This window comes from Protopterus annectens, chromosome 8.part0 (genome assembly GCF_019279795.1).
Source record: "Protopterus annectens isolate FY-2018-M chromosome 8.part0, PAN1.0, whole genome shotgun sequence".
In the NCBI taxonomy this organism is placed as follows: Eukaryota; Metazoa; Chordata; order Ceratodontiformes; family Protopteridae; genus Protopterus; species Protopterus annectens.
The window spans coordinates 1,356,767,337-1,356,835,542 of NC_056741.1; the positions used below are offsets into that span (position 1 = coordinate 1,356,767,337).

Sequence of the window (68,206 nt, forward strand, 5' to 3'; positions counted from 1 at the left end):
GTAATGTATAGATATATACATGGACAGTATGTATAATGTATATATAAATACGTTTAGCATGTATAATGTATAGTTGAATACATGTATAGCATGTATAATGTATAGATAAATACATGTACAGCATGTATAATGTATAGATAAATACATGTATAGCATGTATAACGTATAGATAAATACATGTAAAGCATGTGTAATGTATCGATAAATACATGTTTAGCATGTATAATGTATAGTTAAATACATGTATAGCATGTATAATGTATAGATAAATACATGTACAGTATGTATAATGTATAGATAAATACATGTTTAGCATGTATAATGTATAGTTAAATACATGTATAGCATGTATAATGTATAGATAAATACATGTATAGCATGTATAATGTATAGATAAATACATGTATAGCATGTATAATGTATAGATAAATACATGTTTAGCATGTATAATGTATAGTTAAATACATGTATAGCATGTATAATGTATAGATAAATACATGTTTAGCATGTATAATGTATAGTTAAATACATGTATAGCATGTATAATGTATAGATAAATACATGTACAGCATGTATAATGTATAGATAAATACATGTATAGTAGGTATAATGTATAGTTAAATACATGTATAGCATGTGTAATGTATAGATAAATACATGTACAGCATGTATAATGTATAGATAAATACATGTATAGCATGTATAATGTATAGATAAATACATGTTTAGCATGTATAATGTATAGTTAAATACATGTATAGCATGTATAATGTATAGATAAATACATGTATAGCATGTATAATGTATAGATAAATACATGTATAGCATGTGTAATGTATAGATAAATACATGTTTAGCATGTATAATGTATAGTTAAATACATGTATAGCATGTATAATGTATAGATAAATACATGTTTAGCATGTATAATGTATAGTTAAATACATGTATAGCATGTATAATGTATAGATAAATACATGTACAGCATGTATAATGTATAGATAAATACATGTATAGTAGGTATAATGTATAGTTAAATACATGTATAGCATGTGTAATGTATAGATAAATACATGTATAGCATGTGTAATGTATAGATAAATACATGTATAGCAGGTATAATGTATAGATAAATACATGTATAGCAGGTATAATGTATAGATAAATACATGTATAGCAGGTATAATGTATAGATAAATACATGTACAGCATGTATAATGTATTATTTTAGTCTACACACACACACACACACACACACACACACACACACACACACACACACACACACACACACACACACACACACACACATATGGATTCACTTTAGAAGATTGAAAGGTCATAACGTTGAAATTCAAAACACTGAGATCAAAATCTTGAAAATTCAAAACACTGAAAACTCAAAACATTGAATCCCATAACACTGAAAAAACATAGGCAATCAACATGTACTATATTCCAGCACAACTACTTACTGAAACAAGTAAAAACAAACCATATTGCACTTCTTCAAATATAAGCAGGGGGGCAAGCCCATAAATTCCATTTTGTACTCACTGATACTTATTGCTATCCCCACTCTGCCTGATATTTAAAAAATGGTCATATCACTTGAGCTGTTGCCCACAAAGTTAATGCTTGTATCCTTTTTAACTACTCAGTAAAAAAAATATATATATATTAGAGGTATTGTCTTTATATTTGCAATCCTCTGTGTAAGCAAGCTGTATACATGTTTTTAAGACATTAATCTAGACGGTTATAGACATAATATGGATAAAGCCCCAATGTTTCTAACATATTAAGAAAAAAATATGTACTCTTTATAGTACAAAGAGTATACCTTGCAAGAAAAACACATTTGTGAATGTTTAAGCCTGCTGTGCAATTAAAATGTTCAGAAATAAATCAGTTTCCTTTGCAAAAGAAAGAATAAATTCAGCCCAGTACAAAAAAATTACACACACATATATCTATCTATCTATCTATCTATATATATATATATATATATATATATATATATATATATTTAACAATGTGAAAGAATGCCAGACCAATCTTTGTTTAGATGTTTTGAAAAAAGGGAAAAAAATCAAAGGTTATATGGTGAGGAAGAGTTTGGTTAAAATGAGACATTGTGCAGCATTTATTGGATGGCAGAGTATGACTCAATAACGTTTGGGATGTAATGACACCAGACGTATAAGGCGAACTACACTAAGAATGATACTTTCTGCTATGATGTAATGTGGAGACAAAATGAAAAGCAAATACGAGCGCATAGAATATGACATCAGACATAACAAGACTAGAAGAATATTACATGTATTACAAGGCACTTATGATGTAACTGATGACCTCACAAGGAAGTGTATTCCTGTCAGAAAAAAATATCAGAAAAGTTGTTGTTATCACAAAAGAAAAGTGCATCTTAGGGACATAAGCATCTGAGAGAGTAGGTAGGAGTAGATGGCTTGATCATTGCAACCAGGTCACTCATCCTCAGGGAACAGGTTGTTTGGCCTGAGGCATTGTTCACCCCTAGTGGTGGTTGGGTCTACTGATTTTCTTTAGTGACCATGATAGGTTGGACTGTGTAGGGCAGGGACTTACTTGATGAATTGGGGAATACAGGTATATGTAGGAGCACAAACACCTCCTACACTTATGAGAACGATAGGCAGCCTAGGTGTAGGCTGCATGCTGGTTGACAAATCAGTTAGCTAATCACTTCCCTACCAACTGACTCTCACATCCAGAAAAATGGACAGGTCATTAGAGCTTCCTGCACAGGACTTAATGCACCATACTGGTCTTATTGGAAATAGGATGTCTGACTCCTGCCCCATGAAATAGGTGGGGTGAATGGGTGCAGGTAGTGGAGTGACTGGACAGGGTTATTTGGAAGAAGGGAAGATAAAACACTGAAAATTATCTGGGATTCTATGTTGTGTGTTATGGCATAGCCATAACATATGCTACAGGCTACCTCCATGAACTGTGTATTAATTTATCATCTCCACTATTGTCTTTGTGCTTAATCTGTATTATATCATTGCTGGGTTTAAGTTTATATGCTAACAAGTTGTAGGAAGTACAAACTGTGCTTTATATTATTATATTTTTGTAACCCTTGAAAACTGTTTTCTTTGCAGTTGTAGCTGATATCCAGAAAAGAGATGCACCTGCTGTTATAGTGATGCCTGTGTTAGGTAAGGTGTTTTCTGTTTTTTCACTTATTTCACATAGAAGTAATTGTTTACCTGTTTGTACAGTGGTGAAGATACTGGTCTGATAATATTGTCTCCTTAACTCATTCCCTTCAGTGGAGCTCTTTTGTGTTTGTACTTTATCTCCCAATGGCCACGGCCCGTGTCTTTTAAAAAATGAAGTTATTGCCTTAGAGTTCCAATGTTCATATCAATAGAACCATAAATGTTACTAAAAAACTGTAAATGGCAAAGTGTTGAGCAAAATGTACCCTTTACATCAATTGCATTTATTCATATCTAGGTATTAAAAGAGGCACTACCACAGGAAATTAATAAATGCATCAATGTCAACTTTACACTGACATGACATGAAATCATATAATCCAATACAATTTCTCAGTTTCCCATGAAGGAGGAGCTGCAAGTGGGAAAGGTTTCATTCTCCCCAACTGAAATACAATCTCCCTATCTTGGTCACCGCATCAAAAAAGAATCTTGACACTCTACAATTTACCTAAAATGACATCTGCAAATTTATCACCCAATCTGCAAAAGAAAACACCACTTTGATAAAGCCAAAGGGCTAACTAATTAATAAGCACTTTGGTTATGAAAAGATTTCTTCTCAGAGTCACTAACCTTAGCACATTCCACTTCCTGACAGGCAGAGTACATGACAAAACCATCCCTGGAATCTTAGCTCTTTCCCACAACACACTTCTACTCTTCAGGCTCACAAACTGCACTCCATTAAGCATGGCTTCATCAGCCTTGTCCTTAAAATCTGGGCTGCTATCCCTTTACATATAAGATCTCTTCCATCTCCCCCTCAACCTCTCCCAGATGTACAGTACATGTTGTTCAAAGAAGCCAAGTGCAAGTGCTTTTGCAACACTGGAGTCAAATATATCCCTAAATCCTTCAACTCAGAGCACATTTTCTACATTTATTGTGTAATTTCTAAGCAGTCTGTATTCTATCTGACTATAGTACTGTGACTACTGTATGTGCAATTGTTAAAAAATAGTTTTGTCTGACAATGGGAAATTCAAACTGTGACTGCTAAGTGTCATTTTTGATCTGATTGGACATTTGATGCATCCCCATGGTGCACAGAAAAATGTTTCCAGTAGTGTCCTGGTCAACACATACAAATAATTAAATATCCATGTGTCCACTAGGGGTGCAAACTCACTCCACCTGGTAAGATAGAAGAATGCTGTACAACTCCCAATAACAAAGTGCCCTCTCTGGTAAGGTCAGACAACAAAGCTGACTCCATCGTAATAAAAATCAGTTCTGTGACCCGAACTAAACCCTCAACATGTAGGAAGAATTCTAAGGCAAATGTCCGACTACTGAATGATAACCTGTCCAAATTTAAAGCCCCACCCAAACTCTGAAAACACAGCTGCCTAGGCAGAATTTTGCATTGAAAACCTGCACAATTATGCCAATAAATGCAAAAGAGACATCCAAGTCTACAAGAAATAAACTCAAAAGAAACTAAAACACCCTGGTGGAATCCAAACATAATCAGGATGCACAACAAAAGGAAAAAAACAGAATGTACTACAAAAGGAAGAAAGTCATAACCAAGATTAGGAAGTGCTATACTCAACATGGTAAAACATGGTCATCAATCCAAACAAACAGCTAAGAGGGTAAATTAAGTCTACTGCAGTTAAATTTGAGGTAAAGATAGCCTCCCAGATAATGGAGAACTACAAGGCGTTTTTTCTATGTAGAAAACTAAGTCAGGAACTTCAAAGGCAGTACATAGCAGTGTGTCAAATGGATTGTAAACTGAAACAACTAAAAAGAGCTGGAAACTATAGAAAATCTGCTGGCCAATAAATTCAGCTCCAATTTTACCTCATCTCTCCCACAACTCCCCCAGGAAATACCATCGAATAGACACCCTAACTACCTCTATTGAGCATGTCCTAGATGTGCTCTCAAAGGCCAAAAACCCTGCATTGAAGAACCCCAACAATATCCAAGGATACCTCCTAAATAGCCTGAAACATTACCTATGAAGAGCACTGGATTCTGTGTTTAAACAGAACCTCCAGACAGGCTTTGTGCTATGTGAATGTAGAACTGTGATGGGCATCCCTCTACACTAGGGTAGGCCATCAATGGACCCTGGAAACTTCAGATCCATAATTCTGACTAGTCTCATATGCAAATCCATGGAATGAATTATCACAGAAATGATTAATAAAGACATAGAACACTTTCAAACATTGGATATAACCCTGTTTAGTTTTGTCATGCCTACTGAATCTGGTGGATTTCTTTGTGAAGGTCAATAAAGCAATGGATGAGGTCAAATGGTGCATGCTGCCTATGATGATTTGGATATGGCATTTGATACATTACCCCAGTCAAGCATTGTAAACACATTTATGGATATAGGCATAAACCCCTATGTTGCACACTGGCTCTCAGATAGGACCCAGGGATTTAGTATAGGTGAAGCTGCCTCCACAAAAGGCTGGTCACTACTGGAGACCCTCAATGCTCTGAGCTGGGTCTGCTCCTTTTTGGAATTTACTTTTCAGAAGTCAAGGACAATATCAAGGACCTCTGGTTGATCAAGATTGCAGATGTTTGCAGATTATGAGCAGTCATAGAAAGCCCCATGACAGAAACATCCTACAGGATGGGCTAACAGACAAATGAACAGTGCCAAAACCACAGCTTAAAACACAGTGCCAAGCACTGCATACTATTCTCCTTTGTGAAGTCAGACAACCTAGGAAATTACCACATTAATAACAAACACCTGTGAGTACAACCAATAGTCAGAAATTTGTGTACATATGTAGATAGTGACCTGACTTTCAACCAACATGTATCTAAGGTAATAAAGAAATCATCCTAATTTGCTCAAATTATAAGCAAGGGCATGGCATCTAGTTCCAAGGAAGTCATCATTCCACTGTATTAGACCATCAGTGAGTACATAGCTTCCTTTGGTATGTACTTGACCAGGTACATGTAACAACTGGAATGTTCACAGAGTTTTCAGTAAAAAAGAATACAGGATGCAAGCAGCTTGTCCCATGTAGATTGCTCCAAAGCACTAGCTCTAAACCTGGCATAAAAGGCATTTTCATATGCCACTATGATGGACCTTTTACATATCCTTAAAAAAATAACATAAGAATTACTCCATATATAGATTTAAACTTTGTTTGTGACAGAACTAAGACACATTGAAGGAATGGGCATGTGTCTCACAGAACTCCCCTTCTCTGCAACAGGCTTCCCATCTATGTAAAACAGATCTCTTCCTTAACCCTATTCAAAAGAATCCTGCACTAGTGGAAGGGAAATTAAAAATACACCATGGGTCTAGCACTTATGTCTCTAATGGACAGAAGCAGCCTGTAAATCTTGCCATAGCTTACATATAACCCTTAAAATACCCTCTAAGGCACATACACTTGATGGATACAATTCAGATACTTGACTAGGCTTATAAAGGCTGAGTGCTTATAGGCTAGTATGCACCTATGAACCTATGATGCTTAGCATGTCAGTCAGGAATCACATGCATGAGCAGGCAGTAGTTAGTTACTGTAAGTAATCTCAGCCCATATGTCCTCCATTCCTGAGTGGTTATAGGCTAGTATGCACCTATGAACCTATGACACTTAGCATGTCAGTCAGGAATCACATGCATGAGCAGGCAGTAGATAGTTACTGTCAGTAATCTCAGCCCATATGTCCTCCATTCCTGAGTGGTTATATGCTAGTATGCACCTATGAACCTATGATGCTTAGCATGTCAGTCAGAAATCACATGCATGAGCAGGCAGTAGTTAGTTACTGTAAGTAATCTCAGCCCATATGTCCTCCATTCCTGAGTGGTTATATGCTAGTATGCACCTATGAACCTATGACACTTAGCATGTCAGTCAGGAATCACATGCATGAGCAGGCAGTAGATAGTTACTGTCAGTAATCTCAGCCCATATTTCCTCCATTCCTGAAATTTATATAATCAAATCTTAGGTTACTGCAGATCAGGTGAAGTGCATACACTAATATCAGTGACAAGAACACCCTCAGCTGAGGTGAAATTAATTTCTGCAAATTTATATGTAAATAATTTTTTGTTTGCTTCCTCCAGTACTTTGCCCAGTGGCTTATACTAACACCCTATCAGCCCACTCATTCTGAGGGTATGAGAGCTGGGCATTCCAGGATTCAGGACTAGTAGAGAGCTCTATACTCCATTTTTTCTTGCCTGGAAATCCTAATCTACTCTCTGATCACTGCTGGGCCAGGTGACAGAGAATGGGGTCAGCTACCTTGTTCTGGTGGACTATTTTACCCTTCCTATTGGCATTGCTGTATTCTGAGGGAAAACATGACTTCACACTCAGAGTTCCCATCAGCTGTTGTGAGATGCACTGTGACAGTGCAGATTCAGCAGAGCCAAACTCGACCAGGTAACATCTAGTGCACCAGTTAGTTTTAACCCTTCTGCTGTGGCAGAGCTGGCTTCTTCCCCCAGGATGGGTGAGCTGGAAGCAGATGCCAGTTGCTACATGTGTGCAAACTGCTCTTTGAACTCAAGTCATCTGGGGGGGGGGGTCAGGACATTATCCTTGTATACCATGGAGATTGTTGGCCCCTCTATTTATGAACAGATTCCCAAGCCAGCTTTACTTCTATTTCAAGATGGATCTGAATACACTATAAAAGCCAAAACTTGCCAGAGCTTTGGGATGCATGGCTAGCTTAAAAAAACCATAGTGGTCATTACATTAGTACTCACTTCTGAACCCATGAAATATATCAGTCCCAAATATCATTTCTGGAAACAGGACATTCTATATAATGGAATGTGAAGGCACACTTTTTGAAGAATGGCTTTTTTCCCTACCAGATTTCAGATTTCACTGACTCAGAGGTAATAATAATAATTTGTATGTAAGTTAACTGTGCTAACCTATTACATGCAATGGACAAGTGTCTTTTTCAGGAGTGAACTAACAGCTGCATCTTGGTGCTGAGAGTCATACAGTAAACACATGGAGGGTGATGGCACAACCCCAGGGCTAAAGTATGAAATTAATTAGCAGCTCCCATTCTTACTCATATGTCCTAAACTGTTACACACAGTAATGAGAGGTGCATTGGGGATGTCTTTTTGCATGAGGTCTGTGAATACAAACTCATAGATTCATTCATAGATTATTACTAGGCTAATTGCCCTTGCTAGCCATTTTAAGCCTATCATCCAAATAATATACCAGTTAAAGGATATTTTTAAACTATTCTATTTTCTTTTCTTTCTTTTTGCCTTCATGTGTATGCTGACCATCAAACCATCCAGCAAGTGGATGGGCCTTTTTATTTTCTATTCCACTGGGAATCCTTGCAAACCATTGGAGTGAAAGATTTCAAAAGGGGGTCATCATCCAGGCAGCCATGGAGGTGTTTTGTACCCCTGTCTGCATTCCAGCTATGTAGACTTGACCAACCCCAGGGTGAGGGGTGTGCTACCCACATCACTGCAGGAACCCCAGTGTCACTGCATTACTAGTGCTCATTCCTGTACACTGGCTATGAAGGCTACAGCCAAGAAATGGATTTTTAAGGTGAAAGCCAACCCTGTGGCAAGAGTGTATCACTCTATCAAAAATCTCTGTAGTAGCCGAGACAAAAATGCTTAAAGTTAATTTTCTATTAGTTTACAGTTTCCAGTCTCTGCTCATATCTACTTTTGTCTTTATTATTTTTCAGTTTCAGTTGCACCTACATGAGAGATTAATTTTTATTTGCTTTACAGCAGTACAATATCAGCTTTTAATATTTCACAGTTTTGTTATGTATTAAGACTTTTCTTTCAATAAACATTCTTCTTCTTCTTCTTCTTTCGGCTGTTCCCGTTAGGGGTCACCACAGCAGATCATCTGTTTCCATTTCTTCCTGTCCTCTGCATGTTGTTCTGTCACACCAACCACCTGCATGTCCTCTCTCATCACGTCCATAAACCTTATCTTAGGCCTTCCTCTTTTCCTCTTATGTGGCAGCTCCATCCTTAGCATCTTTTTCCCAAAATACCCAGCATCCCTCCTCAGCACATGTCCAAACTAACACAATCTCACCTCTCTGACATTGTCTCCAAACTGTCCAACCTGAGATGACCCTCTAATGTACTGATTCCTAATCCTGTCCATCATTGTCACACCCAGGGCAAATCTTAACATCTTTAACTTTACCACTTCCAGCTCTGACTCCTGCCTTTTTTTCAATGCCACCGTCTTCAACCCATCCAACATAGCTGGTCTCACTACCCTCTTGTAGAGCTTCCCTTTCACTCTTACTGGTACCCGTCTGTCACAAATCACTCCTGACACACTTCTCCACCCATTCCACCCTGCCTGTACTCTCTTCCTCACCTCTCTTCCACAATCACCATTACTCTGAACTGTTGATCCCAAGTACTTAAACTAATCCACCTTCGCCAACTCTACTCCCTGCATCCTAACCATTCCTCTATCCTCCCTCTCATTCACACACACACATTCTGTCTTAGTCCTGCTGACCTGCATTCCTCTCCTCTCTAAAGCATATCTCCACCTCTCCAAGGTTTCCTCAACCTTGTCCCTACTCTCACTACAGATCACAATGTCATCTGCAAACATCATAGTCCACGGGGTCTCCTGTCTGATCTCGTCTGTCAACCTGTCCATCACCATTGCAAATAAGAAAGGGCTCAGAGCCGATCCTTGATGTAATCCCACTTCTACCTTAAACGCATCTGTTACTTCCACTGCAGACTTTACCACTGTCACACTACCCTTGTACATATCCTGTACCACTCTTACATACTTCTCTGCAACTCCTGATGTCCTCATACAATGCCACAACTCCTCCGTAGGCAGCCTATGATATGCTTTCTCCAAGTCCACAAAGACACAATGCAACTCCTTCTGACCTTCTCTATATTTCTCCATCAACACTCTCAGAGCAAACATTGCATCTGTAGTGCTCTTTCCTGGCATTCTAAATAATTTTAAATGTTATCAATTAAATGCAGCAAATTCCTTAGCAAAAGTAATATGCACTGGGAATAAAAAGATAAAATGATCCAGTCCTTTATCTAAATTGTTCAGAAAATGTTTTGTAGTGCCTTAATTTCAGAGTTTTGTGGAAAAACATTAATGGTGAAAGTAGTAGTCATTTATACAACATCCCTGGATAATGATATGCTAACAGAAGTCTGGGACAGTAGAAATTTATTGGAAATGTGGGCCATCAGCTTAAAAAACAGAAGGTGATCTGGGACAGCTTTTATCTATTCTGGTGATACAGGAGTGAGTGCTAATGAATATACTGCAGAATGTTTTTATTTATCTGAGTAATAAAATATTTTATGTGTTTTTAGATGCCTCACAGAATATTGAAATAGAACCTGCTGCATTTGCTTCTGGTCCTAGTGAGTATATTTTCTTTATTTGTTTGGCAGAAGTACTACTGTTAGTAATTGGATCATACTAGAATCAAGCAAACTGTTTTTATTAGACTTAGGAAGACATGAAACAATGATGTAAAACCAAACAGAAATTATCAACAGTACTAGGTGCTGCGGTAGCGTTGTCGCCTCACAGTTAGACGTTGCCCGTTCGATTCTCAGTTAGAGTGTCTTCTGTGTGGCGACATGCGTGAATGGGTGTTAGGTCCGGCAAGCCAGTACGTAAAAATTGACTGCCAATCATTAGCGGATGGGAGTTCCGCTGTGGCGACCCCTAACCGGGAAAAGCCGAAAGACACAAATAGACTTCTACAAGGCAGAAAATATCAACAGTAGTTCCACAATTATTTGTATATCGATACTAATACCTACTATTTGACTCTCAACTCCTCAAATCCCAAAACACTGATTATTTTACTCCTCAGACTACTAAACACACACTAAAGATTACAGCCCATCACCCATGAGGGTATGACCACATTGGGCATCACACTTACCCCTCCCAACAAATTGCAATGTACCAAACACTGCTTTTGTAATTTATGACCCAAAACTTTTGGAATCACTTTAATCACATTGAAAGAAATTATCTCTTGTCCATTATTTGAAGAAGAATTACCTATAGTTTCAGTCAAAAATTAATTCTCATCCTTCCTTCTGGTCAGAGAATAGCACGATTTACTGCTACTTAATAAATAATGTCTCACTTTTAATGTTCTCATGTAACAGAACAATAAGTCTAACTCTGTTCTTAGCATGGTATCCCTGCTTCATAAATCACAACCAATCACATTTGAAAGACATTATCTCCTGTCTATTATTTGAAGAAGTATATATATATATATATATATATATATATATATATATATATATATATATATATATATATATATATATATATATATATATATATATATATATATATATATATATATATATATATATATATATTTACACACACACACACACACACACACACACATATATATATATATATATATATATATATATATATATATATATATATGGGTTACCTTCATTTGGTCGACAGTTCGTTTCCCTGACACTCATTTGACTGAGACCAAATGACTGAAAATTCATTTCACTGACAACTCATTTCGTTGACAGTTAGATATCGCTTGTTACCCACCGTAGAGCGATCCTGGTGTTAGATCTATATTGTTTTCTGTAAACAGTTATTCATTGCACTTGTTAGTATACATCTATATAGTGTATAATGTTTATTATATGTGGGGAGCTTTGCCCCCACACCTCCCATTGTGGGGGTTGTACCCCCCACACCTTCCCTTACTATATATTCTAACTTCAGGATCACTCTACAGTGGGGGAACTGTCGACAAATCAGTGTCAGTGAAATGAGTTGTCAGTGAAATGAAGTTTTAATGATTTGGTCCTGCTGATTTCACTGTCAGTGGAATGAACTGTCGACCAAATGAAGGTAACCCACATATATATATATATATATATATATATATATATATATATATATATATATATATATATATATATAGTTTCAGTCAAAAATGAATTTTCTTCATTCCTTCCTTCTGGTCACATAATAACACAATTTACTGCCATTTAATTTTTAATGTTTCACTTTTAATGTTCTCGTGTAACAAAATGCTAAGTCTAACTCTACTCTCAGCATATTACCCCTGCTTCTTAAATCCTCCCACCTCCTTTCCGTCCTCTCCTCCTGATCTCCCGTTTCCCTTTTTATTGTTGCATATCATGTATAGATGTAATTATAGCTCATTATGTAGTGCTGCTTTATTCACAGTAATCTGTGCATGCATGCACAGGGTAATTTGTAACAATGTTGCTGTTTACTTCTCATACTTACATATATTTAATCAGTTGTAATATATTGTATTCATTGTTTCTATTACTTTACTTCCTGTTCTCCTGATCTCCCGTTTCCCTTTTTATTGTTGCATATCATGTATTTATGTAATTATAGCTCATTATGTAGTGCTGCTTTATTCACAATAATCTGTGCATGCATGCACAGGGTAATTTGTAACAATGTTGCAGTTTACTTCTCATACTTACATATATTTAATCAGTTGTAATGTATTGTATTCATTGTTTCTATTACTTTACTTCCTGTTCTCCTGATCTCCCGTTTCCCTTTTTATTGTTGCATATCATGTATAGATGTAATTATAGCTCATTATGCAGTGCTGCTTTATTCACAATAATCTGTGCATGCATGCACAGGGTAATTTGTAACAATGTTGCAGTTTACTTCTCATACTTACATATATTTAATCAGTTGTAATATATTGTATTCATTGTTTCTATTGCTTTACTTCCTCTTCTCCTGATCTCCTGTTTCCCTTTTTATTGTTGCATATCATGTATAGATGTAATTATAGCTCATTATGTAGTGCTGCTTTATTTACAATAATCTGTGCATGCATGCACAGGGTAATTTGTAACAATGTTGCAGTTTACTTCTCATACTTACATATATTTAATCAGTTGTAATATATTGTATTCATTGTTTCTATTACTTTACTTCCTGTTCTCCTGATCTCCCGTTTCCCTTTTTATTGTTGCATATCATGTATTTATGTAATTATAGCTCATTATGTAGTGCTGCTTTATTCACAATAATCTGTGCATGCATGCACAGGGTAATTTGTAACAATGTTGCAGTTTACTTCTCATACTTACATATATTTAATCAGTTGTAATATATTGTATTCATTGTTTCTATTACTTTACTTCCTGTTCTCCTGATCTCCCGTTTCCCTTTTTATTGTTGCATATCATGTATAGATGTAATTATAGCTCATTATGTAGTGCTGCTTTATTCACAATAATCTGTGCATGCATGCACAGGGTAATTTGTAACAATGTTGCAGTTTACTTCTCATACTTACATATATTTAATCAGTTGTAATATATTGTATTCATTGTTTCTATTACTTTACTTCCTGTTCTCCTGATCTCCCGTTTCCTTTTTAATGTTGCATATCATGTATTTATGTAATTATAGCTCATTATGTAGTGCTGCTTTATTCACAATAATCTGTGCATGCATGCACAGAGTAATTTGTAACAATGTTGCAGTTTACTTCTCATACTTACATATATTTAATCAGTTGTAATATTTTGTATTCATTATTTCTATTACTTTACACGTCGGGGCTGAGACTGAATTGGCCACTGAGATCAGTGCTCTACCAGGGTTAAACATCAAATAAATAAACTGTCATGTAGCTTATGTATAGACATCCTTATTTATGCATTTCATTTATTATTTAAGTGACTAAACTAACTGATCCAGTCACCATTGTCAGCCATGACTCAAGCCAAAGGCCATAAAATAGTAGTAACATTGCAGTCAAAGGTAGATAAGTAGAAGAACTGCAGTGTTCAGCTATTTCCTTTCACAAAATGGAAATGTAGAAAAACACACAAGAAAATATCCTTACAAGACATTTTATAAAAATAATATGCAGTTAACAAAAACTGTGTACAATAACGTTTAGTATGTGCAGTTTTTATGTCCTATGTCATTTGCATTAAAGAGACTAAGTTTTGTAGAGATTATTGTTAGTTGGTTTCATTATGTTCAAGTTGCCATTTTAATAAATACATTTTACGTTATATTTCCTTTGTTACATATTCCCTTACATGCCAAGACGATAACTGTGCACCCCTGAGTGAGCTTTAAAATCTTTTTTGTGTGGTTTATAAGTTTATTCCCAAAGTGCATTGCAATGGGTCTCATTGTGCCTTCTGGAAGTAGCGTCACCAGTTACTAGGGGCACCTATCCTAAGCCTGCACTCACCTAGAGGCAGGATGGTTATTTTGGGTGGAAGTGGTGGGCAATAGTCATTCAACAAAAGTCTAACAATAAAAAAGAGTGAAGAAGTGGTGTGTGTGTGTGTGTGTGTGTGTGTGTGTGTGTGTGTGTGTGTGTGTGTGTGTGTGTGTGTGTGTGTGTGTGTGTGTGTGTGTGTGTGTGTGTGTGTGTGTGTGTGTGCCTGCAAGGTGTGTGTGTGTGTGTGTGTGTGTGTGTGTGTGTGTGTGTGTGTGTGTGTGTGTGTGTGTGTGTGCAGGTGTGTGTGTGCGTGTGTGTGTGTGTGTGTGTGTGTGTGTGTGTGTGTGTGTGTGTGTGTGTGTGTGTGTGTGTGTGTGTGCATGTGTGTGTTTGTGTAGATGAGTTTGGGAATGATGGCCCAGCAGTGTTTAAATGTGAGGTGATCCTGCTATAAAGCTTTCCATTTTATGTATGTATGCATGTGTCAGGTATTTTTGAGTCTTGTAGCATAAAATAAATGGAACTGCGGTGGTGGTGCTGCAGTAACATCGTCGCCTCATAGCAAGACGTTGTCCCGTTCGATTCTCAGCTAGAGCGTCTTCTGTGTGGAGGCATACGTGAATGGGGCGTGCCTTTGTTGAAGGTAGTGCGTCAGGGCTGGTAACCCGGTACGTAAAAATCTTCTACTAATCATTAGCAGACTGGAGTTCCACTGTGGTGACCCCTAACCGGGAAAAGCCGAAAGACACAAACAGTAGCATAAAATAAATGCAAAACAGATGGATCCCACACTTTCATAGGATCATTGCAGGTTACCAGGCTAATGGCCCTGGCCCCTTACAAGTCTAGCTAAGTGTTTATCCCCAAAAGAGAAACCTCAGTCAGCACATGTCACCCCTGTCAATGAGGGACACAAGTGAAACCTCTGAGAAATTTGTGGCTTTCCATCCACTCATCAAGGTTGCATTTGAAGAGGGTCAGTGAGGTACTGTGTTTGACATGCATGGGAAGTCTATTCCAGAGACAGGGAAGTGTCTGGGAGACAAATCTGTCTCTCCAGCAGGTTTTGTTGATGTCGCATATTAGATTTTGGCATTTCAAGCAGGTAATGTGCAAGGAGTTAGACGTATGGATATGGAGCATCTTTAGTAGGACAGGGTCTCATATTATCTTGCAGGTGAGACACAGATCACCTTTGGGCAATCTGTAGGATACCATGAAGACTGATAGTGATTTGAGCCTGTACACACAGGCCATGGATTCTCTTTGTGAGGTATTTCTGTGGCCTTTGCATTTGGTGCAGGTGTTTGGAAAGGTACATTCCAAACCAGGCATTATACTCAATTATTGGCCTAATGAGGGAGGAATACAGAGAGGTGTTACCCTCCTTTTTTCTGGATGCAATCCCTTTACTTATGAGATCAACAAGTAAAAGGCTTTTCTAACCACTGCTGTAACATGATGATCAAATGTGAGATTGCTATCAACCTGAGTACCCAGGTCTCTCACCACAGGTTGTGTGCTTAGGGGGTTGCCATTGATGTGGTAATCAGTAGGGACCATGTTTCTGCCAAATGGTATGATAATACATTTTTTTGCATTTAACCTAAGGCCATGACTTTGGCACCAGACATTTGTTGCTGTAAGACCATCTTGCAGTATGTTAACATCATTTGGGGAGTCAATGACAGCACCCAACATACAGTCATCTAAAGACTTGGTCAGCCACAGGCATTTTGTCTTTACCTGGACCACAGAGAAGTAGATGCCAAACAGGAGGGGTCCCAAGACAGATCCCTGGGGAAAGTAGGAGTCCCTGGACAGATTTATTATTATCACATCGATGAAAAGACCTGTTCTAGATTCTAGAGTTATAAGGTATGATATAGAAACTTCACTTTCTTCAACCCATGACCACATTTGGTTTTTGCTTAGTAGGAGGTGATAAGCCTGGATTTAGGGAGCAGGATGTGACAAACATAAAAATCAAAACATTCATAGTTCATTACCAGGCATATGGTTGAGCGAATAATTTCAAGATCATATCCAATGTTCTCAATTGGTTCAGATAAAGAAAACTATGATTATGGATACAAAGTTTTTAGGAAGTTAAGAAAAAAAATAGGTAAAATTATATTAATGAAGTACCAGAAAGTACTGCAAGGACTAGGGAAGTGCAGGAATGAAGAAAGGAGATTTTAAGAATATGTGTGCCTGCAAGCAGAGGTATATAAAATAATCAAGGGGTCGCTGGAATTTTCTGTAGTAAATGAAAAATGAAACCATGGTACTGGGAACAAATAAAGAGTGGGATGAGGCTAAACACAAGACTGGACTTTAGATTTGAGACTGTGTTCCCTCTCATAAATTGATAACACAGGCAAGAGAAAAGGAAATGAATCACTTGTTCTGGTAGACTTTTTAGTTGAGTCCAGAAAAGACAATGTTGTTAAAAAAGATAATTAGTAGGGCATATAAAATTTTACATAATAACTAAAATAATCAGAGTGAGTTAGAAATGACTGGGAAAACAGAATGGAAAGGCAATTTACAAAGTATCAATGGGAAGTAATTATAAGGTTACCAAGTATAGACCAAGGTCTAAAAGGTTTAGAATCTTACATTAATATGTTTGTATAGGCATTTGTATGCCTCAAGTAGACTTCAAAGGATGTTCCCCAAGATATCAAACGCTGAAGGTGTGATTGCAAAAAGAGAAGCAATTGGCAAAATGCTTTTAGGAAAGTTGGTATATTTCAAAAAATTCCCTATAAAGTACATTGACAGGAATGTTAGGGTAGCAAATGGCTGTTACTAAGGCTATAATTCCTTTGATGTGGGGTACAGGATATGAATTGACTGGACATAGCAAGGCCTTATTATGTTTAATGTCATTGGCTATTAAAAAGTTATTACCAGAAAATGGAGATCAAAATGTATTCCCAACATCAAGGAAGTTCTTGATATTGTAAACTAGGTAAAATAACTAGAAGTGAGATCTTTATCAAAGGTAAGCAGAAAATTTCATAGATATACATGGAGATTGTGGGAGCAATACATGCAGAATCATGTTCTAGGGGAGCAAGGAGTTTCAATGGAAGGCAAGAAATGAGCAGCCTCTGTAATGGTGGGCTGATTAGAAATTTTTGAAAAGAAAAATATACGGCATGGAAATAATGGCTACTATTGTTACTAGTTGTTTTCTTTTTGTAATGTTTGTAATATCATGCTACAGATAAAAGTGTCATTACTTAACTGATTTAGAGAGGGATTGTCCCTTCCTGTTGTATGAAAGCACAGCTTTGAAGTTCTTTCAAAAGAGTTTTGGTTGCAATTCCATGCGGTTTTGCTTTTTACATAACTGAGGAGGCTTACGCAATTTTTATAAATCAGTCATCTAACAAAAGCATATTAAACCTTTCACTAGTGTTGATATGCAGTCCTTATTGATATACAATTACTGTGTACAGTGGGGTTAAACTCTTTTTTTCTGCATGTCTTCAATGCAGGCCTATCCACTTCAAAAGACTTAAGACATACCTAAGACATATCACTTTCAATATAGTTGTCCAATATTATATAATCAGTTAAAATAGAAAGAGAAATACGCTTCCAAATGAACAAGGTGCTCTTTTATAACCATTAAAACAGTGCACAGTTTCTTGTTATAACAACTTAATGCTGAAAATCCAACCTTTAGTTTCACATAATGTTGCCACCAAGGAATCTGAAACCATCTCTTCCAAAGTAAGCATTCTTTCATGATAATCATTGCAACTAAAATGTGCACTTTATAAAGTAACACACGAACACACACACATACACACACACACACACACACACACACACACACACACACACACACACACACACATATGGATAGATGGATAGATAGACAGATAGATAATAACTAAATATATAAAAACACAAAGACACACACACACACATACACGCACACACACACACACACACACACACACACACACACACACACACACACACACACACACACACACACACACACACATGGATAGATGGATAGATAGACAGATAGATAATAACTAAATATATAAAAACACACACACACGCACATGCACACACACACACACACACACACACACACACACACACACACACACACACACACACACACACACACACATGGATAGATGGATAGATAGACAGATAGATAATAACTAAATATATAAAAACACACAGACACACACACACACACACACACACACACACACACACACACACACACACACACACACACACATGGATAGATGGATAGATAGACAGATAGATAATAACTAAATATATAAAAACACACAGACACAAAACATCAACAAACGTATTGGTGATTACTTACTTCGCAACTTAAATCATCTAGCTAATGTAATCACAGATATAAACCAACAGGTTACATTTTCAATTACCAAAACATAAACACAAAATACATTTTTTCATGGAGAGCTTCCACCCACAGACCCCAATGTGTTTAGGTGAAATGGCAGTGGAGTTTTTAACTAGATTGTTTAATGAAATCTTGGAAAGTGAGAGGATGCCTGAGGAATGGAGAAAAAGTGTTTTGGTACTGATTTTTAAGATTAAGGGTGATGTGCAGAGCTGTAGTAACTACAGAGGGATTAAACTGATCAGTCACAGCATGAAGTTATGGGAAAGAGTAGTGAAAGCTAGGTTAAGAAGGGAGATGATGATTAGTGATCAGCAGTATGGTTTCATGCCAGGAAAGAGCACTACAGATACGATGTTAGCTTTGAGAAGGTCAGAAGGAGTTGCATTGTGTCTTTGTGGGCTTAGAGAAAGCATATGACAGGGTGCCTAGAGAGGAGTTTTGATATTGTATGAGGAAGTCGGGAGTGACAGAGAAGTATGTAAAAGTGGTACAGGATTCATACGAGGGTAGTGTGACAGTGGTGAAGTCTGCAGTGGGAGTGATGGATGCATTTAAGGTGGAGGTGGGATTACATCAAGGATCAGCTCTGAGCCCTTTCTTATTTGCAATGGTGATGGACAGGTTGACAGACGAGATCAGACAGGAGTCCCCGTGGACTGTGATGCTTGCAGATGACATTGTGATCTGTAGTGAGAGGAGGGAACAAGTGGAGGAGACCCTGGAGAGGTGGGGATATGCTCTAGAGAGAAGAGGAATGAAGGTCAGCAGGACTAAGACAGAATATATGTGTGTGAATGAGAGGTAGGATAGAGGAATGGTGAGGATGCAGGGAGTAGAGGTGACAAAGGTGGATGAGTCACATAACTCAACCACACCACTGAATCAAACACATAAACACACTAAGACATACTCGGAGGCTCTGAGTAAAAATTTACCTAAACAGCAGAGGCCTCCAAATCAGACACCCAAGCAACTGCAAACTCAATACACCACACAAGCAACACATAAACACCAAAATCAGTGTGCAAAGCAGTCACTGCCCTTAAGGCCAAATACAACACCAAACATACTTGTCATAGGTGACTCCATAGTCAGACACACTGACGTCCCGCTCACCAGACTGAGTAAGGAGAAGGTCACAGTAAGCTGCCTGTCGGGCGCTAGAATCCGCCACATAACACAAGCACTCAGGTCTCTCAACAGCAGGTACAAGTACGACTCAGTCATTGTCCACGCTGGTGTCAATGACCTGAGACGTACCTCCTTGGACTACATGAAAAGAGACATTGAGGAGCTCTCTGATTATGTAGCCCAGGCAGGTATGACCCTGACCTTGAGCAGTATCCTACCTTCACCTAGAATGATGCCACAATACAGTGATAAGATGATCAGCTTTAATAATTGGCTTAAATTCTGGTGTCATTCAAAGGGGATCCAATGTCTGTCTGCCTGGGATGACATGCTGGACAAGCCACTCTGCTTCGCAAGGGACGGCTTGCACCTGTCACACCTAGGCTTCCGGATATTGGCAAAGGCTCTTGCCACCCCCATAGTGCCTTTTTTAGGCAAGGCTCAAATTCTAAACCTACCACCCTAGAACACAAAAAGTAAAAACTAAGGGTAATGCTGCTCAATGCCAGAAGTCTCAATCTCAAGATGCACGCACTCGAGGCCCTTCTCAGTATGGAGAACATCGATGTCTGTGCTGTGACTGAAACCTGGTTCAAGGCTCCTGAGAGCACCCCAGCACTATCAGGTTTCACCTCATATCATGCGTTCCGGCCCCAAAATCCAGACAACACCAAGAAAGGAGGGGGGTGTCCATATTCATAAAGGACACCCACACCTCAAGATTGGTGGCAACGCACGATGCATCGGAGACCATCCAGGTGCAATTAACCATAGGCAAGACTGCTCTGCAATTTGTAGCATGTTACAGGCCACCCTCTCAAACTCAGGAACCTCACATGGCCTTCCTGAAAACAATGGAGGGGATAAATGTATCTCCAAACACTATCATACTAGGTGACTTCAACTACCCTAATATAGACTGGGAACACTACTCAAGCCCAAACACTCTAGCCCAAAGGTTCCTGGAGTTCATAAACTCAAATGCCATGGAACAACTAGTCACCATCCCCACAAGAGGAGAAAACATACTTGATCTCATCATCACGAACATGGGATCACAATGTTCAACACCAGAAGTATACCCCTCACTGGTGAGATCAGATCATAAACTAATCTCGCTGGAGGTCCTCATCCCGCCCCCACCTGAAATAAAAAAGACCACAGTGAAAAACTTCTCAAAAGCCGACTTCACACTTCTAAAAACTAGTGTGGTCTCCTTTAAGGCCCCTGAGCCAGTGGTAAACATTACTCAAACCGCTGAATCACTTATAAATGCCTTCTACCAGCACCTACAGGACTGCATGGATCAGGCAATCCCAAACAAAACTAAGACTCTTTGTACCAAAGGCAAGCATCCAGTCTGGTGGACCCCAGCCATAAACAAGCTCTACAACAAAAGGAGGAAGCTACTACAAGATAGAGCAAAATCCTTGAAAGGTAAGACACCTTTGATCATTATAAGTAAAAAACTAAGAGCTCTCATAAAATCATCCAAGGCAAATTTTGAGAGAAAAATCGCCAAGGACTCAAAAGACAATCATAAGGCCTTCTTTAGCTATGTTAGAAACCTAGGAGGAAACTCCCAGATATGCTCAGAATTAGTTCAAAATGATGTGAAGATTACTGAACCTACACACATTGCCAACATACTGGCTGACAGGTTCAGTGTAAACTTCTTCCCCTCCCCCAAAAGGAGAGATATCTATACCAGAGGATTGTAGCCGCCCAAACATCTCCAACGCCCAGGTGAGAACTGCTCTCTCCTAAGCAACAAACACAGCATCCATGGGACCGGATGGTGTCCCCGGCTGTGTGCTCCACAAACTCAATGAGGAATTAAACCCGCAGTTAGGACAGCTGTTTAATCTTAGCCTCACCTCAGGATACGTACCCAAGGAGTGGCGACGGTGACTGTGGTCCCACTTCACAAGGGCGGTGCCTGCACCGACCCTGAAATTACCGTCCCATTAGCTTGACAAGCCTTATCTGCAAAGCCATGGAGAGGATCATAATGGAACTCATAAATAAAGACATAGGGAACTTGCAGACTTTGGATTCAACCCAGTTTGGCTTTGTCAAAGGCAGATCATGCCTTTTAAACTTGGTTGACTTTTTCGAGACAGTCACCAAGGCCATTGATGAGGGAAAGGCAGTTCATACAGCCTACCTTGACCTGGCAAAGGCCTTGACACAATACCCCACTCAGGTATCATCGAAAAACTCATCAGCTTGAATGTAAACCCATACATCACAAGATGGGTTGCAAACTGGCTAAGTGACAGAACCCACAGAGTCAGAGTTGCTGGAGCCATGTCAGACTCAAAGCCTGTCACAAGTGGTGTCCCACAGGGCTCAGTCCTGGGTCCACTCTTGTTCGGCATCTACTTTTCTGAAGTAGAAGCAAACACAGGAGGGTTATGGCTGACAAAGTTTGCAGATGACTGCAAACTGGGCGCCATAGTCGAAAACACATCTGACACAGATATCCTTCAGAAGGGCCTCACAGAAACGGATAACTGGTGCCAGAGCCATGGCCTAAAGTTAAATGCCAAGAAATGCATAGTCATACCCTTCGGGAAAAACAAGGTTACCCCTAGCTACCATATAGGTGGCAATCCACTGAGCACAGAAGAAGTCATCAGGGATCTGGGGACCCAGGTTGACAGTAGCCTTCGCTTGACACTCATGTTGCTAAAGTAGTTAGGAAAACCTTCTACATTGCCCACCTGATCATGAAGGGATTCACATCTAGATCAAGGGAGGTCATCGTCCCCCTGTACTCATCACTCATTAGACCTATGATTGAGTACAATGCCCCATTTGGAATGTATCTGACCCGACACCTGCAGCAGCTGGAAAGGCCCCAAAAGTTCCTCACCAAAAGGATAAAGGGTCTCAAAAATATGTCTTATGCTGCCCGACTGAAAGAACTCCAGCTCTATTCAGTCTCATACCGCTTGCTCAGAGGTGACCTGTGCCTGACATATAAGGCCATGTCAAACCCTGATTTGATGAACATGCTTCACCTCAAAAAATCTAGATCCCTCAGAACCACAAGGGCGGGAGACTTAAACCTTGACACGGTTATTAATAGAACGTGCTGGAGGGACAGATTCATCACCCAGAGACTCCCTATGCTGTGGAACAAAATCCCGGTACATGTGAGGCAGAGCACCTTGCTGGCCTTGTTCAAGAGGAATCTTGACCAATGGATGGGGGATCGCAGATATACCCCAGGGATTACTTCAGTGTCACTGCTTGACAGAGGCACAGCAAAATAATAGGCATAGTTTTATTCAGACTAAAAGGGTGGCGAAAGCCAAATAACTATGGGCTAGGCTTATAAATGCCCTTGGGCAGATAGCCTAGTATGAACCTATGAACCTATGAACCTATAACTAGAAATGAGATCTTTATCAAAGGTAAGCAGAACATTTCATAGATATACATGGAGATTGTGGGAGCAATACATGCAGAATCATGTTCTAGGGAGCAAGGAGTTTCAATGGAAGGCAAGAAATGAGCAGTATCTGTAATGGTGGGCTGATCAGAAATTTTTGAAAAGAAAAATATACGGCATGGAAATAACGGCTACTATTGTTACTAGTTGTTTTCTTTTTGTAATGTTTGTAATATCATGCTACAGATCAAAGTGTCATTACTTAACTGATTTAGAGAGGGACTGTCCCTTCCTGTTGTATGAAAGCACAGCTCTGAAGTTCTGTCAAAAGAGTTTTGGTTGCAATTCCATGCGGTTTTGCTTTTACATAACTGCGGAGGCTTACGCAATTTTATAAATCAGTCATCTAACAAAAGCATATTAACCCATTCACTAGTGTTGATATCCAGTCCTTATTGATATAAAATTACTGTGTACAGTGGGGTTAAACTCTTTTTTCTGCATGTCTTCAATGCAGGCCTATCCACTTCAAAAGACTTAAGACATACCTAAGACGTATCACTTTCAATATAGCTGTCCAATATTATATAATCAGTTAAAATAGAAAGAGAAGTAAGCTTCCAAATGAACCAGGTGCTCTTTTATAAACATTAAAATAGTGCACAGTTTCTTGTTATAACAACTTAAAGCTGAAAATCCAACCTTTAGTTTAACACAATGTTGCCACCAAGGAATCTGAAACCATCTCTTCCAAAGTAAGCATTCTTTCATGATAATCATTGCAACTAAAATGTGCACTTTATAAAGTAACACATGAATACACACACACACACACACACACACACACACACACACACACACACACACACACACACACACACACACACACACACACACACGGATAGATGGATAGATAGACAGATAGATAATAACTAAATATATAAAAACACACACACAAAACATCAACAAACTTATTGGTGATTACTTACCTCACAACCTAAATCATCTAGCTAATGCAACCACAGATATAAACCAACAGGTTACATTTGCAATTACCAAAACATAAACACAAAATATATTTTTTCATGGAGAGCTTCCACCCACAGACCCCAATGTGTTTAGGTGAAATGGCAGTGGAGTTTTTAACTAGATCGTTTAATGAAATCTTGGAAAGTGAGAGGATGCCTGAGGAATGGAGAAAAAGTGTTTTGGTACCGATCTTTAAGATTAAGGGTGATGTGCAGAGCTGTAGTAACTACAGAGGGATTAAACTGATCAGTCACAGCATGAAGTTATGGGAAAGAGTAGTGAAAGCTAGGTTAAGAAGGGAGATGATGATTAGTGATCAGCAGTATGGTTTCATGCCAGGAAAGAGCACTACAGATGCGATGTTTTCTTTGAGAAGGTCAGAAGGAGTTGCATTGTGTCTTTGTGGACTTAGAGAAAGCATATGACAGGGTGCCTAGAGAGAAGTTTTGATATTGTACGAGGAAGTCGGGAGTGACAGAGAAGTATGTAAAAGTGGTACAGGATTCATACTAGTGTAGTGTGACAGTGGTGAGGTCTGCGGTGGGAGTGATGGATGCATTTAAGGTGGAGGTGGGATTACATCAAGGATCAGCTCTGAGCCCTTTCTTATTTGCAATGGTGATGGACAGGTTGACAGATGAGATCAGACAGGAGTCCCCATGGACTATGATGTTTGCAGATGACATTGTGATCTGTAGTGAGAGTAGGGAACAGGTGGAGGAGACCCTGGAGAGGTGGGGATATGCTCTAGAGAGAAGAGGAATGAAGGTCAGCAGGACTAAGACAGAATATATGTGTGTGAATGAGAGGGAGGATATTCCACATGCAGAATTCCCAGGAGTTTTCCCTCCTTTCAGGCACCCTCATCCAGATTTGCATAGCCTCTATCCAGATACTCTGTGCATGGGTATATCACAGAACATGTTTCATACCTGATTCTTCAGTCAATCACATCTAGCATCTCATCCTGTTTTCTTTCTCTCCTTATATAATCTTATTTTTGGTTTGAGATACTACCATTGTAGCACTCTTACTATCAGATCATCTTGCATCACATGCATTTTTCTGCATCTCTGATGTTATTTTGAGGACTCTCCCCCATTCTGCCTACCCTGTCTACCTCCCTTCCCCGTTCTCCCAGCCTTTCCTTCGCGCCTCCTTTGTGCTTCTATCTACCGTTCCCCTCGGCTCTTCATAAAGGGCTCTGCTTTTACCTCTCTGTTGTTACCCATTTCTACCATGAGACTCTCATTTCCTTCAGGGTTTATCCTTCTTGCCCCCAACCCTCTCTCTTCATTAATCTTCTCGCAGTCTGGTGCCAGGCCACCATTCATTTATTATTCCAAATTCATGTATTAATTCTTTTACAGCCTTGGGTGTTTGCTGTCCTCTACACTGCTCTCTCTGTCTGAGTCTTCATTTCTATATTAGAGCATTTCCTGAAGCAGTGGACTATGTGTATATAGATATATATATATATATATATATATATATATATATATATATATATATATATATATATATATATATTTATAGAGAGAGACAAACATATACATATAATGCCCCAAACTCATAACAATATTATATGTATTAATTATCAGTAGAGACATTTTAAAATAAAGAAATAAAATGTTCTGCTTTATACCACTCAGTTGCCCTGTATAGGCCCCATTTTCATTATGTTAGCATTAGGTACAACACCTTTGAAGAAGTAAGCCTAAAATATTTTCCATTTTAGTCCTATACTTATTAAACTAATAATATATTTGAGCTTTTCTAAGTCTATATACTTATACTCATCATATACACTGGTTCATAATAAATACCAAATGCTCTACTCCTGTATCCAAACCTACATGCTATAGCGATATGCATTGGTTGATCATCCTTATATACATTTGTGAAGTTAATATGAAGGAGTGTTTATTGTACTCAAGTCTCCTCCCTGACTGCTAATGTCCTCACTGTGTCACATTAATAATATATGAAAGGCACATGGTAAATACAGTCATAAGTATACAAATTCTACATGTACTTACAGTAGTTAGGTTAATTTTGTACAAACACAATCTGAAATACAATTTTGAAATGCATGCACATAACCTCCTAACATAAAAATCTATAAGCATATTCTCAAAAATAATTAATTATATCACCCTTCATATAATTTATTTATTTGGTACGCCACATTATGACCTATTAGTATACATTTTCATGCTAAAATACAAAACAATTAAGGTAAAGCAATCATTTAACAAACATCTAAGTGTGTAATAGTTTCACCAGTGTTTAGTTCTGTTGAGAAAATTAATATATTTAGACTTTTGTAATTATCTCTAAAAGGATATAACTGTAGATCACACAAACACCTTCATCATGTTTTAACCTTGACTATTTAGAATATAGAAATTGTAAACTACTGGATCGAATTATATTTTACTGCATCATAACAGCTCGTACATCAGTCGTTATATTTATTTAATATCAATAACACTGGTGATATTAAAGAAGAAAACACCATTCCTCTTACCACATCATTTCTCCTGTCGTGGTGTATATAACATGACCCCTGCTAATTCCACCTCTGCAGTTCTTGAGATCTATGATATCTCATTGGTCAGTGAACAGATTTAATAAATAAATGTAATTTATACACAAGGCTATTACAACGGCATGTGTAACAGATAGGAGTTTTCCTTTCTGATTTTCAATGGAAAAAATAATAAATCCACTGTCTCTGCATGTAACACAGTTTTAACATACATAGTCAGGCTGTACGAAGTTTACATGCTGTACATCCATTTTATTGTTAATATGTATAGCTTAGGAACAGAGATTATTATTACATAATCTTATCTTGGGTAATTCTGAGATCACAAGTGTCATTTTATCAAGAACGTCATCTGCCATCACTCATGTAAAATGCTAACAATGAGAGGGGCAAATGCAGATGGAATAGTGAGGGATGAGGGATGTACAGAGCACATTAAATCACCTCTCTGAACACTTTTATAGAGAGCGGTGAGTACTGTTTGGTCTATCACTGTGTTCTATGGAAACGTCAGTACAGTTCTGTCTAACCTTTTGATGTACGGAAAAGACAGTGTTGTTCTGTCTAACAATGTGTTGTAGGGAAAAGTCAGGGCTATTCCATGTATCACTGTGTTGTAGTGAGAGGCCATTATTGCTCTGTCTAACCCACTGACATAGAGAAAGGTCAGTGCTGTTCTAACATGTTGTAGGGAAGGTTCAGTGCTGTTCTATGTATCACTGTGTTGTAGTGAGAGGCCATTCTGTTGCTGAGAATCTAAAGCTTTCATAATGGTATTCTTAAGAAAAAATATGGTAGATTGTACCAAGAGTGCTAAATTTGCAATTTGAATGCAATACATTCTAATTCAAGTCAACACTTTTTGCTATGAAGGAACAAGTCAAAATGTTTACCAAGCTTGCAGTTGGGTTTGATTCCTTGTATATGTTTTGTATACATGTGTAAGCCAAGTACTGCCTGGAAAAAGAAAACTGAACTATGCAATAATGTTACATTTGTTTAAGAGGCAGACGGTTTGCTACAACATGATGCCAGTTTGCAAAGCTTCTGAATTTAACAATACCCAAAACAAGACAGACTGGTGGTCACTTCAGACAGGAATCCTGTTTACTGCGAACTATGCAGTTGAGCACCTGTTAATGTGCTTCTTAACAACTGTTTTTCAGTGGAACTGCAACTAATGAACATTTGTTAGGCAATACAATCACAGACTGTAGAAAGAGCTGGCCATTGGCAGGTGTGTGTTTACAGGCGTAGACAGGTGTCTCCTGAATGCTTCTTCATCTTGTGCAGTGCCTTTTTTTTTTTTACACAGTTGAAAGAAATAGTTGTTTACATTTATGAAAGGTACACTGGTATCTGTTTATATTTTTATGTGCCACTTTTTGTATTGAGAACCTTTTTTATATATACAGTTTATAAATATTCAATAAAATGAACTATTTATAAAAAAAAAAAGGGTTTGAGTCTCACAAGGGATAATTGGCTAGGCTTACAATGGCCCGCAAGGGCAGTTAGCTTAGTACTTATCTATGAATCTATGAATCTATAATCTATGAATTATTGCTCTGTCTAACCAACTGACATAGAGAAAGGCCAATGCTGTTCTAACATGTTGTAGGGAAGGTTCAGTGCTGTTCTATGTATCACTGTGTTGTAGTGAGAGGCCATTATTAAAGTGTGTAATCCAGTGATGTAGACAAAGGTTAGTACTGTTCTGACTAACATGATGAAAGGTCACTAAGGTTCTATCTTAGGCTATAATGTAGGAAAAAGTCAATACTGTTCCATCTAATAATGCAATATAGTAGAAAGGTTCTGTTCTGTATAACTCTGTGACATAGGTAAAGGTCGGCGCTTTTCTGTCTAACACTGAGATGTAGTGAGAGGTCAGGACTGTTCTGACTTAGTCTGTGTTTTAGTGAAAAGTCACTACAGTTCTTTCTGACAGTGTGGAAAAGTCATTAGTGTTCTAACACTGTACTGTTCTGAGAAGTTAATTCTGTTCTGACTTAGACTGTGTTTTAATGAAAGGTTAGTGATTTCTAACACTGTGTCGTACGCAAAGGTTGGTAGTGCTCTGTTTACCACTATGTTGTAGAGGAAAGGTCAATGCTGTTCCATCCAACCCTGAGTTGTAAAAATGTCAGTATTGTTCCATCTAAAGGTGCCTTGTTAGGAAAAGTCAGTAGTGCTCTATCCAGATTTGTGTTATAAGGAAAGGTTAGCGCTGTTCTGTTTAACACTGTGTTGTAGTGAGAGGTTAGTGCTGTTCTGACAGGCTGTGTTTTAGGGAAAGGTCAGTATAGTTCTGTCTTCTAACAATGTGTTGTAGGCAAAGGTTAGTAGTGTTTTATCTAATGCTGTGCTATTGGGAGAAGTCAGTACTGCTATCTCCAGCATTGTGGTATAAGGAAAGGTTAGTATTGCAGGGGTGGCTCATGCTTTAGGACTGCAGAACTGCAACCCCCCACCTGTAAAAAAATAAAATAAATTCCCTCATTGTAGAAAATAAAAAATAAACTTAAAAAGCCCCCACCTGTAAAAGGAATAAAATAAATTCCCCCATTGTAGAAAATAAAAAATAAACTTAAAAAAAATTTTATGAGTACTCCACACATGCGTGCTTAGTTCCTGATTGCTGTGTTAGGCAGTCCAGAACTCCACACACACATGTGTGCTTCATTCCTGCACTCCAGACTGCTCTGTTAGGCAGTCCAGATAGAGAGGGCAGGGAACTCTGTTCTGCCAGATCAGAGGTCTGTGCAGAGACAACTGCACAGACCATAAGAACACCAGACTGCATCATCCACAGGCTCCAGCCTACTCATATCTCATGGGGAGATCCAGAAAGCCTGTGCGGGCTGTTATGGAGGACAGGGTATTATCAGGCTGCTGCAGAGGACCACTACGGGACTTAACTGCCATGCAGGACAGGGAATCATCAGGCTGCTGCAGAGGACTGCTATGGGACTTAGCTGCCATGAAGGAGGATCTGCAGGTTTTGTGTGTGTGTGTGTGAAATGCCCTAGTTGCTACATGGTGGTGGGTAGAGAATAAGGCTTGAACCCTATACCTTGGTCCTCAGTGACAAGAGCCTGAATTCCCTACTTACCACAATTTGTAAAACATTTGCAGATTTTTGCCTCGTATTTGTTCTATTCTGTTCCTCATAAAAACTGTGGATTCTGTATTTTTGTTACTTGACACAGCCAGTAGGGCAGTGGTGCAGTGGTAGCATTGTTGACTGACAGCTACAGGTTGTCTGGTTTGATTCTCGGCTGGGGTGCCTTCTGTGTGGAGTTTGCATGTCCATCCTGCGTTCGCGTGGGTTTCCTCCGGGTACTCCGGTTTCCTCCCACATTCTAAAGACATGCTTCTGGAGCATTTCTCCCTGGGCCTCCACTGAAAACAGGATCTGTGGAACCTAGTCGGACTTTCCCGGTCAACAAATGTTAAATAAATAAAAATAAAAATTGTGTAGGTTTGCTCTGGTCCTCTCAATGGATATTTGTCCCTATTTTTAGGACTGTATTCCCCCATTATTGGCTTCTTCCAGGTTTTTGTGCCAAAGTTGAGAGCTATGGTGATAACTGAACTCACTGAATATGTTTGGGGGCTGTATTCCCCCATTATTGGCTTTGTTCAGGTGTTTTGTGCTAAGATGTTGACAGCTATGGTGAGAACTGAATTCACTAAATGGTAGCCATTTAAGTTTCAATCTTTCATTCTTTCATACAACAGATGATTTGGCATAGTGGTATGTTGCTGTGTCTATTTTGCACAGGGTCCTGGGTTCAAAACTTGGCAGTGAAATGTATGGTGGTAACACAGCATTTTATTCTAACAACTTTCCACCATTATAGAAGCAATGTTTAAAATGTGTCCCTATGTTTTGGTCTTTTGCCCCCTCCGCCAAATTTTGGATTTTTCCACATTTCTTGTTCTGCAAAGTTCAGAGATGCAGCTGAGTGTCAAGTAGATTTTACAAGAAGCTGAGAGGTGCAGGGGAACAAAGGTTTAGTGCTGCTTATGCTGAGTCTGCTTGCGTAGTTAATAGCATAATAGGTAGTGTACTTGCTTTTGATGCAGAAGGCTGTGGGTTCTACTCCCACAGTAGGTAGATGCATTGCTCATACTGTACTGTATTGTAAATGGGGTGGATGCTGCAGTCCTCTTTGCTGAAGATACCTAGTAACTATGAACATATCAGTTTGCCATCTATTCCCTATTGCAATATTACTAGTTTATTGTTTTTTTTAATGCAACTTAGGCAATTTATTCCTCAACAGCAACAGGCACTTTATTTGTAGATGAAACAATGAAATATAAAGTTGTTTGCTAGCAGCAACCACTTCATTAATTACAGATTTCTTTAATGTGGAATTATTTAGATGACTTTTACTTCTTCAGAGATTGTGCATATTTACTGATACTGGTGGACTGCAGAAGTTTGAGTAAACTTTTATGATAGAAGTGTTCTGAATTGGGCAGTTTTGTCATTATTGGTGAATGCATTTTGTTTCATTGTTTACTGGAAAAATGTTCTAAATTGGGCAATTTTGTCATTATTGGCGCATGCATTTTGTTTCATTGTTTACTAGAAAAATGTTCAAAACAAATTTAAAATGCCCACTAACAACTGTACTATATTGTACAAGGAATATAATTTAATACAATCAGGAAGGTGTATCAAAGACCACATGTATGTTTCATGTGCAAGGGTCTATGATTTGAAAACAGCCCAAAGTTAATCTTTATCTGCCACTGGCAAAATGTATTTTCTTTTAAATTGGGTTTCAATGCTGTTTCAATTAATGTGAGTTTCAAGGGCAGAGAAGTTTTAATGCTGTCTGTTTTCATTGTGAGATTGCATTGCTTTGTTTAGCAGATGTCTTAGTGTTTGTGCTGTAAAATGCAAAATAAAACTTTCAAATGAAATCAAAATTATCGTAGAAGTAAATCAATATGCACATTACTGTTTATGCTAAATGGGGTGAAATAGCCAAGTAATGGTTCATTGGAATGGCTGCAGGTGGGAGGCTCCATTCGACCATGATTTTGTGAGGGGGAAGGTTGGCAAACTCAAAGACAGCCCGGCTGAACTATACCTCTCAACTGTCCAGATTTTCACAGAATGAATAGATTTTTGCTTCTTATTTTTGGTTTGTTCCTCATAAAACGTGTGGTTTTCTGGCAAATAATTTAGGAATTAAGTCACTAAATAATGACAGACACTGAGTTTCAGAATTCATAATCTTCAGAAAAATGCATGCTAAGCAAGACCTGTTATTCTGTCAATTGTCTCATTTTATACAACAATTTATAGTACTGTTTATATGTTCCCCCAGTATATTTGGCCGTGCCCAGATTTCCTGCATTAACAGGTTGAGAGGTACGTGCAAATAAATTGCTTTATAGAATTAGGCATATCCAAACCTCTCAACTGTCCCCAAGTTTGGCTCAAAATGTTGCTCTTCCCCTAATAATCCCAACACAAAATGGCAATTTTGGAAGAAAATGTGGATGGCTTACAATTAAGAAATAACTGTAATAATCAGAGTTATAGATTAATTTTATTTCAGAAATGCATATAGATTCTTTTATTTTGTCAGCTGCTCAAGTTAGCAGTACTATTATTAAAAAAGTGTCCCTTTTTTGACAGGTTCCCAGCTGTACTGTGTGGCTATTTTATATTTTTGCATCACATTTTTGGACCATTTTTCATAAAATTGTGTTTTTTGGCAAATTAGTGGCAAATCATTAAAGATTGAAGTTAGAACATAATGACAGACATTTGAGTTTCAGATTTCATACCTTTCAGAAAATTCATACTAATGCAAGACCTACTATTCTATTTTCTTTCTAAGTTTATAAGAGCAATATTTAAAAATTGTCCTTATTTTTGGGCCTTTGTCCCACTTCTATGTATGGCTCTGTCCAGATTTCTTGTTCTGAGGTTGAGAGGTATGACAAATGTGCCAGGGCCATCACAGTCAGCCAGAAATGTTTCAAATTGTGAAATACTTGTTGCACCCCATTCCCCTATGTAGTGACTCTGGATGTGTCCAAGCAAGGCAAGGAGCAGTTATGCAGTGTAAATGTGCAGAGTATCCCCCCATCCAAGGTAGACACAAGTGCTACTTTTATACTGTCCTTGATTTTGCAGAATGTTCTGGTTTCTGTCATATTTTTATACTGTTGATTTATGCTTATTACTCAGAAAGTGCCTGTTGCTCTGTGTTTAAGTAGCAATGCTTTAATGACCATCAGGTAAGCTTGTCTGAGATTGTAAGATGCAAGTAAGCTTTAATAAGCATACTGTTAAAGAATTGCCAAAACTGAAAGCCTTTATGTTGTTGCCATGCAGAGAATACTTACATAACTAGATAATATATAAGCCTTGGGTATTGAAATGCATATGACAGTATTTGTAATAAAGGACAGGATTACATTATTTTAAGAAGCTCATTACATTTGTTGGAGACTTGCAGTCATCTTTGCAGGCCTTACCTGTAAACCAAACAGAATGTCAATCTATCATGTGTGGTCCATTACCTGTACAGTAATCCTGTAAGCAATGTACCTTGAGCTTGTTTCTTGTTTGCTTTTCATTTTTTACTTTGATCATGTTTTCCCCATGAAACAAGTAGATAGTTGTCAGGCAGCAGGTCTTTTTTGGATAAGAAACATTTTTTCAAGTGGGGTATTACAGAGATTGCTACTTTCAGCATGTTACCTGGTACTTTAATAAAGCAGAATATAAATTATAATTAGAACTGCAGTGCAAGGAGAAGTGATTTGAGTTGAGTGCTGCTTGTTTTTCTTCTACTTGATTTTGACTGACATTCCAGTAACATATTTAAAAAGTAATTTATTTTTTCATGCCTCACAACCTTTTTGTTTCCATCTAGATATTAAGTAAGCTGTCATGCAACCAATGCATTGAAATATATTTTTTTCTTCTACACTTCATTTTGTCTTGATTGGACTCTCATAATTACGGTTTGGCACTCAGGGCAGCGTATTTAATTAAAGTTACAGTTTTTGTGGTTTTGAGCATAGCTCCTCCCCTTTCTAGTTGGCCACAACCCTTCCCATTGACCCCCACCCATTCACCTGTCTCCTGCAGCCCCCCTTTGATTTGAAGTCACCAGCCGCCACTGCAGTATTGTTCAACCCAGTGCTTTGTTGTAAGAAAAGGTCTGTACAATTCTGTCCAGTATTGTGTTATGAGAAAAGGTCTGCACTTTCCTTACTAGCAGTGCGCTATAAGGAAAGGTCAGTATCATTTTGTGCAGTGTTTTGCTATAAGGAAAGGTCAATAATGTTCTGCCCAGTACTATTTTGTAGGGAAAAGTCAGCACTGTTCTGTCCAGTGTTGTGTTAGCTAGAAATGTCATATCTTAAACTGTTGTGCCTGATAATGTGCTATAAGGATAGATAAGTACTGTCCTGTCCAACACAGAATTGTCACTTGCACTGTTTTCCCTGATAATCTGTTTTAAAGATTGAAAAGCATTGCCTTCTATACCACAGAATTGTAGGGAATGGCATCCTTGTAGCTGTTGGAGAAGACTGTATTTAACACCATTTCTATGTAAGTAAATCCCTACCAAAATAGCAGTCAAAAGTGGCCAGCAGGATGACCAGTGCATAGTGGATGTACCATGCTACAATGGTCATAACTTTCTTAGAGGATAGGAGCCAACCTAAGTAGCTGACTCTATGTAAGAACAAATTAATGTTCTTTGTCATGACAAGGAAAATGAACTGTCTTGCTTTATAACAGACAGGTGGTACTGCAGTGTTCATCATTGTCAGGGACAAACAGTACCAGGTATTACTAAGGATGGCACAACACCTTCCATAATCATATGGAAAAATCAGATTGTGCAGAGGCTATTGCACTGCACAACTCTCCTCCTGCCACCCAACATTACAACCTGTGAGAGATGCACTTACATAGCCAAACTGGAAGCAAAGCTCTCTCCAGCCAAGATTGTGCTAGACAGTCAAGAGGAGAAGGATAACACCTGCACTACACTTCAAGCAACACATAGCCCTTCAAAACCCACACCATCAACACCCACAAATAGCAACACTAAACCCATATATGCGGAGGCTCTTAACATTAACCTGCCCAAGCAACAAGGACCTCCGAAGCTGAAATGCAAACAAACACCAGTCACAACCAAAGTGACACATAGCTCACAACACCAGTGTGCCTCCCAACAACAGCCCTTAAGGCAAGACAATGTACCCAACACTTTAGTCATAGGTGACTCTATAGTTAGGCATACTGATGTCCCACTCACCAGGCTGAGCAAGAAGAAAATTACAGTCAGCTGCCTGTCAGGTGCCAGGATCTGCCACATAATACAAGCACTCAAGTCACTCCACAACAAGTACAAATACAACTCTGTCATTGTCCATGTTGGAGTGAATGACTTGAGATGCACCTCCCTGGACTACATGAAAAAAGACATGGAAGAACTCTCAGATCATGTGGCCCAGCCAGGTATGACTCTAGCCTTGAGTAGCATCCTGCCTTCACCCAGAATGATACCACAGTAAAAGGACAAAATGATTGACTTCAACAATTGGCTAAGCTTCTGGTGTCATTCAAATGAGATCCAGTATCTTTCTGCCTGGGACGACATGATCGACAAACCACCATGCTTTGCCAGAGATGGTCTGCACCTGTCACCCCTGAGATTCAGGTTACTGGCTAAAGTTCTTGCCACCCCTATAGTGCCTTTTTTAGGCAAGGTTCAAAGGACAAAACCACCACCGTAACAGATGCAAACATGCAAAATCTGAAGGTAATGCTACTCAATGCTAGAAGTCTAAACCTCAAAATGCACTCTCTCAAGGCACTCCTAAAAATGGAGAACATTGATATCTGTGCAGTAATTGAGACCTGGTTCAAGACTCCAAAGAGCACCCCTGCAGTACCAGGCTACAACGCTTACTATACTTTTGGCCACCAAACTAAGACCAAAACAGTAAAGGTGGGTGAATGTCCATATTCACCAAGGACATTCACACCTCCAGGCTAGTTGCCCAACACAGTGCATCTGAAATTCTTCAGGTGCAACTAACACTAGGTAAGACCACAATCCAAACTGTAGCTTGCTACAGATCCCCCACCCTGCCCCAAGAGTCTCACTACACCTTGCTAAACATAATGGAAAATATTAAGATACAACCAAACACCCTAATACTGAGTGATTTCAAATACCCTGCCATTAACTGGGAAAACTACTCGGGTACAAACACCTTTTCCTAATGGTTCTTGGAATTCATAAATTCCATTGCCCTGGATCAAGTAATCCATTGTCCCACCAGGGGCTCCAATATCCTAGACCTGGTCATTACCAAAATGGGAGATAGATGCTACACACCAGTGATCACCCCCTCATTGATTAGGTCTGACCATAAGCAAATCACCCTTGACATCGACATTCCACCCCCACCCTCCAGTAAGGAAACCTCCATAAAAAACTTCTACAAAGCCAACTTCATGCTTCATAAGTCAGAAGTGATGAATTTCATGGCACCCATGCAGATGGGAGCTGAAAGTTTGACTGCTGAATCCTACACTAAGGCACTGTACGAGCACATCTACACGTGCATGAATCATGCCATCCCAAAGAGAGCCAAGACGCTTTCCTCCAAAAAAAGGAAGCCAATCTGGTGGTCCCCTGCCATAAAAAATTATACAACAGGAGGAAGAAACTGTTGCAGAAAAGATGAAAATCCCAGGATGCAAAACTCCCTTACCAGCCTCAGTAAGAAGCTGAGATCCCTCATAAAATCTTCCAAAGCTAGTTACAAAAATAAAATTGCCAAATATTCCAAAGACAACCACAAGGCATTCTATAGTTATGTCAAGAATCTAAATGGCAAAGCTCAGAACTGCTCTGAGCTACAACAGAATGGCATTAAATATACTTATCCCAAGGATATTGCCAATATCCTGGCAGATTGATTTAGTGCCAACTTCACCCCCCTCTCACCCCCTAAAGGGCCCATATCAATAACAAAAGATTGCCAAATTCTGGTAATCATGACCACACAGGTAGAAACTGCACTCTCCAAAGCTAAGAATACAGCATCCATGGGACCAGATGACATCCCGTGTATTAAATGAACTACAAAATGAAGTGGCAACTCACCTAACTGTCATGTTTAATCATAGCCTCACCTCAGGCTTCATGCTCCATGAGTGGTGCACAGCTACAGTTATCCCACTCCACAACGGGGGGATCCAGCTTGGATCCTGGGAACTACACTGCCATCAATCTGAAGAGCCTGATCTGCAAGTGCATGGAATGCATTATTATGGAACTTATAAACAAAGACAGTGGCAACCTTCAAACACTGGACCCCACCCAATTTAGGTTTTTGAAAGGCCGATCTTATCTCCTGAACCTGATTGACTTCTTCAAATCAATCTCCAGAGCTTCGAACGAGGGTAAGGCAGTCCACACAACATATTTGGACCTCGCCAAGGCCTTCAACACCATCCCCCACTTTGGAATCATAGATAAATGTACTAAGCTGGGCATAAATCCCTATGTCACTCGATGGATTGCCAACCAGCTTACTGACAGAACACAGACTGTAAAAGTAGCCGACTCCAAATCCAGCTCCAGACAAGTGACAAGTGGAGTACCTCAGGGTTCAGTCCTGGGACTGCTCTACTTCATTGAAGTACAGGCCATCACTAATGGACTCCGGCTAACAAAGTTTGCAGATGACTACAAACTGGAATCCCCAAATGATGTGGATATTCTACAAAAGGGCCTTACAGAAACAGATGCTTGGTGTCAGAGCCATGGGCTCAAGCTTAATACCAAGTTATCTCCTTTGGGAAAAAAACATGTACCCATGAATTACCACATAGGTAGCAGTACACTAAACACTGAAAGTGTGATGAGAGACTTAGGGACACAGGTGGACAGTGGTCTCACCTTCGATAACCACATCACCACAACAGTCAGGAAATCCTTCTGTGTGGTACACCTCATCACTAAGGGCCTTTCATCCAGAAGAAAGAAGGTCATTGTCCCACTGTACTCATCCCTCATTAGACCCATTATAGAGTATAACTCCTCATTTGGTATGTACCTCACAAGACATCTGCAACAGCTGGAAAGGCCACAGAAATACCTCACTAAAAGAATCACAGGTCTAAAGCGGATGCCCTATGCTGACCATCTAAAAAAACTCCAGCTATACTCTGTGGCATATCATCTACTCAGAAGCGATCTCTGCTTAACATACAAGGCCATGTCAAACCCTGAGCTGTTGGACATGCTCCACTTAAAGAAATCCCAGTCCCTCAGAGCCACATGCTCCAGGGATCTAAACCTTGTCATCACAATGAACAAAACATGCTGGAGGGATAGGTTCCTGACCCAGAGACTCCCCATACTCTGGAATAGACTGCCCATACATGTCAAGCAGAGTGCCTCTTTGGCCATCTTCAAAAGAACGTTGATAATTTGATGGGAGATAGGAAATTCACCCGGGGATCACGTCAGTCGCACTGCTAGACAGGGGTCCAGGGAAGTAAATATTGTGGGAAGAAATATCCAGGGAATTGTTTGGCTAGGCTTATATAGGCCTAGGGCCAATAGCCTAGTACCAACCTATGAATGTATGAACCTATGCAGGCAATAACTGTGTTTGCCTGTTAAGCAGCACTGTACTGTCCAGCATTCTGCGACAAAGGCATTGAGTGCAAGCACTCAGTTACCAGAACTGTACTGACTATCAAGGTATAAGAAAGGCTATATACAGCTAGTAGATTCTGATGTTTACTTTTTTTCAGTGTTGCAGAAGGTAAAGAGCATTTAATGTCATCAAACATAGTCATCGAGTCTGCTGCATTATGATCCCCTCCCCAGTTGTTGCTCACCGTGCTATCATGACCTGAGTCAATGTCATTATATGATGGGAATTTGAATACTGATAGTCTTGTGTATACCTTTGAGCAGACATGCTTTTGTTCTAATCAAGCAACTACAGAAGGTTCTGAAATTGATAGAAACGAGGAATGTCATCCCATATAGACTAACTAATGGTAATGATTCTTATCTTACAAAAATGTTAAGTGCACACAGTAAACATTACAGGAAATTTCCTGCAGTCAGATGTTAATCTGCTACTCAGGTCCACATTACCTCATTCCTCTGTTTAGGATTATAAATTCTTATGTGATATATTACCAAGGATATACAACGCAAAGACAATATTAGGTGTTCATGTTTTACTTTTTAAATGATAAAATCATTTTTTCTAATTACAGGTGCTGCAAAGGTCAGCAGAGCTCAAAGTTCTGCAGCCTTTAATGTTCCCAGTAAACAGTTTTATCTTCTGTTTCACTTCTTTGATATTCTATCTACTCAAAAAGAGATCACATTGATTCCCAAAACAGGACCCCAATCTAGTGAAACATGGACAAGTTATAAAAGACAGGAATGGAATATAAAATGGAACTTGTAACCAACACTGAAAAATCTTCAGTGGATTTACAAACTAGAGATGAGAAAGTCAAGGCTAAACACTTGTATGAAATATGTGCTGTTCCCAGTCATCCAACATATGGAGTATTGTATACTGTCTATATGCTCTGCATTTTGTTGTAATCAACTCCCAGAGTGACATTACTCTGACAAAACAAAAATAATTGCTTTTACTAAAACTTAGGAAGAACTTTACTGATCAAAGAATGCAAGGCCAGATATGAAATAAAATAACTAGAGAGGGAAGAACAACAACGCAACTATATTTTATAATATAAAAATATCAGAAACGATGTCCACCATTGCCTGCTTTTCAGCCTGAGCATGAGTTGACTGATCCCTTACAGAAGTTGCTCAATATCAGACTCAAAAAAGGCTTCATACTAGATGACTGGAGGGCAGACCAGTAAGCCTGACCAGTCCCATCTGTAATGCTAGGGTAAGGATCAATATAGAACTAATATATCAGGATATAAGGAACTTAAAGACTGTTGACCTCAGTTTAGATTTGTCAAGGGCAGATCCTGCCAACTTAACCTGGCAGAACTCTTCAAAAAAGTTACTTAAGCAATTGATGGGAGTAAAACGGTGCTTGTCTACACAAAGGCATTCAACACCATCCCGTTGTCAGCAATAGTTAATAAACTCATTCAGCTAAATGTAAATATTTATGTAACTCCTTGAATGACAACCTGTGTCACAAATTAAGCAGAAGTAGTTGGGGTGGATGGATCCATTTCCACCTAGGGGTCTGTAACTAGTGCATACACAATAGTTAATAAACTCACTCAGCTAAATGTAAATATTTATGTAACTCCTTGAATGACAACCTGTGTCACAAATTAAGCAGAAGTAGTTAGGGTGGATGGATCCATTTCCACCTAGGGGCCTGTGACTAGTGCATACACAATAGTTAATAAACTCATTCAGCTAAATGTAAATCTTTATGTAACTCCCTGAATGACAACCTGTGTCACACATTAAGCAGAAGTAGTTGGGGTGGATGGATCCATTTCCACCTAGGGGCCTGTAACTAGTGCATACACAATAGTTAATAAACTCATTCAGCTAAATGTAAATCTTTATGTAACTCCTTGAATGACAACCTGTGTCACAAATTAAGCAGAAGTAGTTAGGGTGGATGGATCCATTTCCACCTAGGGGCCTGTAACTAGTGCATACACAATAGTTAATAAACTCATTCAGCTAAATGTAAATATTTATGTAACTCCCTGAATGACAACCTGTGTCACAAATTAAGCAGAAGTAGTTAGGGTGGATGGATCCATTTCCACCTAGGGGCCTGTAACTAGTGCATACACAATAGTTAATAAACTCATTCAGCTAAATGTAAATCTTTATGTAACTCCTTGAATGACAACCTGTGTCACAAATTAAGCAGAAGTAGTTAGGGTGGATGGATCCATTTCCACCTAGGGGCCTGTAACTAGTGCATACACAATAGTTAATAAACTCATTCAGCTAAATGTAAATCTTTATGTAACTCCTTGAATGACAACCTGTGTCACAAATTAAGCAGAAGTAGTTAGGGTGGATGGATCCATTTCCACCTAGGGGCCTGTAACTAGTGCATACACAATAGTTAATAAACTCATTCAGCTAAATGTAAATCTTTATGTAACTCCTTGAATGACAACCTGTGTCACAAATTAAGCAGAAGTAGTTAGGGTGGATGGATCCATTTCCACCTAGGGGCCTGTAACTAGTGCATACACAATAGTTAATAAACTCATTCAGCTAAATGTAAATCTTTATGTAACTCCTTGAATGACAACCTGTGTCACAAATTAAGCAGAAGTAGTTAGGGTGGATGGATCCATTTCCACCTAGGGGCCTGTAACTAGTGCATACACAATAGTTAATAAACTCATTCAGCTAAATGTAAATCTTTATGTAACTCCTTGAATGACAACCTGTGTCACAAATTAAGCAGAAGTAGTTAGGGTGGATGGATCCATTTCCACCTAGGGGCCTGTAACTAGTGCATACACAATAGTTAATAAACTCATTCAGCTAAATGTAAATCTTTATGTAACTCCTTGAATGACAACCTGTGTCACAAATTAAGCAGAAGTAGTTAGGGTGGATGGATCCATTTCCACCTAGGGGCCTGTAACTAGTGCATACACAATAGTTAATAAACTCATTCAGCTAAATGTAAATCTTTATGTAACTCCTTGAATGACAACCTGTGTCATAAATGAAGCAGAAGTAGTTGGGGTGGATGGATCCATTTTCACCTAGGGGCCTGTAACTAGTGCATACACAATAGTTAATAAACTCATTCAGCTAAATGTAAATCTTTATGCAACTCCTTGAATGACAACCTGTGTCACAAATTAAGCAGAAGTAGTTAGGGTGGATGGATCCATTTCCACCTAGGGGCCTGTAACTAGTGAATACACCCAGGGCTGTGTGCTTAGTGTACTTCATTTTTGCATCCATGTCTCAGATGTCAAAGTAAATTATGAAGGCCTCTGGCTAACAGTTTCCTAATGACTGTAAAGTCTGCACCATCATGAACACTCTAAAAGGCATCAACAGCATTCAGGAAGTCCTTGCAGAAATAGCTTGTGTCATACCCACAGTTCAAAACTAGAAGTGCACAAATGTATCTTTGCAAAGAAAAATTTCCCTACCAACTATTACATGGAAAAAATCCAGAATATTAACACTTTCGTGAGGGACAAATGAGAGTCATTTTTACAACATACATTGACTGCTGTGAGAAAATTGTTTTTTTAAACAACAACTGATTAGCAATAATATAGCATCCAAAACCAGCAAGGTTGTCACTGTGGTTTGTACTGCACTGATAGGCCCATCATTGAATGTTTTGCCCCATAGGCATGTACATGTCCAAAACACCAGATTTATCCTGAGTGACCACTGCATTTTATGAAGAAGAAAACCAAAGGATTAAATGATAAGAGCTGCTGTGACTGCCTCAAAACCAAGTCCCTCTTCTACTTAATGTCCTAAAGGCTACTAAGTGGAGATCTGAACCTCATATATGGGGTAGCCCATCCTTTCATACCTTCTACACATCCACAATTTTAATAGTGGCACAAGTACTTACTTTGCAGACCACAATTTCCACTGCAACTTCAATAGAACATAAATGAGAGAGAATACCATTTCCCTGAAATGAAATTCCTCTCCAAGTGAAGTTAAGAATGACACTTATTTTCTACAAGTTTATCCTCAATACAAGGGGTAAAAACTGTCCCATTACTCTTGATTTCTCATTCCTGTCCCTAATGGAGAGGGAGAATTATACAAATAACATACGGCACAGTTATGGTTATTCAAATTTGCTATACAAGGGTTTTCACACATACTAAAGCATCATCTCAATTGTGATTATGCAAAATATCCACAAAATATAGGTTCTTTGGTACTAAACTACTAAGGCTAGAAACACAGAGGGATTTCAGGGCTAGGCTGGTAAAGATCCTCAAAGATAAAGAACATAGTAAGTATCTATGAACTTCTGAAACTCGGGTTCTATAAACATATGTAAAAATAGGGATAAAGGGTAAAAATGCAAGTATTTACCAAAAAAAACCCCACATATTTCTATCTTCAGTCTTATAACCACGTACCACACATTGGAATATATATATATATATATATATATATATATATATATATATGAATGTCAATTTTTTACATATTTGTCATGTGTCTTCCATTGATAGTAGTGCATGCTTGCATGCATTTCTTTCATTCAGCAGGGTAGTAAGCTCAAGTTACATCTTAAGGCGTTAATTGTTTTTACCTACTTTGTATCATGTGACTACTAGCGCTTGCTAGAGGTTGTATAAAAAGAAGCACATTTCAGTTGCATTTATTAGCATCTGATGAAACAGATTTTCCTCTGAAACGCTTATGTTTTAACATTAAAACTTCAACTGAAACTGGAAACCTTGGTCATACCTGAGTTCTTCAATGTTTTTATCATTACTTGCTTTTGGATTTATTTAGAACTCAGGAAACCGTGTGGGCTGGTGACTGTTTTTGTGGTTTAACATATACAATAACTTCTAGTTGGGAGGGTGGCCTAATGGTTAAGGTGTTTGCCTTACAAACACAAGGTGCAGGATTTGAGTCTCACAAGGGATAATTGGCTAGGCTTAAAAATGGCTCGCAAGGGCAGTTAGCCTAGTACTAACCTATGAACCTAGTAATGATTCCTAGCTTACAAACAATTTTAAGTTACACAGTAAGCATTACAGGAAACTTCCTGCAGTCAGATGTTAACCTGCTGTTCAGGTCCACATTAACTCATTCCTCAGTTTAGGGGTATAAACTATGTCATATATTCCCAAGAATATACAACACAAGGACAGTGTTAGGTATTCATGTTTCAATTTCCTAATCATAAAAATCCTTCTTTTTTCTGATTGAAAGTGCTGCAAAGGTCAGCAGAGCTCAAATTATTGAAGCCTTTAATGTCCCCAGTAAGTAGTTTTACCTTCTGTTTCCCTTCTTTGACAAAAATTTTTCCTCCATTCTTTGACATAGAAGTATTTATTCATTCCATCTTTTAACAAAGAAATTATATAGTTTTCCAAAACTGGAACCCAATCTAGCGAAACATGGACAACAAGTATAAAAGACAGAAAAGGAATGTAAAATGCAACTTCTCCCCAACATTAAAAAAATCTCCAGTGGATACACAAACGAGAGATGAGAATGTCAAGGACAGACACTTGAATGAAGCAAGTACTGTTCCCAGAAACCCTATATATGGAGTACCGTATATCCTCTCTATATCGTCTGCATTTTGTTTTAATCAACTCCCAAAGAGACATTACTCTGATAAAACAAAAATAATTGCTTTCCATAAAAATTAGGAAGAACTTTAAACACTGATCATAGAATCCAAAGCCAGAAAGGAAAGAAAATAGCCAGCTAAGGGCAAGACAACACAATCTTATTTTATAATATTAAGAATATCAAAAAGAATGTCCACCGTTGTACAACACTAAGAGTAAATGATATCACATCCCAGACTGAGAGATCATACACAATCAACCAGCAGATAAGTTTTGCTCGAGTTTCACACCCTCACTCCTCCTGTATTCTCAGATCACATACACACAAATGCAACCCACTCACATCTACCAGTTACCAATCTCAAAGCGCTATCAGAGACCAAGAGCAATACATCTATGGTGCCAGATAAGATTAAAGTTTGCCTAATTTTTAGCACGAGCATGAGTTGACTGATACTTTACAGATGTTTTCAGTATTAGACTCAAAAAAGAGTTCACTCTACATGAATGCAGGACAGCAACAATCATCCCCTTACTCAAATGGGGGGCCTTAATGCTTCCAGCTAATCATAGACCTGCAAGCCTGACCAGTCTCATTTGTAATGCTAGAAACTAAGGCATGTATCTGCAACATTTCTCTCCAGGCATCCGCTGAAAACTGACATCATTCCAAGCCAGACTTTCCCAGTAAACAAATGTTAAATAAAATAAAAAGGTATCAATATAAGATTAATATATAAGGATATAAGGAACCTAAAGACCACTGACCTCAGTTTAGAATTTTCAAAGGCAGATCCTGCCAACTGAACCAAGCAGAACTCTTCAAAAAAGTTTCAGAAGCAATGGATGTGGGCAAAACCATCCATGTCTAGAGAAATGCATTCAACACCACCCCTTTTCAGCCATAGTTAATAAACTGATTCAGCTAAATATAAATCTTTATGTAACTCTTTGAATGATAAATTGTGTGACAAATAAAACAGAAGTAGTTAGGTTGGATGGATTGATTTCCACCAAGGGCCTCTCAGTAGTGCATAACCACAGGGCTTTGTTCTCAGTATCATCTTTTTGGCATCCACTTCTCAGATATCAAGGCAAATTATTAAGGTTTCTGGCTAACATCATGAACACTCCAAAAGACGTCAAAAACTTTCAGTAAATCCTGGCAGAAATAGCTGGTGCACAAACTTTGCTTCAAAACTAAAAGTGCATAAATGTATTATTTGCAAAGCAAAGCTTCCTTTGCAACTATTACATTGAAACAAAATCTCCTGAATATTAACCCAGTTGTGAGGGGCCAATCAGTGGTCATTTTTACAACATACATCGACTGCTGTGAGGAAATTCTTTTTTAAACCACAACTGATTAGCAATAATATGACATTCAAATCCAGGGATGTTATCATTCTTATTTACACTGCACTCATAGGTCCATCATTGAATGTAATGCGCCATATGCATGTACATGTCCAAAATACCAGATTCATCCTGAGTTACCACTGCATTTTATCAAGAAGAAAACCAAGAGATTAAATCATAACAGCTGCTGTGACTGCCTGAAAACCCAGACCTTCTTCTTCTTAGTTCCTAAAGGCTGCTAAGTGTAGATCTCTGTCTGACATACAGAGTGTCCTCATCCTTTCACACCTTCTGCACATCCACTATTTCAATACCGGCACAAGTCTCACATTGCAGACCACAACTTCTACTGCAACTTCAATAGAACATTAATGAGGCATAGATATGACTCATAAGGAATACCACTTCCCTGAAGCCAACTTCCTGTCCATGTGAGGATAAACATGTCACTTACTTCCTACAACTTTATTGTCAATGCACGGATTAGAAACTCTCTTTACTCTTGACTTCTCATTCTTGTCTATGATGGACAGGAAGAATCATATAAATAACATACTCCATTGTTATGGTTATTCACATTTGATATACATTGGTTTTCACGCAATACTAAAAGATTATCTCAACTGTGATTGTGCAAGATATCCACAAAATGTAGGTGCTTTGGTACTAAATTACTAAGGCTAAAAACACAGATGGAATTCAGGTCTAGGCTGGTAAAGATCCTCAAAGATCAACAATGTAGTCAGTACCTATGAGCTTCTGAAACTCGGATTCTATAAACATGTAATATTAGAGATAAATAGTAAAAAGTAAAGTATTTAGCAAAAAATACATATTTCTAGTTTCAGTCTTATAATCATGTACCTCACATTGGAATACACAGACATTTAACAGTCCGGTTAAACATATTTTTTAGGTATTTCTATAATATTTATATCACCATCACTGAAGCAGAGTAAAGAGCATTGATTCAATCATGAATAAATGCAGAAAATATTAGGGTAGGGATGTAAGCAGTGCTAAAGAACATTTTGTGTATGCATTGGCTTAGGATTATACAAGTGAATTGTCTTCACGTCTTTGTGTGCTTGGAGAGTGCTAGTTGTATGGCATGCTGCAATCTTGAAGTTAATCTTAATAAAACTCTTTTGGTTTCTTTGTATTTTCAGTTCCTCACTCTGCTTGTTCTCACTGTCTCTAATATACCTTTATCTTCCACAGACCATTTTACTTTCATAAAAAGCAGACTCATTTCTGATATTTACTTTTGTTCAGTGTTGCAGAAAGTAATGAGCCTTTAATCTCAACAAACATGGTCATTGAGTCTGCTGCATTATCATCCCCTCCATAGTTTTTGCTCACAAATCTCTCCTGACCTGAGTCAATATCATTATATAATGAGAATTGGAATACTGATTGTCTTGTGTATACCTTTGAACATGCATGCATTCGTTCTAATCAAGCAGCAACAAAAGGTTTTGAAATTGAAAAAAAATGTGGGTTGTCATCAACATATACAGTTTGCTTGTGTCTTTCGGCTTTTCCCAGTTAGGGGTCACCACAGCAGAACTCCGGTCCACTAATGATTGGCAGTAGATTTTTACATACTGGCTTGCCGGGTCTAACGCACAACCTTCAGCGAAGGAACGCTCATTCACTCATGTCAACATATACAGTAACTTCTGGTAATGATACTTATCTTACAAAAAAATGTTAAGTGACACAGTAAACATTACAAGAAACTTCCTGCACTCAGCCATTAATGTACCCTTCAGTCCAGATTATCTCATTCCTCAGTTTAGGAGTATAAACTGTTATAACATATATTACCAAGAATATACAACACAAGGACTATATTGGGTATTCATGTTTTACTTTCTCAATGATAAAGTCCTTCTTTTTTCTCATTGCAGGTGCTGCAAAGGTCAGCAGAGGTCAAAGTGTTGCAGCCTTTAATGCTCCCAGTAAGTAGTTTTACTTTCTGTTTCACTTCTTTGACATAGAAGCAGATGTTTTCAGTATCAGACTCAAAAAAACGTTCACACTAGATGAATGGAGGACAGCAACAATCATTTCCTTGCTCAAACATGGGGCTTCAATGCTTCCAGCTAATTACAGACCTGCAAGCCTGACCTGTCTCTTCTGTAATACTAGCAACAAAGAGATCTGGAGCATTTATCTCCTGGCCTCTGCTGAAAACTGACTTTGTTCCAAGTCGAACTTTCCCGGTAAACAAATGTTAAATAAAATGAATAAAAATGTATTGATATAGGATTAATATATAAGGATACAAGGAACCTAAAGACTGTTGACCTCAGTTTAGATTTGTCAGAGGCAGATCCTGCCAACTTAACCTAGCAGACCTCTTCAAAAAAGTTACAGAAGCAATGGATGTGGGCAAAACAGTGCATGACTATAGAAATGCATTCAACACCATCCCTTTTTCAGCCATAGTTAATAAACTCATTCAGCCAAATGTAAATCTTTATGTAACTCTTTGTATGACAAACTGTGTGAGAAATAAAACTCAAGTAGTTAGTGTCGATGGATCCATTTCTACCAATGGGCCTCTCACTAGTGCATAACCACAGGGCTTTGTCCTCAGTATCCCATTTTTGTCATCCACTTCTCAGATATCAAGGCAAATTATTAAGGTTTCTGGCTAACAAAGTTTCCTAATGACTATAAAGTCTGCACCATCATGAACACTCCAAAAGATGTCAAAAACTTTCAGTAAATCCTGGCAGAAATAGCTGGTGCACAAACCATGCTTCAAAACAAAAAGTGCATAAATGTATTCTTTGCAAAGCAAAACTTCCTTTGCAACTATTACATTGAAAAAAAATCTCCTGAATATTAACCCAGTTGTGAGGGACCAATCAGTGGTCATTTTTACAACATACATCGACTGCTGTGAGGAAATTCTTTTTTAAACCACAACTGATTGGCAATAATATGACATTCAAATCCAGGGACGTTATCATTCTACTTTACACTGCACTCATAGGTCCATCATTGAATGTAATGCCCCAAAGGAATGTACATGTCCAAAATACCAGATTTATCCTGAGTTACCACTGCATTTTATCAAGAAGAAAACCAAGGGATTAAATCAAAATGGCTGCTGTGACTGTCTGGAAACCCAGTGCTTCTTCTGATTTCCTAAAGGCTGCTAAGAGGAGATCTCTCTGTCTGACATGCAGAGTGTCCCCATCCTTTCACACCTTCTATACATCCTCAATTTCAATAGCGGCACAAGTACTCCCTTTGCAGACCACAACTTCTGGTGCAACTTGAATAGATTATTAATGAGGGATAGATATGACTCATAAAGAATACCACTTCCTGAAGCCAACTTCCTGTCCATGTGAGGTTAAACATGTCACTTACTTCCTACAACTTTATTGTCAATGCACGGATTAGGAACTCTCTTTACTCTGGATTTCTCATTCTTGTCTATGATGGACAGGAAGAATCATATAAATAACATACTCCATTGTTATGGTTATTCACATTTACTATACATTGATTTTCATGCAATACTAAAAGATTATCTCAACTGTGATTGTGCAAGATATCCACAAAATGTAGGTGCTTTGTTATTAAATTACTAAGGCTAAAAACACAGATGGAATTCAGGGCTAGGCTGGTAAAGATCCTCAAAGATCAACAATGTAGTCAGTACCTATGAGCTTCTGAAACTCGGATTCTATAAACATGTGTAATATTAGAGATAAATAGTAAAAAGTAAAGTATTTAGCAAAAAATACATATTTCTAGTTTCAGTCTTATAATCACGTACCTCACATTGAAATACATAGACATTTAACAGTCCAGTTAACATATTTTTAAGATATTTCTATAATATTTATATCACCAGCACTAAAGGTAAAGAGCATTGATTCAATCATGAATAAATGCAGAAAATATTAGGGTAGGGATGTAAGCAGTGCTAAAGAACATTTTGTGTATGCATTGGCTTAGGATTATACAAGTGAATTGTCTTCACGTGTCTGTGTGCTTGGAGAGTGCTTGTTGTATGGCATGCTGCAATCTTGAAGTTAATCTTAATAAAACTCTTTTTGTGTCTTTTTACTTTCAGTTCCTCACTCTGCTTGTTCTGTCTCTATCTAATGTACCTTTATCTTCCCCCTCCCTTTTTAATTTCATAAAAAGCAGGCTAATATCTGCTGTTTACTTTTGTTCAGTGTTGCAGAAAGTAATGATCCTTTAAACTCCTCAAACATGGTCATTGAGTCTGCTGCATTAGGATCTCCTGCCTAGCATTTGCTCACCATGCTTTCCTGACCTGAGTCAAGATCATTATAAGCTGAGAATTGGAATATTTATAGTCTTGTGTATAACTTTGAACAGGCATGCTTTCGTTCTAATTAAGCAGCTACAGAAGGTTCTGAAAATGATAGAAATCTGGGTTATCAACATATACAGTAACTTCTGGTAATGATTCTTATCTTACAAAAATGTTGTGTGACACAGTAAACATTACAGGAAACTTCCTGCAGTCAGATGTTAATGTACCCTTCTGTCCAGATTTTCTCATTCCTCAGTTTAGGCGTATAAACTGTTATGTCATATATTACCAAGAATATACAACACAAGGATGATATTAGGTATTCATGTTTTACTTTCTCACTGATAAAATCCTTCTTTTTTTCTGATTGCAGGTGCTGCAATGGTCAGCAGAGCTCAAAGTGCTGCAGCCTTTAATGCTCCCAGTAAGTAGTTTTACCTTCTGTTTCCCTTCTTTGACATAGAAGTATTTATTCATTCCGTCTTTTAACAAAAGAAATTATATAGATTCCCAAAACTGGAACCCAATCTAGAGGAAACATGGACAACACGTATAAAAGACAGAAAAGAAATGTAAAATGCAACTTCTAACCAACGTTGAAAAAAATCTCCAGTGGGTACACAAACTGGAGATGAGAATGTCAAGGATAGACACTTGAATGAATCAAGTGCTGTTCCCAGTAACCCTATATATGGAGTATCGTATATCCTCTCTATATCCTCTTCATTTTGTTTTAATGAACTCCCAAAGAGACATTCTTCTGACAAAACAAAAATAATTGGTTTCCAAGAAGTTAGGAAGAACTTTAAGCACTGATCATAGAATCCAAAGCCAGAAATGAAAGAAAATAGGGCAGGACAACACAGTTTGATTTTATGATATTAAGAATATCAAAAAGAATGTCCAACATTGTACAGTGCTAAAAGTAAATGATATCACATACCAGACTGAGATATCATACACGATCAACAAGCAAATAAATTTTGCTCAAGCTTCAAACCCTCACTCCTCCTGTATTCTCAGATCACATACACACAAATGCAACCCAGTCACATCTTCAGTTACCAATCTGAAAGCACTATCAGAGACCAAGAGCAATACATCTATGGTGCCAGATAAGATTAAAGATTGCTTACTGTTTAACATGAACATGAGTTGACTGATCCCTTAGACATGTCTTTCAGTATCAGACTCTTAAAAGATCTCACACTAGATGAATGGTGGAAAGCCATATTCATTCCAGTGCTCAAACATGGGACTTCAATGCTTCCAGCTAATCATAGACCTGCAAGCCTGACCAGTCTCATCTGTAATGCTAGGATCAAGAACATGCATCTGCAGCATTTCTTCTCAGGCCTCACTGAAAATTGGCTTTGTTACAAGTCAGACTTTCCCAGTAAACATATGCTAAATAAAATAAATAAAATAAAAAGGTATCAATATGGGATTAATATTCAATGATATAAGGAACCTAAAGACTGTTGACCTCAGTTTACATTTGTCAAAGGCAGAACTGTGTGTCAAATAAAACATAAGTAGTAAGGGTGGATGGATACTTTTCCCCCAAGGGCCTCTCACTAGGCATAACTGCAGGGATTTGTCCTCAGTATCCCCTTTTTGGCATCCAATTCTGATATCAAGGCAAATTATCAAGGTTTCTGTCTAACTAAGTTTCCAAATGACTGTAAAGTCTGTGCCGTCGTCAACACTATGAAAGACATCAAGAGCACTCAGGAAATCCTGGTACAAATAGCTGGTATAAAAACCATGCTTCAAAACTAAAAGTGCATCAATGTATTCTTTGCAAAGAAAACTTCCTTTGCAACTATTACGTTGAAAGAAAAATCTCCGGAATATTAACCCAGTTGTGAGGGGCCAATCAGTGGTCATTTTTACAACATACATTGACTGCTGTGAGGAAATTGTTTTTTAAACCACAACTGATTAGAAATAATATGACATTCAAATCCAGGGACGTTATCATTCTGCTTTATACTGCACACATAGGTCCATCATTGAATGTAATGCCCATAGGCATGTACATGTCCAAAATACCAGATTTATCCTAAGTTACCACTGCATTTTATCAAGAAGAACACCAAGGGATTACATCATAATAGCTGCTGTGACGGCCTGAAAACCCAGACTTTCTTTTTTTTAGCTCCTAAAGGCTGCTAAGTGTAGATCTCTGTCTGACATACAAAGTGTCCCCATCCCTTCACACCTTCCGCACATCCACTATTTCATTGCTGACACAAGTCTCACATTGCAGACCACAACTTCTACTGCAACTTCAATAGAACATTAATGAGGCATAGATATGTCTCATAAAGAATACCACTTCCCTGGGGAAAACTTCCTGTCCATGTGAGGTTAAGCATGTTGCTTACTTTCTACAAGTTTATTGTCAATGCATGGATTAGAAACTATCCCTTTACTCTTGATTTCTCATTCTTGTCTAAGATGCACAATGAGAACCATGTAAATAACATAATACACAGTTACGGTTATTCACATTTGCTATACATGGATTTTCACACAATACTAAAAGATTATCTCAACTGTGATTAAGCAAGATAGCCACAAAATGTAGGTGCTTTGTTGCTAAATTACTAAGCCTAGAAACAGAGAGGAAATTCAGGGATAGGCTGGTAAAGATCCTCAAAGATCAAGAACATAGTAAGTATCTATGAACTTCTGAAACTCGGATTCTGTAAACATATGTAGTATTAGAGATAAACAGTAGACAGCAAAGTATTTAGAAAAAAAATACATATTTCTAGCTTTAGTCTTACAATCACTTACCACACATTGGAATACGCAGACATTTAACAGTCCAGTTAACATATTTTTTTTAGGTATTTCTATAATATTTATATCACCAGCACTGAAGCAGAGTAAAGAGCATTGATTCAATCATGAATAAATGCAGAAAATATTAGGGTAGGGATGTAAGCAGTGCTAAAGAACATTTTGTGTATGCATTGGCTTAGGATTATACAAGTGAATTGTCTTCACATCTTTGTGTGCTTGCAGAGTGCTTGTTGTATGGATGCTGCAATCTTGAAGTTAATCTTAATAAAACTCTTTTGGTTTCTTTGTATTTTCAGTTCCTCACTCTGCTTGTTCTCACTGTCTCTAATGTACCTTTATCTTCCACAGCCCATTTTACTTTCATAAAAAGCAGACTCATTTCTGATATTTACTTTTGTTCAGTGTTGCAGAAAGTAATGAGCCTTTAATCTCAACAAACATGGTCATTGAGTCTGCTGCATTATCATCCCCTCCATAGTTTTTGCTCACAAATCTCTCCTGACCTGAGTCAATATCATTATACAATGAGAACTGGAATACTGATAGTCTTGTGTATACCTTTGGACAGGCATGCTTTCATTCTAATCAAGCAGCAATAAAAGGTTCTGAAATTGAAAAAATGTGGGTTGTCATCAACATATACAGTAACTTCTGGTAATGATACTTATCTTACATAAAATGTTAAGGGACACAATAAACATTACAAGAAACGTCCTGCACTCAGACATTAATGTACCCTTCAGTCCAGATTATCTCATTCCTCAGTTTAGGAGTATAAACTGTTATACCATATATTACCACAAATATACAACACAAGGACTATATTGGGTATTCATGTTTTACTTTCTCAATGATAAAGTCCTTCTTTTTTCTCATTGCAGGTGCTGCAAAGGTCAGCAGAGCTCAAAGTGTTGCAGCCTTTAATGCTCCCAGTAAGTAGTTTTACCTTCTGTTTCACTTCTTTGACATAGAAGTATTTATTCATTCCATCTTTTAACAAAGAAATGATATAGATTTCCAAAACTAGAACCCAATCTAGCGAAACATGGACAACAAGTATAAAAGACAGAAAAGAAATGTAAAATGCAGCTTCTAACCAACATTGAAAAAAATCTCCAGTGGATACACAAACTAGAGATGATAATGTCAAGGATAGACACTTGAATGAAGCAAGTGCTGTTCCCAGTAACCCTATATATGGAGTATCGTATATCCTCTCTATATCCTCTTCATTTTGTTTTAATGAACTCCCAAAGAGACATTATTCTGACAAAACAAGAAGAATTGGTTTCCAAGAAGTTAGGAAGAACTTGAAGCACTGATCATAGAATCCAAAGCCAGAAATGAAAGAAAATAGGGCAGGACAACACAGTTTTATTATATAATATTAAGAATATCAAAAAGAATGTCCAGCATTGTACAGTGCTAAAAGTAAATGATATCGCATACCAGACTGAGAGATCATACACGATCAACAAGAAAATAAATTTTGCTCAAGCTTAAAACCCTCACTCCTCCTGTATTCTTAGATCACATACACACAAATGCAACCCAGTCACGTCTTCAGTTACGAATCTCAAAGCACTATCAGAGACCAAGAGCAATACATCTATGTTGCCAGATAACATTAATGTTTGCTTACTTTTTAGCATGAGCATAAGTTGACTGATCCCTTAGACATGTCTTTCAGTATCAGACTCTTAAAATATCTCACACTAGATGAATGATGGAAAGCCAAATTCATTCCAGTGCTCAAACGTGGGACTTCAATGCTTCCAGCTAATCATAGTCCTGCAAGCCTGGTAAGTCTTATCTGTAATGCTAGGAGCAAGAACATGCATCTGGAGCATTTCGTCTCAGGCCTCACTGAAAATTGACCTTGTTACAAGTCAGACTTTCCCAGTAAACAAATGCAAAATAAAATAAATAAAAGAAAAATGTATCAATAAAGGATTAATATAAAATGATATAAGGAACCTAAAGACTTTTGACATCAGTTTACATTTCTCAAAGGCAGAACTCTTTAAAAAAGTTACAGAAGCAATGGAAGAGGGCAAAACAGTGCATGACTATGCATTCAACACCATCCCCTTTTCAGTCATTGTTAATAAACTCAATCAGCTCAATGTAAATCTTTATATAACTCTTTGAATGACAAACTGTGTGCCAAATAAAACATAAGTAGTAAGGGTGGATGGATCCTTTTACCCCAAGGGCCTCTCACTAGTGTATAACTACAGGGATTTGTCCACAGTATCCCCTTTTTGGCATCCAATTCTCAGATATCAAGGCAAATTATCAAGGTTTCTGGCTAACTACGTTTCCAAATGACTGTAAAGTCCGTGCCGTCATCAATACTATGAAAGACATCAAGAGCACTCAGGAAATCCTGGTACAAATAGCTGGTATAAAAACCATGCTTCAAAACTAAAAGTGCATCAATGTATTCTTTGCAAAGTAAAACTTTGTTTTGCAACTATTATGTTGAAAGAAAAATCTCCGGAATATTAACCCAGTTGTGAGGGGCCAATCAGTGGTCATTTTTACAACATACATCGATGGCTGTGAGGAAATTCTTTTTTAAGGCACAACTGATTGGCAATAATATGACATTCAAATCCAGGGATGTTATCATTCTACTTTACACTGCACTCATAAGTCCATCATTGAATGTAATGCCCCAAAGGAATGTACATCTCCAAAATACCAGATTTATCCTGAGTTACCACTGCATTTTATCAAGAAGAAAACCAAGGGATTAAATCATAATAGCTTCTGTGACTGCCTGAAAACCCAGACCTTTGTTTTTTTAGTTCCTAATGGCTGCTAGGTGTAGATCTCTGTCTGACATACAGTGTCCCCAAACTTTCACACCTTCTGCACATCCAATATTTCATTACCGGCACAAGTACTCACATTGCAGACCACAACTTCTACTGCAACTTCAATAGATTATTAATGAGGGATAAATATGACCCATAAAGAATACCACTTCCTGAAGCCAACTTCTTGTCCATGTGAGGTTAAACATGTCACTTACTTCCTTCAACTTTATTGTCAATGCACGGATTAGAAACTCTTCTCTCTGATTTCTCATTCTTGTCTATGATGGACAGGTAGAATCATATAAATAACATACTCCTTTGTTATGGTTATTAACATTTGCTATACATGGTTTTCACACAATACTAAAAGATTATCTCAGCTGTGATTGTGTAAGATATCTACAAAATGTAGGTGCTTTGGTATTAAATTACAAAGGCTAAAAACGCAGATGGAATTCAAGGCTAGGCTGGTAAAGATCCTCAAAGATCAACAATGTAGTCAGTACCTGTGAGCTTCTGAAAGTCGGATTCTATAAACATCTGTAATATTAGAGATAAACAGTAGAAAGCAAAGTATTTAGAAAAAATACATATTTCTAGCTTCAGTCTTATAATCACGTACCACACATTGGAATACACAGACATTTAACAGTCCAGTTAACATATTTTTAGGTATTTCTATAATATTTATATCACCAGCACTGAAGCAGAGTAAAGAGCATTGATTCAATCATGAATAAATGCAGAAAATATTAGGGTAGGGATGTAAGCAGTGCTAAAGAACATTTTGTGTATGCATTGGCTTAGGATTATACAAGTGAATTGTCTTCACATCTTTGTGTGCTTGGAGAGTGCTTGTTGTATGGCATGCTGCAATCTTGAAGTTAATCTTAATAAAACTCTTTTGGTTTCTTTGTATTTTCAGTTCCTCACTCTACTTGTTCTCACTTTCTCTAATGTACCTTTATCTTCTACAGCCCATATTACATTCATAAAAAGCAGACTAATTTCTGATATTTACTTTTGTTCAGTGTTGCAAATAGTAATGAGCCTTTAATCTCAACAAACATGGTCATTGAGTCTGCTGCATTATCATCCCCTCCGTAGTTTTTGCTCACAAATCTCTCCTCACCTGAGTCAATATCATTATACAATGAGAAATGGAATACTGATAGCCTTTTGTATACCTTTGGACAGGCATGCTTTATTTCTAATCAAGCAGCAATAAAAGGTTCTGAAATCAAAAAAAAACATAGGTTGTCATCAACATATACAGTAACGTCTGGTAATGATTCTTATCTTGCATAAAATGTTAAATGACACAGTAAACATTACAAGAAACTTCCTGCACTCAGACATTAATGTACCCTTCAGTCCAGATTATCTCATTCCTCAGTTTAGGTGTATAAACTGTTATGCCATATATTACCAAGAATATACAACACAAGGATGATATTAGGTATTCATGTTTTACTTTCTCAGTGATAAAATCCCTCTTTTTTCTGATTGCAGGTGCTGCAATGGTCAGCAGAGCTCAAAGTGTTGCAGCCTTTAATGCTCCCAGTAAGTTGTTTTACCTTCTGTTTCACTTTTTTGACAAAGAAGTATTTATTCATTCCATCTTTTAACAAAGAAATGATATATATTTCCAAAACTAGAACCCAATCTAGCCAAACATGGACAACAAGTATAAAAGACAGAAAAGAAATGTAAAATGCACCAACGATGAAAAAAATCTCCAGTGGATACACAAACTAGAGATGAGAATGTCAAGGATAGACACTTGAATGAAGCAAGTGCTGTTCCCAGTAACCCTATATATGGAGTATCGTATATCCTCTCTATATCCTCTTCATTTTGTTTTAATGAACTCCCAAAGAGACATTATTCTGACAAAACAAAAAGAATTGGTTTCCAAGAAGTTAGGAAGAACTTTAAGCACTGATCATAGAATCCAAAGCCAGAAATGAAAGAAAATAGGGCAGGACAACACAGTTTTATTTTATAATATTAAGAATATCAAAAAGAATGTCAAACATTGTAGAGTGCTAAAAGTAAATGATATCACATACCAGACTAAGAGATCATACACGATCAACAAGAAAATAAATTTTGCTCAAGCTTCAAACCCTGACTCTTCCTGTATTCTTAGATCACATACACACAAATGCAACCCAGTCGCATCTTCAGTTACCAATCTCAAAGCGCTATCAGAGACCAAGAGCAATACATCTACTGTGCCAGATAAGATTAACGTTTGCTTACTTTTGAGCATGAACATGAGTTGACTCATCCCTTAGACATGTCTTTCAGTATCAGACTCTTAAAAGATCTCACACTAGATGAATGGTGGAAAGCTACATTCATTTCAATGCTCAAACGTGGGACTTCAGTGCTTCCAGGTAATCATAGACCTGCAAGCCTGTACAGTCTTATCTGTAAAGCTAGGAACAAGAACATGAATCTGGAGCATTTCTTCTCAGGCCTCACTGAAAATTGGCCTTGTTACAAGTTAGACTTTCCTGGTAAACAATGCTAAATAAAATGAATAAAATTAAAATGTATCAATAAAGGATTAATATAAAATGATATAAGGAACCTAAAGACTGCTGACCTCAGTTTACATTTGTCAAATACAGAACTCTTCAAAAAAGTTACAGAAGCAATGGATGAGAGCAAAACAGTGCATGACTATGCATTCAACACCATCCCCTTTTCCATCATAGTTAATAAACTCAGTCAGCTAAATGTAAATCTTTATATAACTCTTTGATTGACAAACTGTGTGCCAAATAAAACACAAGTAGTAAGGGTGGATGGATCATTTTACTCCAAGGGCCTCTCACTAGTGCATAACTACAGGGATTTGTCCACAGTATCCCCTGTTTGGCTTCCAATTCTCAGATATCGAGGCAAATTATCAAGGTTTCTGGCTAGCAAAGTTTCCAAATGACTGTAAAGTCTGTGCCGTCATCAATACTATGAAAGACATCAAGAGCACTCAGGAAATCATGGTACAAATAGCTGGTATAAAAACCATGCTTCAAAACTAAAAGTGCATAAATGTATTCTTTGCAAAGAAAAACTTCCTTTGCAACTATTATGTTGAAAGAAAAATCTCCGGAATATTAACCCAGTTGTGAGGGGCCAATCAGTGGTCATTTTTACAACATACATTGACTGCTGTGAGGAAATTCTTTTTTAAACCACAACTGATTAGCAATAATATGACATTCAAATCCAGGGACGTTATCATTCTGCTTTACACTGCACTCATAGGTCCATCATTGAATGTAATGCCCCAAAGGCATGTACATGTCCAAAATACCAGATTTATCCTGAGTTACCACTGCATTTTATCAAGAAGAAAACCAAGGGATTAAATCATAATAGCTGCTGTGACTGCCTGAAAACCCAGACCTTCTTTTTTTAGTTCCTAAAGGCTGCTAAGTGTAGATCTCTGTCTGACATACAGAGTGTCCCCATCCTTTCACACCTTCTGCACATCCACTATTTCAATACCGGCACAAGTCTCACATTGCAGACCACAACTTCTACTGCAACTTCAATAGAACATTAATGAGGCATAGATATGTCTCATAAAGAATACCACTTCCCTGGGGAAAACTTCCTGTCCATGTGAGGTTAAGCATGTCGCTTACTTTCTACAAGTTTATTGTCAATGCATAGATGAGAAACTGTCCCTTTACTCTTGATTTCTCATTCTTGTCTAAGAGAATCATATAAATAACATAATACACAGTTACGGTTATTCACATTTGCTATACATGGATTTTCACACAATACTAAAAGATTATCTCAACTGTGATTAAGCAAGATAGCCACAAAATGTAGGTGCTTTGCTACTAAATTACTAAGCCTAGAAACACAGAGGGAATTCAGGGCTAGGCTGGTAAAGATCCTCAAAGATCAAGAACATAGTAAGTATCTATGAACTTCTGAAACTCGGATTCTATAAACATATGTAGTATTAGAGATAAACAGTAGAAAGCAAAGTATTTAGAAAAAAATACATATTTCTAGCTTCAGTCTTATAATCACGTACCACACATTGGAATACACAGACATTTAACAGTCCAGTTAACATATTTTTTAGGTATTTCTATAATATTTATATCACCAGCACTGAAGCAGAGTAAAGAGCATTGATTCAATCATGAATAAATGCAGAAAATATTAGGGTAGGGATGTAAGCAGTGCTAAAGAACATTTTGTGTATGCATTGGCTTAGGATTATACAAGTGAATTGTCTTCACATCTTTGTGTGCTTGGAGAGTGCTTGTTGTATGGATGCTGCAATCTTGAAGTTAATCTTAATAAAACTCTTTTGGTTTCTTTGTATTTTCAGTTCCTCACTCTGCTTGTTCTCACTGTCTCTAATGTACCTTTATCTTCCACAGCCCATTTTACTTTCATAAAAAGCAGACTCATTTCTGATATTTACTTTTGTTCAGTGTTGCAGAAAGTAATGAGCCTTTAATCTCAACAAACATGGTCATTGAGTCTGCTGCATTATCATCCCCTCAATAGTTTTTGCTCACAAATCTCTCCTGACCTGAGTCAATATCATTATACAATGAGAATTGGAATACTGATAGTCTTGTGTATACCTTTGAACAGGCATGCATTCATTCTAATCAAGCAGCAATAAAAGGTTCTGAAATTGAAAAAATGTGGGTTGTCATCAACATATACAGTAACTTCTGGTAATGATTCTTATCTTACAAAAAATGTTAAGTGACACAGTAAACATTACAAGAAACTTCCTGCACTCAGACATTAATGTACCCTTCAGTCCAGATTATCTCATTCCTCAGTTTAGGAGTATAAACTGTTATACCATATATTACCTAGAATATACAACACAAGGACTATATTGGGTATTCATGTTTTACTTTCTCAATGATAAAGTCCTTCTTTTTTCTCATTGCAGGTGCTGCAAAGGTCAGCAGAGCTCAAAGTGTTGCAGCCTTTAATGCTCCCAGTAAGTAGTTTTACCTTCTGTTTCACTTCTTTGACATATAAGTATTTATTCATTCCATCTTTTAACAAAGAAATGATATAGATTTCCAAAACTAGAACCCAATCTAGCCAAACATGGACAACAAGTATAAAAGACAGAAAAGAAATGTAAAATGCAGCTCCTAACCAACGTTGAAAAAAATCTCCAGTGGATACACAAACTAGAGATGAGAATGTCAAGGATAGACACTTGAATGAAGCAAGTGCTGTTCCCAGTAACCCTATATATGGAGTATCGTATATCCTCTCTATATCCTCTTCATTTTGTTTTAATGAACTCCCAAAGAGACATTATTCTGACAAAACAAAAAGAATTGGTTTCCAAGAAGTTAGGAAGAACTTTAAGCACTGATCATAGAATCCAAAGCCAGAAATGAAAGAAAATAGGGCAGGACAACACAGTTTTATTTTATAATATTAAGAATATCAAAAAGAATGTCCAGCATTGTACAGTGCTAAAAGTAAATGATATCACATACCAGACTGAGAGATCATACACAATCAACAAGCAAATAAATTTTGCTCAAGCTTCAAACCCTCACTCCTCCTGTATTCTCAGATCACATACACACAAATGCAACCCAGTCACATCTTCAGTTACGAATCTCAAAGCACTATCAGAGACCAAGAGCAATACATCTATGGTGCCAGATAAGATTAAAGTTTGCTTACTGTTTAGCATGAGCATGAGTTGACTGATCCCTTAGACATGTCTTTCAGTATCAGACTCTTAAAAGATCTCACACTAGATGAATGGTGGAAAGCCACATTCATTCCAGTGCTCAAACGTGGGACTTCAGTGCTTCCAGCTAATCATAGTCCTGCAAGCCTGACAAGTCTTATCTGTAATGCTAGGAGCAAGAACATGCATCTGGAGCATTTCGTCTCAGGCCTCACTGAAAATTGACTTTGTTACAAGTCAGATTTTCCCAGTAAACAAATGCTAAATAAAATAAATAAAATAAAAAGGTATCAATATAGGATTAATATACAATGATATAAGGAACCTAAAGACTGTTGACCTCAGTTTACATTTGTCAAAGGCAGAACTCTTCAAAAAGTTACAGAAGCAATGGATGAGGGCAAAACAGTGCATGACTATGCATTCAACACCATCCCCTTTTCAATCATAGTTAATAAACTCAGTCAGCTAAATGTAAATCTTTATATAACTCTTTGAATGACAAACTGAGTGCCAAATAAAACAGAAGTAGTAAGGGTGGGTGGATCCTTTTCCCCCAAGGGCCTCTCACTAGTGCATAACTACAGGGATTTGTCCTCAGTATCCCCTTTTTGGCATCCAATTCTCAGATATCAAGGCAAATTATCAAGGGTTCTGGCTAACTAAGTTTCCAAATGACTGTAAAGTCTGTGCCGTCGTCAACACTTTGAAAGACATCAAGAGCACTCAGGAAATCCTGGTACAAATAGCTGGTATAAAAACCATGCTTCAAAACTAAAAGTGCATAAATGTATTCTTTGCAAAGAAAAACTTCCTTTGCAACTATTACGTTGAAAGAAAAATCTCCGGAATATTAACCCAGTTGTGAGGGACCAATCAGTGGTCATTTTTACAACATACATTGGCTGCTGTGAGGAAATTCTTTTTTAAACCACAACTGATTAGCAATAATATGACATTCAAATCCAGGGACGTTATCATTCTGCTTTACACTGCACTCATAGGTCCATCATTGAATGTAATGCCCCAAAGGCATGTACATGTCCAAAATACCAGATTTATCCTGAGTTACCACTGCATTTTATCAAGAAGAAAACCAAGGGATTAAATCATAACAGCTGCTGTGACTGCCTGAAAACCCAGACCTTCTTTTTTTAGTTCCTAAAGGCTGCTAAGTAGATCTCTGTCTGACATACAGAGTGTCCCCATCCTTTCACACCTTCTGCACATCCACTATTTCAATACCGGCACAAGTCTCACATTGCAGACCACAACTTCTACTGCAACTTCAATAGAACATTAATGAGGCATAGATATGTCTCATAAAGAATACCACTTCCCTGGGGAAAACTTCCTGTCCATGTGAGGTTAAGCATGTCGCTTACTTTCTACAAGTTTATTGTCAATGCACGGATTAGAAACTGTCCCTTTACTCTTGATTTCTCATTCTTGTCTAAGATGCACAGGAAGAACCATGTAAATAACATAATACACAGTTACAGTTATTCACATTTGCTATACATGGATTTTCACACAATACTAAAAGATTATCTCAACTGTGATTAAGCAAGATAGCCACAAAATGTAGGTGCTTTGCTACTAAATTACTAAGCCTAGAAACACAGAGGGAATTCAGGGCTAGGCTGGTAAAGATCCTCAAAGATCAAGAACATAGTAAGTATCTATGAACTTCTGAAACTCAGTTTCTATAAACATATGTAGTATTAGAGATAAACAGTAGAAAGCAAAGTATTTAGAAAAAATACATATTTCTAGCTTTAGTCTTATAATCACTTACCACACATTGGAATACACAGACATTTAACAGTCCAGTTAATATATTTTTTATTTCTATAATATTTATATCACCAGCACTGAAGCAGAGTAAAGAGCATTGATTCAATCATGAATAAATGCAGAAAATATTAGGGTAGCGATGTAAGCAGTGCTAAAGAACATTTTGTGTATGCATTGGCTTAGGATTATACAAGTGAAGTCTTCATGAGTCTGTGTGCTTGCAGAGTACTTGTATGAATGCATCAATCTTGAAGTTAATCTTAATAAAACTCTTTTAGTTTCTTTGTATTTTCAGTTCCTCACTCTGCTTGTTCTCACTGTCTCTAATGTACCTTTATCTTCCACAGACCATTTTACTTTCATAATAAGCAGACTCATTTCTGATATTTACTTTTGTTCCGTGTTACAGAAAGTAATGAGTCTTTAATCTCAACAAACATGGTCATTGAGTCTGCTGCATTATCATCCCCTCCAACGTTTTTGCTCACAAATCTCTCCTGACCTGAGTCAATATCATTATACGATGAGAATTGGAATACTGATAGTCTTGTGTATACCTTTGAACAGGCATGCTTTCATTCTAATCAAGCAGCTACAGAAGGTTGTAAAAATGATAGAAATATGTGTTGTTATCAACATATACAGTAACTTCTGGTTCATAGGTTCATAGGTTCATACTAGGCTATCTGCCCTAGGGCATTTACAAGCCTAGCCAGAGTGTGTATGGCTTTTGCTACCCATTTTAAATTAATTTTGCTATGCCCTTTTTCGAGGTTAGTATACTGTGCCTCTGTCTAACAGTGACACAGAAGTGATACCCGGGGTAAACCTACGATCTACCATCCACTCATCAAGATTCCTCTTGAAGAGAGTCAATGAGGGACTCTGCCTAACCTGGACTGGGATTTTATTCCAGAGTGAAGGGAGCCTCTGGGTTATGAATCTGTCCCTCCAGCATGTCCTATTTATTTCAGTGCTGAGGTATAAGTCCCTCAAGCACGTATCTCGATGGGATTTGGATTTTCTGAGGTGCAGCATGTCCATTAATTCCGGGTTGGACATGGCTTTATACGTCAGGCACAGATCGCCTCTGAGCAGGCGGTATGCCACTGAGTAGAGCTGGAGTTTCTTTAACCGGGCAGCATACGGCATCTGTTTGAGCCCCTTGATCCTCTTGGTGAGGTACTTTTGGGGTCTTTCCAGTTGCTGCAGGTGTCTGGTAAGGTACATCCCAAAAGGGGCATTGTACTCAATTATGGGCCTGATGAGGGATGAGTAAAGAGGCACGATGACCTCCCTGATCTAGATGTGAATCCCTTCATGATTGGGTGGGCTATATAAAATGTTTTTCTAACCACTTTGGCCACGTGGTTGTCAAATGAGAGATTGCTATCAACTTGGGTCCCCAGGTCCCTAATTACTTCTTCTGTACTTAATGGATTACCACCTATGTGGTAATTTGTGGGCACTTTGCTTTTGCCAAAGGGGATGACTATACACTTTTTGGCATTTAGCTTGAGGCCATGGCTCTGGCACCAGTTGTTTCTATGAGGCCCTTTTGGAGGATGCTTGTGTCGGCTGGAGAGTCTATTATGGCGCCCAGTTTGCAGTCATCTGCGAACTTGGTCAGCCACAGTCCTTCCATGTTGGCCTGTACCTCTGAGAAATATATACCGAACAAGAGAGGTCCCAAGTCTGAGCCTTGTGGGACACCACTTGTAACTGGTTTGGAGTCTGACATGGCTCCAGCTATTCTAACCATGTGGGTTCTGTCCTTGAGCCAGTTTGCAACCCATCTAGTGACATAGGGGTTTATATTTAAGCTGGTAAGCTTATCTATAATGCCAGAGTGGGGTATTATATCGAAGGCTTTTGCAAGGTCCAGGTAGGCTGTGTGGACCACCTTCCCCTTGTCAATGGCCTTGGTGACTGTTTCAAAGAAATCGACCAGGTTTAAGAGGCAGGATCTGCCCTTAACAAAGCCGAACTGGGTAGGATCCAGTGTCTGTAGGTCCCCAATATCTTTATTTATAAGGTCCATGATGATCCTTTCCATAGCTTTGCAGACAAGCTAGTGAGACTTATGGGGCAATAGTTTCCAGGATCCGTTGAGGCACCACCTTTGTGGAGAGGGACCACTGTTGCTGTACACCACTCTTTTGGTACATATCCTATAGTAAGGCTGAGAGTGAACAGTAGTTTTAGGTTTGGGTTTAGCTCTTCTTGGAGTTCATGTAGGACGCAGCCCGGGACACCGTCTGGTCCCATTGATGCTGTGTTTCTTGCTTTGGAGAGGGCAGCTCTTACCTGAGCATCTGAGATGTCAGGGGGGCAGCACTCTGCTGGGATAGATATTATCCCTTTGGTGGGAGGGAGAAGTTTGCGCTGAACCTGTCAGCTAGGATGTTGGCAATGTCTGTAGGTTCAGTGTTTTTTGTCATTTTGGACTAATTCTGAGCATATCTGGGAATTCCCACCCAGGTTCCTAACATAAAGAAAGCCTTGTGATTATCCTTAGTGTCCTGTGCAATTTTTCTCTCGAAGCTGACCTTAGACGATTTTATGAGTGCCCATAGTTTTTTGCTAATACTGATCAGAGATGCCTTCCCTTTTTGGGATTTTGCTCTGTCATGTAGTAGCTTCCTCCTTCTATTGTATAGTTTGTTTATGGCTGGGGTCCACCAGACAGGATGTCTGCCTTTGGAGGATTGGGTCTTGGTTTTATTTGGGATTGCATGATCCATGCATTCCTGAAGGTGTTCATAGAATGCGTTTATAAAGGATTTTGTGGTCTGGGCATTATCCACAGGCCGGGACTTTGAAGGATTCCACCTCGGTTTTGAGGAGTGTGAAATTTGCTTTAGAGAAGTTTTTCACTGTGGTTTTCTGGGAATGGGGTGGGGTCAGGATGTGAATATCCAGTGAGATTAGTTTATGGTCTGATCTTACCAGTGAGGGATACACTTCTGGTCTGGAGCATAGTGTCCCCATGTTGGTGATGATCAGGTCCAGTATGTTTTCCGCTCTTGTGGGAGTGGTAACAAGTTGTTCCATAGCATTTGAGTTTATAAATTCTAGGAACCTTTGGGCAAGGGTGTTGGAGCTAGAGTAATGCTCCCAGTTTATGGTTGGGTAGTTGAAGTCACCCAATATAATGGTGTTTGGAGAGACCTTCATATTTTCCAGTGTTCTCAGGAAGGCCGAGTGGGGTTTCTGGGTTTGGGAGGGTGGTCTGTAGCAGGCTCTAAACTGGAAGGCAGTTTTACCCACTGTTAGTTGCACATGGATAGTCTCTGATGCTTCGTGTGGTGCCACCAACCTGGAGGTGTGGGTATCTTTGACGAATATTGATACTCCCCGTCCTTTTGTGGTTTGGTCCAAGTTTTGGGGCCGAAAAGCATGGTATGAGATATAACCTGGTAGTGCTGGGGTGCTCTTGAGACCCTTGAACCAGGTTCCTGTTACTGCACAGATATCGATGTTCTCCATGCTAAGGAGAGTTTTGAGTGCATGCATCTTGAGGTTTAGACTTCTGGCGTTGAGTAGCATTACACTTAGTTTCTTATCCCTTGTGATACCTATGGAGGTGGGTTTGTCTTTTGAGCCTTGCCTAAAAAAGGCACTATGGGGGTAGCAAGAGCCTTTGCCAATATCTGAAAGCCCAGGGGTGACAGGTGCAAGCCATCCCTAGCAAAGCATTGTGGCTTGTCGAGCATGTCATCCCAGGCTGACAGGCATTGGATCCCCTTTGAATGACACCAATACTTAAGCCAATTGTTGAAATTGATAATCTTGTCTTCATACTGTGGCATCATTCTTGGTGAGGGTAAGATGCTACTCAAGGTCAGGGTCATACCAGCCTGGGCTACATGCTTAGAGAGCTCCTCTATGTCTCTTTTCATGTAGTCCAGTGAGGTACGTCTCAGGTCATTCACACCAGCATGGACAATGACTGAGTCATATTTGTACTTGCCTTGGAGTGACCTGAGTGCTTGTGTTATGTGGCGGATCCTAGCGTCCGATAGGCAGCTCACCGTGGCCTTCTCCTTGTTTAGCCTGGTGAGCGGGACGTCAGTGTGCCTGATGATAGAGTCACCTATTACAAGTGTATCAGGTGTGTTGTTTAGCCTTAAGGGCTGTGACTGTTCGGCACACTGGCTTTGTGAGCTATGTGTTGCACGTGTTTTGTTTTCGGTAGCGGTTGCTTGGGTGTCTGCTTTGGAGGTCTCTGCTGCTTAGGCAGATTTTTATTTAGAGCCTCCAAGTATGTTTTTGTGTGTTTATGTGTTTGGTTTGCTGTCGTGGTAGGTCTATGTGAGACTGGAATTGTAGTGAGTGTGGTTTCCTTCTCCTCCTGACTGGTTACACCAGTACTGAGTTGAGAGAGCTTAGCCTCCAGTTTGGCTATATGGTTGCATCTCTCACATGTGTTGGAATTTGTTGGAAGGAGGAGAGGGTTGTCTGTGTACATTAGGCAGTTGTAACATTGCCTCAAGATTCCCAGGTTCACCAGCTGGACCGGAGAGGAGATTGACAACTGACCTTTGGACATGCTAGAATAGTATTGGGAATTCTTTTATAATTGAAAAAAAGGGCCAATGGGGAACAAGTTACTCAAGGGGAGTTTGTGAGGGTGTAGTGCTTTTCATTTTTTAGTGCTGACTTATATAATTGCTTTAGTGAGCAAGTGCTAGGCTTTAGCGTAGGAATAGGGTGTTTATTATGAGAACTAGATCAGTTCCAAGGCTCAAACCCAAATAAGCGGTGCTGCTCGATGCCGCACTATGCACAAAATCACGCAAAGCCACGCTACAGCGGGTTTTATGCAGGAGGACTTGAAAGAGCTAGAAATTGGCCCAAAACAGCCAACAGACTACCAGATTCCTGTGCTGGGAACACTCCTCCAGGGACAGATAGGCTGCTCCAAGCTCCCCACTGCCACTGGTGAACAAAGAAGCCTCCCTCTATCCAAGAAAGGAAATGGCAACACAGGAA

The 68,206-nt window shown here is 38.3% G+C and overlaps 1 long non-coding RNA gene across 2 annotated transcripts; it reads left to right on the top strand.

The window, feature by feature from the left end:
* The first annotated feature begins 3,145 nt into the window (after positions 1-3,145).
* Positions 3,146-60,701, top strand: LOC122809425. Of its 2 annotated transcripts, XR_006365898.1 has the most exons (5): positions 3,146-3,212; positions 10,627-10,677; positions 53,746-53,796; positions 57,202-57,252; positions 60,644-60,701. It is a non-coding gene; the product is annotated as an uncharacterized LOC122809425 (long non-coding RNA). The 2 variants fall into 2 exon arrangements; XR_006365899.1 differs by lacking the exons at positions 3,146-3,212; positions 10,627-10,677 and adding an exon at positions 50,424-50,474.
* Positions 60,702-68,206: the final 7,505 nt, after the last annotated feature.